The 72,089-nt window shown below is 34.7% G+C and overlaps 5 protein-coding genes across 7 annotated transcripts; 2 read left to right on the top strand and 3 right to left on the bottom strand.

Moving 5' to 3' along the window:
* Positions 1-28,819: 28,819 nt before the first annotated feature.
* LOC121248980 (subtilisin-like protease SBT1.8) lies at positions 28,820-31,788 on the top strand. Its single transcript, XM_041147617.1, is given in 3 exon segments — positions 28,820-29,756; positions 29,759-30,508; positions 30,911-31,788. Coding segments are annotated over 3 exon segments (2,298 nt in total). The 5' UTR covers positions 28,820-28,879; the 3' UTR covers positions 31,582-31,788.
* A 3,040-nt stretch (positions 31,789-34,828) lies between these two features.
* LOC121250308 (guanine nucleotide-binding protein subunit gamma 3-like) lies at positions 34,829-38,929 on the bottom strand. The gene is made up of 6 exons (XM_041149405.1): positions 38,036-38,929; positions 36,950-37,002; positions 36,756-36,800; positions 36,638-36,682; positions 35,388-35,635; positions 34,829-35,305 (listed from the first exon to the last, which is right to left on the bottom strand). The coding sequence occupies exons 1-6, from the start codon at positions 38,180-38,182 to the stop codon at positions 34,896-34,898; spliced, it is 948 nt and encodes a 315-aa protein (XP_041005339.1). The 5' UTR covers positions 38,183-38,929; the 3' UTR covers positions 34,829-34,895.
* An 8,521-nt stretch (positions 38,930-47,450) lies between these two features.
* On the top strand, positions 47,451-48,955 carry LOC121248111 (protein LURP-one-related 6). Of its 3 annotated transcripts, none has more exons than XM_041146469.1 (3): positions 47,451-48,065; positions 48,233-48,475; positions 48,599-48,955. In XM_041146469.1, the coding sequence occupies exons 1-3, from the start codon at positions 47,805-47,807 to the stop codon at positions 48,743-48,745; spliced, it is 651 nt and encodes a 216-aa protein (XP_041002403.1). In that variant the 5' UTR covers positions 47,451-47,804; the 3' UTR covers positions 48,746-48,955. The 3 variants fall into 3 exon arrangements, with proteins under 3 accessions (XP_041002403.1, XP_041002401.1, XP_041002402.1); XM_041146467.1 differs by having other exon boundaries at positions 47,452-48,065; positions 48,227-48,475; XM_041146468.1 differs by having other exon boundaries at positions 47,457-48,065; positions 48,230-48,475.
* Positions 48,956-61,179: 12,224 nt separating this feature from the next.
* On the bottom strand, positions 61,180-62,580 carry LOC121249893 (copper transporter 5-like). The gene has a single exon (XM_041148737.1). The coding sequence runs from the start codon at positions 61,707-61,709 to the stop codon at positions 61,317-61,319; it is 393 nt and encodes a 130-aa protein (XP_041004671.1). The 5' UTR covers positions 61,710-62,580; the 3' UTR covers positions 61,180-61,316.
* A 131-nt stretch (positions 62,581-62,711) lies between these two features.
* Positions 62,712-65,652, bottom strand: LOC121249892 (cation/calcium exchanger 4). Its single transcript, XM_041148736.1, is given in 3 exon segments — positions 62,712-63,566; positions 63,569-63,652; positions 63,655-65,652. Coding segments are annotated over 3 exon segments (1,980 nt in total). The 5' UTR covers positions 64,982-65,652; the 3' UTR covers positions 62,712-62,997.
* Between the last annotated feature and the right edge of the window lie 6,437 nt (positions 65,653-72,089).

Genomic DNA, 72,089 nt, shown 5'->3' with positions numbered 1-72,089 from the left:
ACAAAGATAGTAGCCGTTGTGAGCAATAAATTGACTGATTTAACGAGATATATTCTTTTATAAAATAGATCTCACGTATATATATTAATTTGTACTTTATAGAGTTTAGTTTTATAATTAATTTTTTAATAGAACTTGACAATGGCACGTTGTTATTATATCAAACATTTTCAAAGCTTTTGAATTGAAGAAAGCTGAGGTGCAGATGCTGATTGCGGCACAAAAACTAAACCAAAAATATCCCGATCGACTATGATTGGTGATCATAGTTTGCCATCGCATGCTATTACAGTTGATTAAATCTTTTTTTTTTTCCTATAATTTTGTTTTAAAATGAAAGATAATATATACAACACTGTTGAAGACATTAACTATATTTTGAGAGATTGAAGTTTATTTTATAATTCCATGCAATGCCTATGAACAAGTTCTGACACTGCCACCTAGAAATTAGAATGATAGTTGATGCAGTAATTGGTTTGTCTTCTCCCTAACCAAATCATTTAAACCAGTTTCTACTCAACATCTTGTGGTCCCGTTTGGTTGTTAAATTTATCTGAGTTTTATTCAATTCAGTCTAATTTTAAGTTAAGTCTAACGTTCAAATATTCAATTCAAAAATTATTAAACTCATCTCAACTCAAAATTTCTTTACACGTAGAATCCACAATCTTTTTTAATTTTTATAAATACATTTAAACTCATCTTAAATATACTCTATAAAAGTTACTACTTTATCATCTCAATTCATTATTATTAATAAAAAATTCAATTCAAAAGTAAACATAGAAAAATACAGAAAACAACAAAGAAGTAAGTGTTAGCCGAATGGCAGAAAACGCGTGGGCATAATGAAAAGACTCGAGAGGAAAATAAAGCACCGTGAGCGTGCGGGAATTCTTGCACTATTTATAGTTTCAATTTTATATACGCTATAATTTTTTAAAAAAAGTTAGGTGTATTATTAAAAATTAATTATTTTTTTAATAAATTATATAATATTTAAATATTTTAAGATTATAAATATCATCTCTATTTGTATATCGAGTAATGATATTTACACAAAAAATTTTATAATATATATTTTAAAATGAGAATATTTTTATAAACTGATATTATTGTTATAAATTATTTTATTAAATTATCATTCATTTAAATATGATTATATAATATGTTGTGAAAGGTGACATGTATTTATATTTTTCTTGTATATTTTACGAAGGGTGAGAGAATAAAAGATCACTATTATAGATATTATTTCTCTAAAGGGTGAGAGGACAGAGGGTGTGTGTGTGAGAGAGAGGATCAGTTGGCTTCATTAGCGCCACCATCTGCGGTTTTGTTTGATGGGCCACACTAGTGGTCAGGACAGAGACCCTCATCCCTCATCATGTGCACGCCTTTCCACAATCTTTTACTTTTCTTTTTCTTTGCTTAATGCTTAGTTACTATGTAAACTGCACGCCCGGACTCTTTCGGCACACAGGAGACAACTCCTGCAATTGGGATGAAGGGGCCCAACTTCTCTACTCTATGACACATATATGTAAAAATAATATTAGATTAAAATTTTAGAATATGTAAGATTTATGCGTTCTTTTTTTTAAAAAAAATAGAATTTATCATTAAAAAATAATTTTTTTTATATGAATCTTAAATTTATTTATTTATTTCAAAGAAAGTGAGCGGGACTTGTATATTTTAAGACTATAAATATCATTTATCTTATGTAAATTAAAAAGAGATTGAAAAATCATAAAAATATAACTACAAATTATTTTATAGATCATCGAGGTTAAATAATCTTTCTTGTATTTTCACTATAGATTCCATATTAAGAAACTCAATATTGTATAACAAAAAATTTTAGGATTTATATTAATAAGTTTATTATTTTTTCTAAACTTAATTTTAATTTTGGAGAAGTCACATCCTTGAAAATAGATAATATATAGAAATTAATAAAAATTTTGAGACTATAAAAAAAAAATTGAGAAAGACATTTCTAAGTATATTAAAATTTTTAAAAAATTTAGAGAGTATATGAAAATTATAAAATTTGGGGGGTTCAGTTTCTATATTTGTAGAATTATGTATAAAATGTAAGAGAGTACTAGTTTCGTTTGGATCATCAACCATCTCAATTTATCTCAACTCATCATTACAACTTTTTTAAATCTCAATATAAAATATAATAAATCAATCAATTTTTTCAAATTCTAAAATAATAATAATATTAAAAAATAATATTCTAACAATATTTTATCATCTTAACTCAACTCAACTTAACTCACTTCAACATCTAAACGCAACCTAATTTTTGTTTTTACAAAATTTTGGAGGGGCCATGGCCCTCCTTTGGACAATGTGGGTCCGCCAGTGACTCCTCATATCATTTCTATCAGACTTTATCAAAGTTTATCCTTTACAATTTAATGAAAAGTATATATTTTTAATAATTCTAAAATCTTCTTATCTATAATCTCACGTTAGATTAGTTATTAAATTTATCAAAATAATAATATAATATTATTTTTTTAATAATAATATTTTTTGTTCATATTTTACAATTATACTATCCAAAAAAAAATGTTTAATAGTCAAAGATTATACGGAAGACATTCCACATAATATCGGCAATTTTTTTGCTAGTCTAGAATTAGATGAGAGCATCGGATTTTTTAACTAATAATATTATATTATATTATTATAACAAATAAAAATTACTGTAGCTATAACCCTATAGTATTAATCCTATACGAATTTAATTGCGTTATTATTTAAAGAACAAATTATTATATTACTATACACCGTTTATGTAGAAAAGAAGTTGATTTTTGTTTTATAATAAAATATTACTTTTGATGATGAACATTACATTTTCAAATTTGAAGATGTACTTAAAATCACTATAGCTCAAAGTTCAAACTCTTACATTTTGATGAAGCCAATATAAATGATTTTATCTACATTTCTTCAAATTTTGAAGATGCATTGACTTTTGATGAAGCTAATGCCAATGCTCTAATGCCTTCTTCATCTTATTCTTTAAGGCCCCTTTTCAATATGCAAATGGTTTCATCTCATCTCATCTCATCAATACAATTTTTTTAAAATTTGAAAATAATAATAATATTAAAAAAATAATATTCTAACAATATTTTATTCAACTTCCAACTTTCATCTAAAATCATCTCATCTCATCTCACTATCCGAATGCAACGTCATCTTTTCTTGCATATTCAAGCTGCAATCGAAGCATACGAACTATACTTCGTCCAAAGAAGAAATGCACTTAGAAGATTTGGGCATTCCTCTATTCAAAAAACAATTGCTGCAATAAGAATATTCGCTTATGAAGTATCTAGTGATTTTGTAAATGAATACTTAAGGATTGTAGAAAATACAGCAACCGAATGTTTGAAAAAATTTGTTAAGATTGTCATTAGCATCTTCTCCAACTAGTACTTGAGATCACCAAACAATAGCGATATTGCTCGATTGCTCGCAAGTGGAGAAAGTCGTGGGTTTCCTAAGATGTTAGAGTGTATTGATTGCATGCATTGGAAATGGAGAAATTGTCCAAATTCATGGAAATGAATGTATTGTGGTCACATTCATGAAGCAATGATAATTTTAGAAGCCGTAGCGTCATATGATCTTTGGATATAACATGCATTCTTTGGATTACCAAGCTCTCATAATGATATTAATGTCTTAAAACATTCTTCTGTTTTTAGAAAGCTTGGAAATGGAATATTATCTTGTTGATGATATATATCCTTCGTAGTCGACGTTTGTCAAAACAATTCATGCTCCACATGGAATAAATAAAAAAATATTTTATTGTAAGTCATGAATTGGCAAGAAAAGATGTAGAACGAGCATTTGGAGTGCTTCAAGCTCGATTTGCACCCCTATTCTTTATAAATTTCCCTAACTTTTTATTAAAAAACACCATTTTAAAACTTTATCTTAAATTTTACGCATATTTCAAAAACTTCATACATCTCATTCTCTACATCACATTTTAACTAATATTTTAAACAAAAAGTCGATTATTTTTACGGGTACAATAATAGTTTTAAAATTATTACGGTTTTAAAAATCATATTTTCTTTTATAAAAATTTGCATTTTCCAACGATATTTTATTTGTAATCAATAAATAAAAATCGAGATTATAGTTTTCTCTGAGATCTAACGATAATATTTTTTGTGCTTTGTCTGACGGCAACATTTATTGTCATTAATCTAAAGGTAATATTTATGTCATTTGTCTAGTGGTAACATATCTTTTCCGACTTGTAACGATAATTTTTTTGTCATTTTCCTAACGAACATATTTTCAAACGGTAACATTTTTATGTGTAAATAAGAGCACTTATGAATCCATTCACATCTAGAGTAGCTTAAGTTTCGTTTCATTTCGTTTTAAGAGAAAATTCTCATTTTGACCTCATTTTTCACTCTCTTCTTAAATGATTCGTTCTTTTTTTCGCAAACTACTACTTCACTTAGACTCTGAAGATAAGTTGGAGCTTGTTCTTAATAACGATGGAGGATCAAGAATGATGACATATAAGAATTAGGAAGTGGCAATTTCCTCAACAGCTGCTACATTGGCTGCCAGTATTCATTGACCATTCGGGTTACCCTACATTTAGTATGTGCCCATTTTCCTTAATCTCCACTCAAATTTGCGATCATCACAACCGAAGGCTATATAGTTTAACTGCCAAAAAACAAATCCAACTAACAATCGGGATGCATGAGATAGCAAATCAAGCTTGAAAAACAGCATAGCAAATGAAACAAAGAGCCCCCTAAATGGAATAGAATGGCATGCTAAATGGAACATAACAACATGATAAATGGAACAAGTAGCGATGAATGGGTTGTACAAGAACATCATGGAACACATGAATCTTAATGGATGAGGTTTCCGGTCAAACAATGAAAGGGGTGCAACACATTGCAAACTAGTGGATAGGTTTTCTCAAAAAGTAAAAGAGGTAACAAAAAAAAACTTAGGCAAATAATTAATGATTTAACTCACAATTCAACTAGCGGGTTTATGGAAAAGAATAAGAGTAGCCTCATCCACTTTCCTAAAAAACATCATGTTTTATAGAAAAACACATGCCTATATACTCAATCTGTCCACTACTTGAGTATGCAATGGACCAGACCACAACTAATAACAAATTGGGGATAAGTAAATTGACTCCTTAAGTAATAGCCAAATATTTAAATTTTTTTACCATGAGGCTCAGAATAGTTTTTTTTTTTTTTTATTTATAGCATGTGTAGGAAAGGAGCTCAAGCTCGAACGAATGGCTACAACATCTTCAACCCCAGTTGCCTATGTGAAACTATCACAATATAAAGATGGTCATTCGGGTTAAGATTACCCTGTCATATCGATCGAATCCCATTGATAACCCTTGTAATTTTACACATCGAATAATAATTAGAACTATCATCATAGCCTTACACTAGACATACAGTTCCAACGAGAGCCCTAAATCAATTCCAAAAGCTGCAAAGGATAAAGATAGGACTAAACACCAAAGTAAATAACCAATGAATAACAATAACCAGGTAAGCAAACAACACAACACAAAACAAGAGTAGAAGAGATCACAAATAACATTTGTAAACAACAATATACCAACTCAAAATATTGTCTAAAAATCACATGAACAGATTTTTCAAAATTCAAATATCACAGCAACAGATTCCTCAAATTACAGAAGCATAGCAACAACTACCTTTCCATCACATAATCAACACATAAGTGGCACAAATGATAGCATAGTTTTCAATAATAATAGCTCAAATCCAACTTAGACAACATAGAATGATAATGGCTAAAATCACAGATAACTTAGAAAAACATAATCACCAAAATTGAATAAAATTATAGAGGCACAACAATAGCTTTCCATCGCTCACAAAATCAACACAGCTAGGGGCTCAATTCACGGCATAGGTTTGAATCACAGTGGCTTAAATCCAATCCAATCAACATAGAATGACAGTGGCTCAAATCATAGAATCAAAAAGAACAATAGAAATAGGAAAATTACAGTAGCAACCGAGGCACAATAATAGCTTCTAAAAAATCTCAATGTCACATCTCAGAATCACAGAAAATACACAAAGGATAAATCAAAGAAGCTCAACAAATAGATTTGCCCTGCATTTATTTCCAAATATGTAACAAAATTTTAGTTGTTGAAACCCTAGAGAATCTCACAGACAAAGAGATGTGAGATACCAAATACAACCATCAGTCTGAGGTTAGGGTTTTCGATTTTCATCTCACAAAGATCCAATGAATACATAATGCAAACTAGGGATTCGAAACTGGAATTTATCTCATATGAAAGTCATGGCAAAAACTAAGAGAGATTGAGAGTGTGTGTGGCTTTTGTGCGAGATAGAAGGGTAGGAACTTACGTATCGAAGCTGATCGGAAGGGCTACTGTTGAAGGTGGCAAACAATACGAGAGATGGCTGATACAAACGACATTGTCGAGAGAGAGTTTCACATGAGATCAACAACAAAGGACATAATAAACAAACAAATTAAGGATGCATAGTGACTTCCCATATTTAGGGAACCACTATAGCAACCCAAAATAGGATCCCGGATGGGAGGAAAATTTTTTATTTGTCCCATATTTTTTCTCCAGATTTTAGACAATACGAGTATTTAGAGAAATGGATGAGGCTACTCTAAGTTCTTAAACGTAAGTTCACGTGTCGTTACGACTAACTATGGTACCTGTTAAATTATTACAACTAGATTTTTATTTTATTTTATTATTATAACAAGTTGCGGAATAAAAAAAATATAAATATCTTTATGCATTTTATGAGTCTCACAAAATAAGTAGTATCTTGTAGGTAATAAAACTTCATTACTTTAACCCACAAATTAATTTTGAGAAGTTGCTATTTATTATGATTTTAACTATCATTCTAATAGCACACTTCACGATAAGGCATCAAATGATTGGTAGACAGATAAAATACAATAACTTATTTTCAGTTATTTAATATCACATAATAAGATGATGAATATTATTACTTATAAGGAAACCCGCCAACTTTACTATTGAAGTATTGATGATTTAATTCAAGAAAATAATAAGATTTGGTTTGGATAGTGAGTTGAGATTGGGTGAAAGTTGAAAATAAAATAAAATATTATTTCTTAATATTATTTTTATTTTAGGATTTAAAAAAGTTGAATTGTTTGTTATATTTTGTTTAAAAGTTTAGAAAAATTGTAATGATTAGATGAGATAAACTGTAGGGGTGATACTCGTAGGGTGCGAGGCAGGGTGGGCCCTTCTCCTCACCCTGCTCTGCACCATACGGGATAGGGGGTCCCCTACCCCAGTGCCGGGGGATGGGATCAAAACTGCCCACACCCAAGCAACAATCCGTTGGGTCTAAAAATTAAATTTGGTCTAAAATAATTTTTTGACCCAAATTATAATATCATTTAAATTATATTAAAATTTATAAATACAAAAAGAATTTAAACTCATTAGAATTGAATTTTGTATTGTCTTGCCCTCCTAAGTCAACATTTATATAAGAGATTAATGTAATACAATAATCATACTTAAGTAATGTGCAACTTAATATTTAATTTATTAGGCCCTCACTACCCACACCTAATAAATTGAGATAGTTTTACTATTTAAATCAGACCTAAACTCTCAAGCCAAAATTGAAATTAGAGCCTAAAATGAAGAAAGGAAATATATAAAACTAGTTTTATAGTATTTATTGCCCAGAAAAAGCCACATTAATTATCTTGCACCAACCCGAAATTTAAAATATTTCCCATAGGACTTATAAAATTGTAAACTATTTGTAATATTTACTATAAGAATATACACACATATATATATATTACTACTATTTTTAGGTAAATATATTTTACATTAATCTTCTGTGACAACACAATTTTTTCTAATGAACTCTTTTTTGTTTAAAAACTGCTCCCTCCTCCATTATCTGTTACCGGATTCAATGAAGAAAAGATAAAAATAAATAAATAAAAGAGAGATACTACGCGCGTATCAACAGAGATAGAACCTTTTTCCCAAAAAAAAAAAAAAAAAAAAAAAAAAAAGACAGATAGAACCGGTCCTGTAAATTTATATAAAATAAAAATAAAAAAAGAAAATGATTTACATATAACATTTTTTATAATATTTTACACAATTAATTTTAAATGAGAAATATTTTTATAAAATATGTACTAAAAAAATATTTCTTTTTAACTTATCTATTTTTAATGAGACTATCTTTTGAGGTAGATTATTTATGAGTGTGATTAGAGTTGTAAATAAACAAGAAAATCTGAGATGCCATTCGCTTGATTCGTTTATTAAATAAATGATTTGTAAATGAAAAACTATCATTAATTTTTATCCAATACAATTTATATAAAACTCGAGTCGACTTGTATGAGATCGTATAGATTTGAATAACTTTATATGTATTACCTTATAATATTATATTTATATTTATAAAGAGAATATCTTAAATATATAAAAAAACATAAGAAGAATCGTATTTATTATATTATACACGTTACTTAAAACCTTATAGTTATTGGTATATGTATATATAAATTAATTTAATAAAAATTAAATATATAAAATATGTTGTATGGGATGACAAGTAACATCTTATTAAAAAAAAAAAAAAAACTCGCCGTATAACTCACGTTTTTATTTTTGGACAGAATAGAAATCAGTCCTTTTTTCGAAGTTTCCGTCGGGAATTGCAGAACTATAATGAACCGTTACTCATGTAATAATATAATATTGAGCGTTTATTTTTCAGGGTGGGGAATGGGATAGAAAAGAGGTTACCTTCTATTGAAGTAATATGCAAGCCGCCTGAGCGACAGGTGTCAATTATTATTCAGACGCAGTCGGAGAATTGTGGGGTTTACTTTCAGTCAAAAAAGAGGATGAGAAAGAGTGGGAACCGGGCCCGGGGCTGCTTGAAAAAATAAAATAACACATAAAAAAACTAGCCGTTACCCACCAGTTACAACGACAAAACAAAAAAGACAACCGGAAATTTCGGTAAAAGCACCCCATCTCGTGTCTCGACTATCGTGCTATTTGTTATTTTATTTCAAAAGAATAGAATCAGTATATCTTCTCATTTTATCTTCTTATTTTAACAATATATATATTTAGACTTCGTTTGAAAATTAAACTCATCTTAACTTATTATTATAATTTTTTTAAATTTTAACACAAAATATAATAAACATTCAACTTTTTTAAATTTTAAAATAATAATAATATTAAAAAATATTATTTTAACAATATTTTATTATTCTAACTCAATTCAATTTAACATCCAAACGCAGCCTTAATTTTTTCAAAATTTTTTTACTTAGTAGCTATTAGTGTATTACTATATTTTTTATTTTTTAAAGATGTTAAATATATATATATATATATAAAAGATTTTATCTATGGGCGCGGTAGCACCCTAACGATACTCTTCCCAAAAAGTAAACTTTATTTTTAAGCTGAAGTGTAGTCCGTTCGATTTTGTCTAGTTTTAGATATTTTTTTAAATATATGTATTAGTTTTGGAAATTTAAAAATTGATATAGGACTGATTAATTATTGAAACTGAAATTTTCAATTTTCTAATTAATCATTTAAAAGTTGATTAATATACATAATCAACACACTCAACATTACAATTTGCATTGCCTTATCTTGATTTGTAATGATTACATTTGGTAGTTGGTCATTCATATACTTCAACCACTTAAAAGTATGTGCATCCTCATTTGATATCAATCCGCACCCGAATAATATTAATTGTCTATGATGGTTCACACCAATAAATGGTCTAAGCATTAGTCAAGTATGTTGTGTCAAATGTAATCACATCTCCTAATAATTGATACGCAATTTTACATCGGTTGTCTACCCAAAACACATTCTTTAACCTCAAGTCATAGTCCACATCTATCTCATAGTAAAAATCTGATTTTTGTTTTTTTGTTTGCATTTCATGGAAGTAGTTCCTTAGCATTTCAGCATCTTCAACCTTGAGACGAAGTTGTTGTGCTTTGTCAATGCAGTTTGGACTAGGGGTGTCAAATTATGTTAACGGATCGTATTCGTATCGTGTCAGATCCATTTTGACCCGTTAGTAGATACTACAAAATAGGTTAACACGACACGACCTAACCTGACCCGTTTTAACCCGTTTACGTAAATGGATTGAACAGATTCAAATTAACTCGTTTGACCAGATTAAGTTTAGCATAATGCCACCCCTAGTTTGGACACTCCTTCCCAAATGACACATTCTCGTAACCTCCCACTTCAACAACTAGAGACTTGAAGTGTTTTGTTTGTATTCCTGCCTCGTTATTTATTTCATGCCTCTTAATCACAAAAGCATCAACCTTAAAACATCTTAAATATCTTGCCTTTTTCAGACTACAAACGTATGTGTACTCTAAGTTTACTCTAGATAGGGTATATCACCATCATAATTCATCGTTGCATTAACCTTAGACATACACCCTATCTTCTCTGTTTGTCTTAGCTTAAGAATATTGGCAGCCTTACTTTTGGACCTGCTTGTCATGCACATACCAAGGTAAACCATCTTACATTCTCATCTTCTCCTTTACAATTCATTCTACACACCCCAAACCCCTTCTACTTGGCATACTTCATATAGTAAGACCAAACTTCTTTTGTATATGAAAATGTCATTCCGACCTTGGGTTCTTCACAAGTTTCATCACATTCTTTCTAATTAGCAACTCCTATCTCATCATCCTCATTATTCGAGAGATCCATTGCAAATCCAGTATTTAAATTATCTAAGCAAATTTAACTAGATTTAAAAAATAAAAAAAAAAAGTTCAAAGCCAGAGATTTTTCCACCAAAAATGCATGTTCATATTTATGTGATTGCTACTTTGTTACAGGAAGCACAAGCAAAAAGGGTGGCAACTGCATCTTGGTGCTTTTAAAAAAAATCAACGGTGCTTCTGCTAAATGCCCAAACTGTACATACATGTTTGTTAAGATGTTTTATTTTCTCGCAATAAATGATTATGGATATGAACTACAATGTAATGAAATCATTTTTTGCTTCACCTTCAGTTGCATATTAACAATGTTTAGCTACCAGTAAATACTCATTATTAAATTGAGAGACAAACATAATTGTAAGCAGATTACATGATTGTTATTATTTTGTGGGGTTTTTCCCCATCCAGGTTTAGAAAAATGAGATCTACAAATAGTTCGATTCAATTCTAGTCTGTATAAAAGATCGATAATGAGAAAAATAAACATAAAAAACCCTAATATTTGTAGATCAAACACAACAAATTAAAAAAACCTAACATTTGTAGATCGAAAACCCTAACATTCAAGTAAAATATGGAGGGAAAAAAATCTACCGCTCGGATTTGTCAGGGGAGCAAGGCTAGCGGGAGAGCAGTCAGAGGACGACGTCAGAAATGGATCTCTACCATGCAGACTGGAGGAGGGCGCCGCATGGAAGGAGAGGGAGGATGGAGGGGCAATTCTCAGTAGGTTTAGGTCCTTAGGGTTATGAGGGGGAGGGACGAATGGGTTCCTGTTTGTTTGTTTTTAAAAAAAAAATTAATAGCCAAGTGGCATGCCACCTTAGTCGGTACTGATTGTCGATCCATTTTCTCAGTGACTATAACATTACCCTAGTTTTTATATGGATAGTTAGCATTTTTCTTTGTGAAATATATTCATGTTATAATTTTCTTTTTCTTTTTTAAATAATGAGACTTTTGATTAAAAAGAAGTAAAATTCATAATGAATTTACTTTTTTAAGAAACTTATTTATTTTTAATAGAGTGGGAGAGTCAACTGTCGACAATTTGCTTAATAACACTTGCTTGCCATACAACATGAAGATAATAGAGGTTTCTCTACCTTCAAAGTTTAAAAGTCCGTAAATGGATCTTTATGATAGATCCAAGGATCTAGTAAAGCGTCTGGATATCTTCAAAGTTCACATGACCTACATGGATTTCCAAGAAAAATTGTGTGCAATACTTTCCTTTTGACCCTCAAAGATGTAGCAAGAGGGTGGCTTGGGAATCTACAAACAAGTTCAATCACCAGTTTCGAGAAACTTTGTAAGTTTGTAGATAGTTTTTCACGTAGTTCATGGCTAATTGGAGGAGGACATAGCAGGCCGCCTACCTCCTCAAAGTGAAGTAGTGACTGTCCCGAAACTGGTGATTGAACTTGTATATGCTTGCCATTCTCGTCAACATTGTTGTTATTATTATTTTCAACATTGCTTGTAGTTCGAACCTTCATCACCATTGTTGTTGCTATTATTATTATTGTTGTTGTTGTTGTTGTTGTTATTATTATTTTCATGGTTATTTGCCCTCTTCTTTTCTATTATGTTCTTCATCATCATTCGTATTTGAATTGATTTTTCATTATGATACCGAACATTGCCTATAAGTGAAGATATGTGTTACAACTACCCCAAATCCAACAAAAGAGTAAGATTGTTCCCACAGGTCGAGAGAAAACCAGGCCTAGTTTGAAACCTAGAACGTATGTGCATTCGGGCGGTTATCGGCCTGTTTAAGATAACTGGGTTCCCTACCCACCCATACCTGGGGCTAGGTATGGGTATAGAACGTGGGTACCAGATTTTAACTTGATACCCACGACTTAGGTATACTTTTTTTTTAAAAAAAAATCTACTAGTATAAAACAATGTTGTTTTGGCTACGACGTAATTTCATTTATTAAATTTTAGATGTCCTCCCCCTCTAAACTACTCGATCCACTCACAGACTCTCAGTTTCTCTCTCTCTCTCTCTCCACATTGAGGTTCAAGACCATAGCATCCACCACCGTTCTCGTCACAAGGACTATCAAATAGTTGCCAGATTTGTGATCATCCCGAATTTATATTGAAAAATATGGAATGCAAGTATTGACACAGGTTGCTTATTAGTTTTGGATAATTGGATGAGATGACCTGAAATTAAAGGTTTCTTATATTAAAAATATATATACCCAAGTACAACCTTGGTATCCTGATTTTTGAGTTTCAAAGGCTTGATTTCACCCAAGCAGATAACCCGCATTAACCACCTGGGTTTGGGTCCAGGTATATCCAGGTACCTAGATCCACAACCAGATGAGCAGTCTTACAAAAGAAGACGACTTCAGTGAAAATAGGTTCAAAATTCAACAATTGTAAAATGCATATTTTAATACTCTTATCTTGGCAATGTTAAGATTGACAAACTTATCCATATACATGTTTTATTCTAAGAGAGTTATATGAATAATAGTATTAATCTAGACCATAAATTATAACTTATGTGATTTATCCATGTCAATGAGATTAATCCAGATGATACAAGTAATAATTTCTTAGAGTATTTTGATTATAAGATTGGACATTTTATCTGATAACATTATAATATGTGAATTTTGATATTTTTTTTTATCATGAAATCTACTAATTGGCATGTTGACATGAATAAATGCTACCATGCCATCCTATTTTGCCCCATTATTTTGACTGCTCACGTATTTAATTTTTTTTACATTTTTTTTACTTATTAATTAAGAAAGTGAATATTAGTGAATTAATACTTTTTTATATATTTTTTAAAAATATTAAAAAAATATATGAATAAAAAAAATTAAAAAAATTAGAAAAAGAAATTTTATCTACGAGGTACGCGACTACTGGGTGGCACACTAGCAGCACTCTATTAACATACAGAATATATTGAATTGTACCATGTGATTTGTTATTTTGAAAAATACCATAAATTAAATTATAAACACATGATTGCTTTTGTGTTGGGTTCACAATGAATCCAGTAGATCCTTACTTGATCTTGAGATGGTTGTGAACTCCAATACGACATGTAGTTTAATTTAACTGATGTATATAGCGGTGGAATTCTAACGGTTCAATTTCTCAATACATTGGGTAATCATATTAGCATCGTGAAAACACTAATTCCCAAGACGGGATCCATAGTTTCTTTTGAAAAATAAAAAAATCACTCATTGACATAGATTTGATTGGAATTAATTAGTCTAAATCTCGAGCTTAAGTATTTTAATAAATATCTTTTCTCTACTGAATCTGATACTAAAAGTCTAAAAATAACTTAGAGATTATATTGTTTACTTAAGAAAATTAAGATGTAGAAAAATAAAATGGCAATAGATTAAAGCTTTATTTCTCTATGGAGTTTTTTTATATGAAAAAGGTCATTTATAATGTTTGATAAATGAGAGCTTTATGTAGTTAAATAAAAAATAGAGGGTAATTAGGATTTTATAATAAAATAAATTACAATTAAAAGTAATATTGAATTAGTTATGACTCATAACTTACTAAATAACAAAAAATCTAACATCTTTTATTTTTCACATAGAAACCTTTTTATCTTGGTGAAAATCATGGCTAGAGTTCGAATAAAGAAACAAAATTTATTTATTTATTTTAAGGTGAAACGTATCATTTAATTCAAAATATTTTCATTTTAAAAAAGAATTAATCTATTCATCCGTCGTTATTTACTATCTTATATTTTATACTCTATAAAAAAATTTTATTAAATATAAAATATAAAAATAAATAATTGTTGATGTATAACAGACAACCGACACATTTGCACTCCACTTGCACTCCGAAGTCCGACATAAATTATGCGTGTTGACTTAACTATGCAGGCAGGAATATGGCGTGCAGTGGCTTTATAAAGTGGTGGTTGCTTTTATTATTATTTTTGTCAGGGCCAATGGTAAGTTTGTACATGAATTTTTACATTTTTGTAATTTTAAAGTGGTGGTTGCTTTTATTATTATTTTTGTCTTCATTTGATTTTACAAAATTTCTTAATTTATCTCTTATCTAATTATTATAATTTTTTTTAAATTTTTATATAAAATAAAATAAACAATTTATTTTTTTTCAAATCTCAAAACAAAAATAATATTAAAAAATATATATTCTAACAATATTTTATTTAATTTTTAATTTTTATCTCAACTCGTTCCAACTTATCTACAAAAATAAACGAGGTCTTCTCAGTTTATAATATTTGTAAATTGATTAATATATTTTAAAAAATATATAATTAAGTACCTATGTCAATATTATGTTAGAAGACTAACGAATGTCACAGGTCGACCTATCAAACTACAGACACGAGGCATTAATATACGCATAAGCCAATCAAAGTCTAACACGTGTCACACTGATGACACATGCCAGTTCTATCATTAGTCTTCTAACGATAAATTAACGAGGATACTTAATTGTGAGTTTCTTAAAGTTCAGGTAGGGGTGAAAATCGACACGGTCGGTTCAGTTTTGGGTTGAAATCAAAACTGACCGACAGGTGTTTGTAGGTAAGAAAAACCGATCGAAACTGACTGTCTAAAGGGTGTGGAACCAGGCCAGTTCACTATTGGTTTCTCAGTCCTAGCCAGTCTTTTTGGGCCTTTGTTTTTACCCAATTCAATATCTTTTTGGATTTTTTTTTCTCAATTCAATATTCAAGATCATTAACATTTTGGGATTTTTTTGCTAAATTTTTAAAATTCATTTTAAGTATCCAATTTCATTTTAATTTTTATGTCATTTATACTATTACTAACTAGTAACTACTAAGTATATACTACTTATATACTAATTAATAGATAAGTAAAAATAAAAATAAAAAACACCACTAGATGTTTAATATACATTACAAACCAAAACAAACTGTCTTAAGCAAGTAACTAACAATTGTTCTTGAATAAAATTGTGCAAAGTCTTCAACATCCAAACAGATTCTCAAGCGTCTTCAGTCTTCAATAGTTGTGACGCCTGATTGTGCTCTTAAACTCTATATAGAAACATTAATAAGATTAAAAAATCAAATAATAATAAATTTGGATAATGAAAACTAAATTAAATTAATTTATAAAAGTAAATGAATATTGAATGAAAAAAACATTACTAGATTGTACCACAAAGCTCTCCACATTATCCATGAACTCTCTAATATTAATTGGCGTTGACGGATATCGCAACCAATTCTGTGCATAAATAAGTGTCTCGACGATTCTTGGAGCTAACGCACTCCGAAAAGGATCAAGTACACTACCTTTCGTACTAAATGTTGATTCTGATGCAATCGTGGAAACATGCTTGGCTCACAAGTCTCATGCAATTGTCACAAGTATAGGATAGTTAGCTCATTAATTCTCCACTAGATCAACAAGTCAAAAGATAGCTTGAGTGCCTCACAATCATCTTATACATACCGTCCACCTCTATTTTGGCAACTGTAGATATAGTGGCAGAAGATGCTAGCAACCACACATAAAATAATTGTGATTCATGATTGTTTTAACCATCTTTTGTGGGTGTAGATGTTGGAGGGGGCACATGTTCTCGGCACCAACTCTTTAGCCCAAGTCTCATCATGCATTTTTTTTAGGTAGAAAGTAAGAAGTCCTAACTTACTACGTGGATCAAGCATAGTTGTAATCAACAACAATAAGTTCATCCTATTAACGAACCCCAATACTTATCATATTTCATTCTCATGTTTATGGTCATATTCATTAAACAATTACTGTCACTCTCACTCAACCTAACCAAATTTTTTTGGAGCATATAAATCTCCAAAAAAATTGGTATTTGCTGTGACATATAAAGACCCAGAAAATTGACAAGTGGCATCAAAAAATTGTAAAACATCAATTTCACAAAAACTCGCACTGTCTCTTGCTCCTTAGCTCTAAGAGACCCCATGTGTCCATTATTAAAGTAAGAGATAAAATTGTAGTCCTCACTATTTATCTGTCTGAAAGCCTTCTCAAATTTTTCAGCCGCCTCCAACATCATATATGTTGAATTCCATCGGATTTGCACATCAAAAGACAACATTTTTTTTACAATCAATTTTCTCTTTCTCTGCACATTTCTTAAACTTGTCTAATCTTGTAGAGGAGGAGCTCACATATCTAACAACATTTCTAACCATTGTAACGGCGTTATTACACTCATTTAGATCCTCATTCACGACAAGGTTCAAAATATGATCACAACATCTCATGTGCATATACTTTTCCCCCAACACATTTATCGTAAAAAATGTCTTAAATATGAAATTGTAGTATCATTTGAGTTAGGATTATCAACAATAATAATAAATATATTATCAATGCCCCAATCAAGGAGCACGATTCAATATATCTCTCAATAGTATCCCCTCGATGATTAGGGATTAAATAAAAATTAATGATTTTTTTTTTTTTTTTTTTTGCAATTTCTAATCACTATCAATTACGCACATGTAATTAGCATTTTGTATTGATATCCATGTATCGGTAGTCAATGAAATCCCCATTTTTCCATCTTTAAACAACTTTTTAAGTTTGGCCTTTTCTGATGCAAACAATTTAAACAATCTCTTGCAATTGTAATACGACATGATAATTTAAATAAAGGTTCAAGTAACCAAACTATCTTCCTAAATCCTTACCCTTCAACAATTCTAAATGACAATTTATCGATGAATACTATCTTTGCAATCGCCAACCTCACACTCTATTCACTATATTTGTGGGTTACAAGATTCCTTACCACACTACCATCACTCTCTCCATCCCCCTTCTTAGGTGTTGCCTCACTCGCAATATTTTTTGGTATCTATCTAAAGTTCCACGTTTATGAGGATTTTTGGGACATAAAGGGAGATGGTTTTGCATGATTAAAGTTTCGTTCCTCTTTGAGTGGCAAGCGTACATCTTGCCACAATAATTACATTTGGCCTTAAGATTATCTAGGGGACAACCCTCAACCTTTGTAAAATGGTCACAAACAACTGATGGATCATTCCCATCCATTTATTAGGAAGTTGACAACTATTACTATTAGGGGCACTTGGGGGTCTTGGTGTTTGGATCTCTTCCAAATTAATTGCTTGTTCATTCGAATCAAGATTAATTGGACTTGACGAAGAATCCATATAACATGTGAAAAATTAAATACATAATTAATTACAAAACACAAAAAATTAAAACAAACAAAAAAAAAATCAACACAATTACATAACAGCTAATTTGTAACATGACAAATATCACAAGTCTAAAGGCTCTAATCTAGATTTTAGTTCGCTCACAAAATCACAATTTATTTCAATAATCAAAACAATTTTACAACACAATATTAAATCAACACACAGGTTAATAGTTTGATCTAACAAGAACACTTATAGTGGGAATTAGGTCTCGGATTATTGTTTACAGTCTAATAATTTGATCCAAAAATTTTCAATCCCTGTACATACACAAAAAAATAATTTAAAAAGTAAATAATATGTAACATAAAATGATAATTGATATGATGATAAATTAAACACATCAAAACCGAACACATTAAAAATTAAAAAAAATGACATTGCCTTAACTCTCAAGACCGACGTAAAAATACTGAAGTGAGTCAAGTGAGAACAAACTCCCACCTCAAGACCGGCATGCGGTAGTGATTGTGGTCGTGGGAGGGTTTTTTAACACACGATGGAGGTCTTTTTTAACAGGCGAGGGACAAAGGTAGGGGAACGACTGATGGGCTTAAGAGGACGAACTCTGGCCTCTACATCGCTGCCGCTGCATGCGTTGCGCAGTTGCAAGAAGTTCGAAAGGGGAGAAGGATCGTCGATGGAGTTTGAGGGATAGGGAAGGAATTGGGAAGTCAAAGTTGAGAAGAAGAGGGAGGGGAAGGGGCGTTTAAACCCTAGGTTGAATTCCAAACAACACTGTTTCATTTAGATTTTTTTTACAAACTACAGACCTAAAAAGACTATATTTCACTCATTTAAGTGAAACAACGTCGTTTTATATAGGTATAATTTAAAAATATATATACATATTTATATATATATATAATCGGTTGGCTCAGTGGTTTGAACCAGGTTTGAACCGAAACCGAACCAGCCAACGTCAAATTTGATATATTTTTGCCGCCAGATGATCGGTTCCCTGCCGGTTTGACTTGATTACGGCCAGTTTGGACGGTTTTTGTACAACCCTAAGTTCAGGTATTGATTTTGTAAAGGTTAAAATTAAAAATATAGGTATTAATTTTGTAATTAACCATTTTTCTATGCGCAACAAGCACAAAAGAGTTTTCTTTTAATGGACTGAAAGACTATTTGCAAACTTCTTTATTAATACACAAAATGTACCATTGATTTGGAGGCTTATCAAATCAAAAGAAATTTTCTAATGACTAAACCTCGAGATACTTTTCACTTGACTTCTCAAAGCAAGTGAATCTTGCTAGAATGAAATTATTTGTGTTTTGATTTTTTTAAAATATTGTTGATTTCACAATAAGTAGTGTGTTTAAATACAAAACCTGATAAGTAGTATAACTAATTGAAAATTATTTTTCTTTCTTTATTATAAATTTTGATCATATAAAATTTGTTTTTGTAATCATTAGAACCTATATTAATAATAAAAGGAAAGCAACAAGGACTTTAAGGAATATCTTTTACATTTTTAACCGTAGGGATGAGGAAGGATATTTGTTTTAGCTATTTGAGAAACTGGCCTAAGATTATGTGCATCATGTTTGAGGCTACAATTAATCTTGGCTCACATCCCTAATCTTTATAATAGATTTAAAGAGGTCCCAAGCAAGCACAATATTGTTACAAATTCTCCGCTCTTTAATGAAAGCATTTTTCTTGCTTCAAGTTACCAACCGAAGTACTTGTAATAAATGTGAAATAGAAAATGATAAATTCAAAATCTTTTCACAACCTGTTAAAGTGTGTTTTGTAGCCACCAACTTCAAACCCCGTCAAGCATATGCAAAAGAGTAAAAACAGGGTGGTCGAGTGTGTCTGTGACACCTCTGATGCCAAAGTTAGAAAAAAAATCTTTAAGGAAGAAAAGAGAAAAAGAGCTAGCAGTTTTGTGATAGTGATTAACCTTTTTCCCTTAGCAGATTTATGCTACTTATACCCTTCACGTTGGGGTCTTGTCTGCTCAGATTGTCAAACTGATGCATGTAATGCAATCAATTCTTAGCAGTAAAAGGATCTTCCATCGGGATTTCATATTCGAACTCCATGCTGACACATTTAGTGCGGTGTGGCCTTTTATGTGTTATTCGGGTGGGAAAGTGCCGGTGCTTATTTCGGCTTGGGTCATCCCTGCGATTGTGGACCAAACTTGGTATGCTTGGCCCCCAGGCCATGAGCACTGCAAACATAGGCCCAACCTGATAAATTTGGGGGGGGGGGGGGGGGGGGGGGGGGGGGGAGGGGGGGATATTCCCTTCCATTCACCCCGCCAATTCCTACCATTTGAATGGTGGGAATTTTCCTTTCTATCCCCGAGACATTCTGATACCTTGTGACCATTATCTAGGACGGCACGTGTTCCCATGCCTAGGGTAGAGTTCAACAATTTGCTTCCCATGTCCAATCACGCAGTGGGAGTTATGAGTCTCATTCCTGATGTCTCATTTTTGTTGACACTTGTCACCTTCCCATCAGAAACTGTCGAATTGGTTCAAGCTGCTTACTTATATCCCAGCGCTTGGCCGTCGATCTTTCCTTTTCCTTTTTGTTTGTTCTTCCCTTCTCTTTGGTCTCGTTCTTCACTTGCTCTCTTCTTACTCTCACGTTCCTCAATGTTGTGGAACCCTAGGAAATGACCCCCAAAAGTTATTTCCATTTTTCTTGATGGAGTTCGCATCCATCATGCCCTCTCATGACTTGGGATGTAGGTCCCACGAGGACTTACAGTACTTTGAGGGATACCATTGGTCCGCATCTACCTCCCGCTTAGACTTGAACGCCATACACGACTCATTTGGGGTATTTGACTATATTACCTTAGAGGTTCTGAGACCCCAATGAAGGGCCCTGGACTTGGAGGGTTTTCACTAGAAAGTGGAACTGTTCCCTGTGATCTTCTTGAATCGGCTACGACTCCCATTCTGTAGCCCCATTTGGGATGTTCTAGATTTTATCGGGTTAGCCTCGGCAAAACTTCACCCTAATGCTTGGAGGATATTGTTGCCTTGCTACGTTGTTTAGCGCATGGTGCTAGGTGTTAGGGGAGACGAATATTTTAACCTAATGGCTAGGGAGTTTTTCTACACCTACCAAATACAGGGCCACGAAGGCAATCTGTGCAGTTTTAGGTCTCAACCTAAATTTCATATGATATGCCTTGAATAAATATTCTCTCTCGTTAAGGATTGGTTCAAGAAATTCTTTGTATCGGGCCGAAGTTGGGAGTTTTCTTCCAAGGAGATAGTTCGCCAGGAATTCCTTGTTTCGATCTTGTGGAATCATCCCAAAAGACAAGGAGATTGCGATAGACTTGCCTAACTGCGAGCGGTATCGCATTTGGAGGCTTTATGCCTAGGTTGGAGAGCACCAGGAGGAGGTCTGGAGTGAGGCTCTCCTGACTAGAGCAAACATTGATCAATTTGTGGTGATATCGGATTATCAAGAGTTTTTAGCAGCAACTTCTTGAGGGAGGGCTTCGATTTCCATGTTGAGAAAAGGCCCTACAGTCTAAAGATAAAGGGAAAAGGGAAAAGGGTCCATGTTGAGGCTGCTTGGGGACCGTTCGATTCCATTAGCAATTCAAAGGGGTGAATGGCTCCTTTACGACCTGGGAGCTCGAACTAGCCCTCATGTCCCCTTGGTGTGTTGGTTGGGATGTTGCCCTAACATACGCAACAGATGGGATATGCGAGGAGGGCGATAACGGGGTGCGGCTCATCCGCCCCAGACAACATTCAAGTCCTTAAGGAGTAAGCAGAGGCCGACTTCGCAATGGCGATGGGACTCGACCACCCAACGTCTAGCTTGTGGATCGCTTCGACATAGTAGCGAGTTCCATTTCCTACCCCATCGGATAGTCAAGGATGGCCCTCATTGTCTAGCCAGGCGGAGCGGGAACTCGATATGGCCTCTTTGTTACCTTCCTAGACACCATGGTGTCCCTTTCGAAGATGTTGAAGGGACACCTTTGGTTGTGACTACAATCGATGCAGCGAAGGGATCGATCGGGAGCGATTGTGCTTCCCATACACTTCCATCTACAACATCTATGCTGAGGCGCCCATTTTTTGCTTGGCCCTCATACACTCGTCTCGGTCCAACCCACTGGTTGTAGGCCCGAGTGGGGAAGCAACTTGCTCGCCTTCTTGCACTTTCAGTGGCCCGTCTGTGATAGGGATAGAGACAGTGTGGAAGAGATGCAAGTTGAGGCTCTGACCTAGCATTTTGCTGACAAAGGTACGTTGAAGCATCCAATCAGCTATGTAAACGTCAAGGATAGAACAAAGACTTTAGGTGAAGAGGTAATTGGCGTGGGCGTGGAGTAATCCTCGGTTGTTGAGGTGGCTGACATTGGTAGCCATGCAGGTTCACCCCCAGAGTCCCTTCTTCAACCCTGCGAGGCATGCTGGCAGGGCTAATGCGTGTTCCTAAGAAAAGAGGATAGGGTGATGCGGGCAGTGGTGTGGCTCGATCGGAATCCATTTGAGACAAGGTCGGCCAGCTCAGGGGATTCATGTTTTCGGTGAGTCTCTTTCACTGTTTGTCTTTGTTGCTGTTTTTCTTGTTTTTGTTTTTATTTTTTCTTATCATCTTACTATTATGTTGTCTTCGTGCCATAGGGAATTGAACATCTACTGTCTTAGATTACTGATATGAGGTCCGATTTGGAGTGGGAGGCCTGCGTAGGGGTGTAACAAGTTTGATTCGATTTGATTTTAGACATATTTTAGAACCAAACTGGTATACATTAGTTTTGAGATTTAAAGAGCAGATACCGCACTAGTTAAAACCTTAAACTGATACTTCCGGTTAACTGTTTTGGTCTGAGTTTTCCAATTTTAATATAGTATTAGTGGGTTATATAGTTAGTATAACTATATTATAGTGATATATACTTGATTATATAGTGATATAGTATTAGTATAACTACTAATACTATATTGATTTATATATAGTGGATTATTAATATTATTAGTGTTAGTATTAGTGTGTGTGTGTATATATAATAGTATCATATAGTAATATAGTATTTGATTATGTTTGTTAGTGATAATATGCTAGTGATAGTATGTTAGTGTCTAACTTATTTATATATTTTATTATATATTCTAGTGATAATATGCTTGGTCACATATCTGTTAGTGATAATATGATGTTCGTATATACTCATATAAACATCTTTATATGTAACCAAGCATATAAGTACATATATGCTTTCGTCAATCATTTGGAATATTGAACACATTATGATTCACACAATCCGAATATTTAGTGACAAGAAATGTGAGTGCTAAACCAGCGGTCAAAACAGCGCCTAGTGTATGCATAGCATAATAAATACATATTAAGGATAAATACATTTTATTCTTTTGTCAGTCGGCAAAAGTAGTCAACAAAAAAATGGTAAAACTGTAAAAATAAGAACAAAAGATAACAGAAATCAAGGACATAAAGGGAAAATAAATATAAAAGCAGGGGCGAAATCGGAAAAGAAAATATTAGACAAAAATACATTTTATAGCATAATAAATTGTAATATCTATTCTTTTTGACAAATAATTTTCTACATATATATATTAATAACATATGATCAAATGTTCATGTTTAAAATTAAAATTTATGTTATATTAATTTTATGTTCAAATTTTCATGTTTAAAATTAAAATTTTATGTTATATTAATTTTATATTAATTAGAAATTTAGCATATAATATAAAATTATTTTACATATAATTATATAAGTTATAAATAACATTAAAAATCATATAAAAAATATTTTATGTAAAATAAAAGATTAAAATACATATATATATATATATATATACGTATGAATCAGTCTGGTTTGATTCAACCTGGTGTTAGAAAAAAAGAAAAGAAAACTGGAACCAAACCGGTTTTGACCGGCTTTGAGAAAAATGAAACTATTACTTAAGGGTAAAAAAAAAAATAATGAACCAGCCCAAGCCGGTGGGTCCGATTTTGGTTAGGTCTGGTCTCGGTTCCATCTTTTTAAAAGTTGGTTGAAATGGTTTGATTTTGGATTTCCTATTTCTAGTATAGTTATACTAATTATATAATCCACTAATACTATGCTAAAATCTGAAAATCGGACCAATAAAATTGAAAGTACCGGTTTAGGGGTGTAATCGGTGCGATAAACCCATAAATCGATACGATATCGGTTTTACAAATCTCAAAACCGATGTATATCGGTTTTGTTTTAAAATATGTCTAAAATTGGACTGAACCCGACCGGTTACACCCCTACTAGTACCGGACCGAACCGAACCGATTTTGAATCGGACTGAATCCACCGGTTTGGTCCTGTCCACCAGGTCACCGATTATTTTTTCACCCCTAGGCCTCCAGGCTGTGAGCCTTTGCAATCTAGGCCAATGAAGAGGTGCAAAAAGCTCAGGCGGATAAGGATGGAGCGGTGGAGAATTTCATTGATGTACACTAGCAGTGGCACAAGAAACATAAGAGATACTCCTATCTTCACGAGAAGCTAGGTCGCCTCCAAGTTGAGCTAGCTGAGAGAGACGAGGAGATCTGCCATTGTCGTCTCGAGGCCATACTGGTTGGAGAGGAGTGAGATGCTAATCGAGACAGGATAACTGCCAGAACGTCGAGTTGACGAAGTTAAAAGAATGTTGTCGAGGGCACGACAAAGTTATATGGGAGATCAAGAAGTCATTCCAAGACCTCTGATAAATCCGATCGGATTCTGGGTGAGATGGAGACCATGGAAGAGCAACGTGCACTGGAGCTTAGGGAGCAAAGGGGCACGAAGAGGAAGTCAGATCTCAGGACCAACTAATCGCGAGACTTAGTGACTCCCTCCGGCTGGGACCCCTGTTACCCAGGTGACTGTAGCCCACAATAATTTTGTGTCGTCTATGCCTGATGCGGCCCACGCTAGCCGATCCAACTTCTAGTTGTCCTTTCAGAGAATTCGTTCAATAGTAAAGTTGCGAAAGCGGTCGCTCTTCCCATATCCATTGTAGATAGACTTGGAGCCTTTCGCTCCAAGTCTTGTATTTTGCTTAGTTATTGGTAGCCTTAAACACGAGTCTTATCAAGTAGTAAGTCTCCTCACCTTCATCGGCAACCACATATACCCCCACTGCCCAGCCTTTTTAGCATGAAAAACTGTCGTCATAGACATGGTAGGGTGACTACATCTTCAGAAGGTCCAGTCATCTAGAAAATGAAGTTTGCCAAGGCTTGCACTTTTATGGTTGTTTGGAAAACGTAGTGATGTCAAACTCGCTCAACTTGATCGACCAATTCACCAAGTATCCAAATGTGTCCGAGTATTGAAGTACCTTCTTCAGTGGTGCTTTCGTCAGGGCCTTCATCAGATTTGCTAAAAAGTAAGGCCTTAGTCTACGAGCAACTATTACTAGTGCGAATGCCAACAACTCCATTGACAGGTATCTTGGCTCTGCTCCTCTTCATGCCGTCCTGGTGTAGTAAACAAGCCTCTGGGCTTTGTCTTCCTCCCAAACCAACACTACTGAGACGGAAAGGGCCGTGACAGACAGGTGAAGGTACGAGGTTTCCCTTATATCGTTTGGCTTAGGAGGGGCTGGTTAGTGCGATATTCCTTGAGTTGGGTAAATGCCAATTTGCAGTGGTCATTCCACTCATAAAATTCCTATAACACTCAGAAGAACGAGAAGCGACTTTGAAACAAATTGATTGAGTGCCGTAATTCACCCCATAAGTCCTTGTACTTTGTTGATAGTTTGAGGGGATTTCATGTTAATTACAACTTGAATCTTCTCCGGATTGGCTTCGATGCCTTTTTTTAAGACCATGAACTCTAGAAACTTTCCCTACCCTACTCCAAAATTGCACTTTGCAGGGTCGAGCTTCATCCTGCACTTTTAGAGAACTGTAAAAACCTCCTTGCTTTTGACGAGAAGGTCGTCGATGAATACTTCTACATTGTGGCCGATTTTCCCTTTGAACATCCGGTTAACTAGTCTCTAGTAGGTGACCTCAACATTTTTGAGTTTGAAGGATATCACTCGATAACAGTATAGGCCTCAACTCGTAATGAAAGCAGTCTTTTCTTCGTCTTCAGAACTCATATGGATTTGATTGTATCCAGAGTAGGCATCCACAAAGCTCAACATTTTGTACCCGACTGTCGAGCAGACGATCAGAGCGATGGGGGGCAAAGGAAAGCTGTCTTTCAAATGCGCCTTATTCAAGTTAGTGAAGTCAATGCACATCCTCCACTTGCTATTTGACTTTCATAGCAGGACCATGTTTGAGAGCCATTCCAGGTAATGGGCTTCGTGAATGAACTCCATGGAGGGTAGCTAGCCTACCTCCTCTGCTATTGCAGTGAATTTCTTTGCACTAAAACTTTGCCTTTTTTGTTGGACCTTCTTGGCATAAGGATGCATGCTCAGGCAGTGTTCGATTACGTTCTTGTTGATCCTATGCATGTCTGCATGGGTCTAGGCTAATACATCTTGATGCTCGACGAGGAGCCATTTTAACTATGATCTCATCTCACGGTTCATCTTCATTCCTATCCTCACCCTCCTCTCCGAAAGCATGGTGTCAAGGGATACCAGTTCGAGAGGTTCATTGACCTCTCCCTGTTTTAAGTTCCACTTGTCCTGAGTCTCCACCTTGGGTCGGTGAGCTCAAGGGGTGGAGGTAGCACTTGCGAGGTGGCCTGGGATGGTTCTGCCACATGTGTTTCTGCTTTGAAATTCTCGAGCTTCTCTACTTCTGAAGTTGACCTTGCCATTCATTTCGTTGTCCCTACGAGTACTCCTCCTCGATCGGTTAGAGCGGCTTTCTGCTTGTGGGCCATTCGAGAGTAGGTCATAGCTGACAAACGAAAGGCACACTGATGCTGTTAAATCGAAATAATTCTTAGATCGCACAGACGACACCAACTGTTAATGTGTGTTTTGTAGCCACCAACTCCGAACCTCATCAAGCGTCTGCAAAAGAGTAAAAAAATGGTAGTCGGGTGTGTCCGTGATATCTTCGATGTCAAAGTCAGAAAATTTCAAGGAAGAAAAGAGAAAAAGAGCTAGAAGCTTTGTGATAGTGATTAACCTTTTTCCCTTAGCAGCTTTTATGCTACTTTACCCCTCACGTTGGGGTCTTGTTCGCTAGATTGTCATATGACAACATTTAATGTGACAGTTTTGTGTCAGTAATAAGATCTTCTGTTAGTATTTCATATTTGCACTCCATGCCAACACATTTAATGCGGTGTGGCCTTTTTCATGTTACTCAGGTGGGAAAGCGTATACACTTATTTCAGTTTGGGCCTTCCCCACGATTGGGGGTCGGACTTGGTACACTCACCCCCAAGGTCGTGAGCACTGAGAACATAGGCTCGGCCGAATAAGGGGGGGAGAATATTCTCTTCCACACCCATTTCCATAATCGTGTGTTTTAAATTTATGATATAGTTGTTATTAACTTATAAAAGTATAACTATTTTACAAAAATATCATTATTTTAAAACATGATAATTTTTTAATGTGTGAGATGATTTAGGTCGTTCTAGTTGGTTCCTTTTGTCTCAAAACAACCAAGACATTATCGTCCTATGAGGAATGTAAAAAACATATGTGATCTATTGGGTGCTTGAATTAGATATGGGCTTGTTGATGCGGCAACTTTCGGTTTCTAAGATCATGAAACACATCTAATTTAGGTTTAAGTTGATAATTGATCACAATCTTGTTTTATTATATGTGCATCTTCAGCTATGCATAGAAGATGTACACATTTTTCAGAAAAGATATACAATGCATGATTATTTATATATAAACTTTAAAATACAAAGTTTAAACTCCTAATATCTATAACCTTAATTATTTTTAAGATTATCTTCAGCCATGACTTTGGCCATCACTCTGTGTGGTGGTTGTCACCTTGAGAGTCGGATGGAGCAATAAGAAAAACCTACAATCCTACAACCACCTAGAGTGGTGGTTGGAAACCCATCGACGCCGTGTGGTCCAATCTAGCCAAATTCGGCACCTCACCTTTGCGCCGAGATGGCTGGCTGGCCATCCCTCTAAAATTATTTATTCTTAAATTTCCTTTTTATGAGATTCATTCAATGTAAATGTGCTTATTTTAGTGTCAATTGAAAAGATGTGTTATATTTTCATTGAAAATGTATAAAAGATTATTTACACCAAAGACCTTAAACTTCGAAGAAAAAAAAGAAGAATAATCTTAATTCATTAACTCGAGGATATATTAAAAATAAGAAGAATGATATTTATAGTCATATAATATATAAATATTGTGTACTTTTTTAAAAATTATGAAAAAATATAAAATATAAATAAAAAAATAATTTTTTTAATAATAAATCTCATTCTTTTAAAATAAATGAGGGCTTCTCCCAACTTATAATTATATTTCACATTACTTAAAATAAAAAAAATAAAGCACCAAAAATGAGATTCTGTTGGGACAAACAAAACGACAGCACCCGCAAGGATTGCTCAGAAGACAACAGTCGTCGAGTGACGGATAGAAGAACGGCCTACGGTGGCAATATGTAATAAAATAAAAAATAAAAAAAGCGCACAGAACTGTCACATACTCACATGAAATACACACTCCTAAATATATATAAAGAACGGCACCCTTCAATACTCTTTCTAATCTTCTTCTATCTTGTCTCCCTCCCTCTCTGTCGCATATTTCAGAGCCATGGGCTCCATTTCCATGGCCGTCCTCTGCTTCATTCCTCTTGTTTTTCTTTCTTCATGTCTCTCTGTCATGGCCAAGCAAACTTATATAGTTCACATGAAGCACCAGGACAAACCCTTCTCCTTTTCCACCCACCATGACTGGTACTCCGCTCACCTCCAAGCCCTCCCCTCCGCCACTTCTGACTCTCTTCTCTACACCTACACTACTGCCTATCATGGTTTCGCCGCCTCCCTCGATCCTGACCAAGCCGATTTGCTCCGCAGATCCGACGCGGTCCTCGGTGTCTATGAAGAGACCGTTTACACTCTGCACACCACTCGCACACCTGGGTTCCTCGGTCTAGACACCGATTCCGGCCTCTGGGCTGGCCATAACGCACAGGACCTTGACCAGGCTTCTTATGACGTTGTCATTGGGGTCCTCGACACTGGGGTCTGGCCCGAGTCCAAGAGCTTCGACGACACGGGTATGCCCGCCATCCCGGCCCGGTGGCATGGCAAGTGCGAATCTGGACCGGATTTTAGGCCCTCGCTCTGTAACAGGAAGCTCATCGGGGCTCGGAGCTTCGCAAAGGGCTATCAAATGGCCGCCGGTGGTGGCTACTTGAAGAAACCCAAAGAGGCCAAGTCTCCTCGGGACCGAGACGGACACGGCACTCACACAGCAAGTACGGCCGCTGGATCTCATGTCGGTAACGCCAGCCTCCTCGGTTATGCCAGCGGAACGGCTCGTGGGATGGCCACGCATGCGCGCGTCGCCACTTACAAGGTCTGCTGGAGCATCGGTTGCTTCGCGTCCGACATTCTCGCGGCCATTGAAAGTGCCATATCCGACGGCGTCGACGTGCTATCACTCTCTCTAGGTGGTGGGTCCGCCCCTATCACCACGACAGCATCGCCATCGGAGCATTCTCCGCCATGGAAAGGGGCATTTTCGTGTCTTGCTCAGCCGGGAACAGTGGGCCCAGGAGATTCTCATTGGCGAATGAGGCCCCGTGGATCATGACGGTTGGGGCCGGAACTTTGGACCGGGACTTCCCGGCTTTCGCTCAACTCGGAAACAAAAACCAGTACACGGGAGTATCTCTTTACAGTGGGCAGGGAATGGGAAATAAACCGGTGGGTTTGGTCTACAATAAAGGGAGTAATAGTTCAAGCAACATGTGCTTGACCGGTTCACTCGAACCGTCCTTGGTACGTGGGAAAGTAGTGGTCTGCGACAGAGGGATAAATGCACGCGTGGAGAAGGGAGCGGTTGTACGCGACGCGGGTGGGATTGGGATGATACTCGCGAACACAGCGGAGAGCGGTGAGGAACTGGTGGCAGACAGTCACCTGTTACCGGCCGTGGCTGTTGGGAGGAAGACTGGGGATTTGATAAGGGAGTACGTGATCTCGGATCCGAATCCAACGGCTGTGCTGAGCTTTGAAGGGACAGTGCTGGACGTGCGGCCATCGCCGGTGGTGGCAGCGTTTAGTTCTAGGGGGCCAAATCTGGTGGCGCCTCAGATTCTGAAGCCGGATGTTATTGGGCCAGGTGTTAACATCTTGGCGGCTTGGTCAGAGGCCATTGGACCCACCGGGCTGGAGAAGGACACCAGGAAGACCCAATTCAACATCATGTCAGGTAATTTTTCTCCAACGGCATGATTGGATTCTTAAATCTCTCTACATTTTATTATTATTTGTCTCGCATTAAATTTTACCATATATAGGCTAAGGAAATTAACTGCAATAGTACTCCAATAGAAAGTATGTTCTATTTCTAAGAAAAGAAAAGTAACTATATTTAAGAATATTATTTTTGATTTAGAATATAAAAAAATTAAATTATTTATTTTATTTTATATAAAAATTTTAAAAAATTATAATGATTAAATGAGATGAGAATGATTGAAAAAACAAACGATATCGCAGAGTTAATTGTAAAATGAATATCTAGATTTTCATGTTTCTACAAATCGACTTTCAGATTTTTATATTTTGGAAAATGAATATATATGAGATGTGTTTCAAAACTTGTGTGTAGGTACATCAATGTCTTGCCCCCATATCAGCGGGTTGGCTGCATTGCTCAAAGCAGCCCATCCAGAATGGAGCCCAAGTGCAATCAAATCTGCTCTAATGACTACTGCCTACAACCAAGACAACACCAAATCCCCTCTCCGGGATGCTGCCGCTGGTGGATTCTCCGATCCATGGGCTCACGGCGCCGGGCATGTAGACCCTCATAAGGCCCTCTCTCCGGGCCTCGTCTATGATATCTCACCCAACGACTACGTTGCCTTCTTGTGCTCCTTGGGCTACACCATTGATAAGGTCCAAATCATTGTCAAGCGCCCCAATGTTACATGCACAAGGAAGTTTTCCGACCCTGGACAGCTCAATTACCCGTCGTTCTCCGTTGTGTTTGCGAAAAAGAGGGTTGTTCGATATACTCGCGAATTAACGAACGTGGGGGCAGCCGGGTCGGTCTATGACTTAGCCATCAGCGCACCATCAGTTGTGGCGGTGACGGTGAAGCCCACAAAGCTTGTTTTCAAGAATGCAGGGGAGAAACAGAGGTACACGGTTACCTTTGTTGCCAAGAAAAGTGTACCTCAAACGACTAGGTACGAATTTGGTTCAATTTCTTGGAGCAACAACGAACATCAAGTAAAGAGCCCTGTTGCTTTTTCATGGAATTTGTTGACATCCTAAGCTGTCTTTGGGTGTTTGATCTCTTCTCTTGCCTTCTATGTAATTGGGCCCGTGAGTGTGTGTCAATGGAGTTTGTCACTGAGGTTGGGAAGTTAGTGTGACTCAACTTTAAATGTTTATTGGCACGCTGATGTTAGTCTAAGACTGTTTCCTTCTGTGGACAACCATCATTTGCATAGTGGGAGTTGGCCCAAACCTTCAAACCAATTGAATGTTATGTTTGCTTGAGAAATTACTAGCTAATATATATATATACTCAACCTACTTGAAGTGGAAGTTGGAAGTTGAGCACTTGAGAAATTGCTACTTGTTCATTATGCTCCTTGGTCCCAGTTTGATTTGACTTCTGCAATCCAATTTGTGCAAGTGGGATCTTTTTCCTGGTATTTAATTTTAGTATTTAAAGCAATGTTTTAAATTTGGCCGGTTGGTATTTACCATATAGGAATAGTGATTGGTATAAAAAACATGTGTTTCGTACCGGATAAAATATCGGTCGTATCAGTGCATTTCGGTCAATACTGGCTAGTTTTCAATGTACCGGCCGAAATTATTATTTGTTTTTGTAATTAATATAAAATTTCTGATTTTTTCATAATTTTCACTCAAATTCTTACATCTGAATACTATTTTCTTAATTTTTTTTAATCTCATTTTTTTAAAGACTGAAAATCAAATTCTTACTTCTATTTTCGTGATGAAGATGAGTAATTTATCTTTCTAAATAGTTGGATTGATAACTTAGAAGTACTATTATTTAGTTTTATAAATGTGTTTTTAATTTTTTAAGATTTGTATTGATATTATTTTGAAATATAATTTATACATATATAATTAATTTATTATATATAAACTATTCTGAAATGATATTTGGGTATCGAAATATTTTATTCTAATATCTTAATTGAAACGATTACCATATTTAAAACTTTGATTTAAAGCGTTTAGAGCAGAAATTAACAAACTTAATGACCATAGCAGAAATCAGAATTTGGGTTCATACATTGGCCTGATCTTTTGTTGATGTGATATCAAATGATTAACAAAGTAAAAAATAATAAATATCTTTTCAGTCATTTAATATTATTTAAGAGATAATGAAAGGATAATAAATAGCTTTTTTTTGTGTATAGATAGTCTTACTCAAAATTAAAGAACCCCTGTTATCTAATGTTAGTATTTAGAGGGTTTGGAGCATACATTAACAAACTCCAAAGACTATTAACACGAATAAAAAATTGGGTTACAAAATGATAAATAGTTTTTTGATCATTTAGTATCACGTTTATCCGAAATAATCATTGTTAAAATGATGATGAATAGATTTTGAAAAATGATAGAGTTACTACCCTCCTATTACTCATTTACTACTTATTTTATATTTGATTTTTTTTTTAATTTTTTAATTTTACTTAATGGTTAAGAAAGTAATTATTAGTAAAATTATATATTATAGATTTTTTGTGTAGATTTTACACTTAGGCTTCGTTTGGAACTATAACTCATCTTAACTCATCTCATTATTACAATTTTTTCAAATTTCAATACAAAATATAATAAACAATTTAACTTTTTCAAATCTCAAAATAATAATAATATTAAAAAATAATATTCTAACAATATTTTTTCATCTCAACTCAACTCAACTCACTTTAACATCCAAACGTAATCTTAATTAAAGTAATTAAAGAATTCCATGTTATCTAGTGTTAGTATTTTAAGCTTTTAGAGCCGCAATTAACAAACTTCTAGTCTATTAACACGAATTAGAGATTTGGTTCATACATTAATTGGCCAAAGCTATTTTTCAATATGATATTAAATAAGTAGTACAGTAAAAAATAAAAATAATATTTAATATCACATCAAAAAATAATTAAAGGATGATGATGGCTAAAGAAAAATTGTAGGGTCAGATATTTTTTAATCGAAAGTAAAGAATATAAGATAGTTGGAGAGTGAGATGAGATGAGATGATAATTTTGTGAATAATAATAAAATAATTTGTGAATAATAGTGAGATAGTTTGAGTTAATATTTTATGGAAAAAGAAGAGAAAAAAAATTGAATAAAAAAATATTATAAAATTAAAATATTATTAGAATATAATTTTTACTTTGTAATTTGAAAAGGTTGAATTGTTTGAAAATTTAAAAAAATTGTAATGATTAGTTTGAAAGCGTTTGTATTGAAGTGTTTGTGAAGGAAATGAGATTGGATGAGATTAAGGCCCCTTTTAGATATAGAAATAATTTCATCTCATCATTACAACTTTTCTAATTTCTCACATAAAATATAATAAACAATTTAATTTTTTCAAAGTTCAAAACAATAATAATATTAAAAAATTATATTCTAATAGTATTTTTTTTAACTTTTATCTAAAATTAACTCATCCTATCTCCATTTCCAAACAGAGACTAAAACTAATTCCAAACATCCCTTTAAACTTTGGTTTGTGGAATGAGCCTGCACTCTCTCTTATGGGTTTGTGCCAGAGAACTGAGGTTTACAGTTTTGCAGGAAAATGAATCTGACAAACCCAAGTAAGGTCCAAAATATGGACTGCCCATATAATAATAGGCACGAATTATTGGGTTCGTTGTAGGACCAGTGATTTGAATTATGGACGTATGAAACCTGACTATAAAGGAAAGCTATAATTATTATATAGGTCCTAAGGTTTGATGAAATTACAAACTGATCTAGGAAGTAGAAAAATCTAGAAATTGTTGCCTAAGGTAAACATTGTATAAGAAATTGATATCGTTGTACACTTATTGTTAGATTTATGACCAAAAAATGTTGAACTGACACTTATTCAGTTATTTTTCCCGTTACAACCTATAAAGTTTGGACCAAAAAACAAAATTGCACAACCACATAATCACAGATTCACAAAGATATTCGAAATTTAGGAAAAAAAATTAAGACTAAAAGAAAACACTTAAACACTAAAATAAATAAAATCCAAAAATATTTGAAAAAATTAATAAATTAATGCTAACATTTTGGTCATGCAGTCGCCCCCGGCGCCGATACTCCCTCACGAGGTTGTTGTAGGGTGGCTTGCGGCCTGACCATGAGGTGGAGGGCTCCGTGGGGTCGGCCAGAAGTCACCTCCCTCAACTTTTCTTAATACATTGTCAATTTGCTCATACATAAATTTTTAATTGTAAGCTTTAAAATTTAGTTGTTTAATCTGATTGAGAAACTTATCCAAAATGTAGCTCATGCAATTACAGAATGGATTGAAACATATAATGTATTTATGGCACTGCATACAACAGCCATTTAATACATTGTTCTGGCTTTTAAGTTCCTGGTTTTGGTTTTTGAGAACACAACCAGAGATAAAACTGCCGATAATGTGATCTGAGATATGTGCTATTTGTCAAAACTAATCCAACAATCTCAGAAGAAGCTGATGTCTCCACAACAAATCTACCTATTACCCCATTTACAATAAATTTGAAGAACAATACTCCTGAATGGAAATGCTTGAATATGCTAGTAACATAGATAACAAGGGTTACAACAAGTTTTTGTACAACAGCAGCAACGGCGTACCTTTGGACATTTAGGACGTGAACATCTCCAAATGCAGCAAGAGCAATCTGGGCATGAAGGAGATGGACAATTGCAACAATTTCTGATGCACGAATCTGTTTTACAGCAATTTGATGGGGGAAAAGCACAACACCGCCACTTCGGTAAATGACAGCTGAAACAGGAAGCGCATTTACATGTATTGCAGTCACAGGAAGCCCATTTGCATGTATTGCAGTCACAGCAAGCGCATTTACATGTGTTGCAGTCACAGGAAGCAGAGGGGACACAGGAACCACAGTTACATGTATTGCAGCCGCAGGAACCACATTGGAGACAAGAACCACAGTTACATCTATTGCATTTACAGCAGCAGCAGCTGGCACAGGAACAAGATTTACATGGATTGCAGTCACGACAGCAGCGCGGCATTTCTAGATGAAGTGAGCACCCATTATAGCAGCAGCAGCAGCAGATCCAAGAGAGGTTAAAACAAGGCATTCGACTGCAAAAAAACACTCTTGTTACCTATGGAAGTTTTTACACAACAACTGAGTTGACAAATTCTTCTTCTAATAGGAAGATTAAGAAAAACATTGCTGATTTGTCCTACATGTGCTTCTAAGAGACATTTAAAACAAGTGGTTCTGCTTGAGTTATTGTTTGCTGAATGAAAACAAGAGCTGGGGATAAGTTTGCAAACAGTGTAAATAACCAGAATAAAGTGTCAAGGTGATGATAAGAATAGGTTCATCATGCTCCCCCTTTGTTCAGCACAAGGACATTATTATTCATCACAACTAACTGAATTTTCATAGCAGGATTCATTTATTCTTCTTGATACTATTAAGAGCATTGCATGCAGAAAAAGGTTATTATTTCTTGGATTGTCTATACAAGAAATGAAAAAAGTTTTTCCATCTGGTAAATTTCCATATAATAATATTGCACAAAGCAGAATTCAATACAAGAGTCTGGCATTGGTGCCTCCCAAGCTCTAACTACTTTCAAGATGAAAGGGAACCTGAGGAAAATCCCATGGTTGTCTGTCAACCTTCGATTTTAAAATCTAGAAAGTAAGGAATCACCACGCAGAATGATGAGTGGTTAGATTCTATGGATCCAAAATGCAGAAGAAAATTTCCCTTATAACAGGTACAGACAATAATACAGCATATTTTTTCCTAACTACTCAACCGGCCAGAGAGTAAATGCACAAAAAAAAAAATAATAATAATAATAATAATGGGTTATAATTTCAAGATCATATGAAATTCAAGCAATTGAGCCTGGTAGCAATATTCCCACCACTGTGAAGAACATAATTGAAGATCAAAACCACATCTACAAATGCAACAAACTAGAATGTCCATCATCATGTGGTAGTAATGGTGAATCCTATTGCTTCTTGTGCTCATCATTCTCCAATATGTGATAACTTTAAAGAGTGTGTATGGTGAAACTTAGTGCACAGATGTTAGGGCATAAGACAAAATGATCATAGTACCACAGCCATTTCCAGAAGCGACAGCGCCGACGATTCTTCCGATTTCTGCTTAGAAGAAAAAACATAAGGATCATTAACCCCTGAAAGTTTATAGAAGACTTGATCACAGAATTCTTACGTAGCTATAAAAGGATCTGAGTTTGCCACCACATAATCAGCAACCCTACAATATGATCATGTTCCCCAAAAACTTAGAATATAGAAAAACAAAAAAAAAGGAAGTATTTTTTTCATAACAATTGCAAGAAAGAACTCCATATAAACAATTTTATAAACTAGACGCTGAACAAGAAATTGCAAAATTGAACATACTCTTTGCAGCATCTAGAAGCAGGTTGAAGGCTTTGAACGGATTTTAATTCCTCCTGCTCACAGAAAAGTTGACATAACATCTTCACCCACTCATATGTATTAGAAGTATATGAAAAGCTACTCATTGGATTCATTATGCATAAAATTGTCTTTGTGAAACTTTATTATAGGACTAGCAAATTAGAGGCAATTCCTATTATCAACGACTACCTTCCATCAGTCACGGTGTTCTGTCAGGATCAATCTAAACCTTAAACACATCTCGTTGAGCTGGAACTGAGTTATGCTAATAGATCAAGCTTTTCAGATACGAAACCATAGGTAAAGCCAGAGAAAATCGTGTACAATCACTTGCATATCTCTATTTGCCATTTCTATTATAACATAGTTAAATCACTTGCAGAACGGATATATAGACTTCGGGCTCGAGGATGCTGAGGCAATGACCAACAACAGACACTAAACAATGACCAACTTCAGCTTTCACCACTTCAATTTGTGAAAAGGTATGTATGTGTATGCCATGACAAGATCATATTTGTACGAATAAATAAGGGCAAAAGCGAACAAATATGTTATTTTCCATCTTTGAGAAGGCACTCCCAATATGTCCTTTAGGTTCAACACATTCCCCCTTGGTTGTCTGTATTTTCCAACCTACACATTCAAGGTCCACAACTATATATGAATGTTTTCAATCTCTTCGAATTGATCCCATAAAACTCACGTCCCTGATCAGATTCACTAATCAAAACTCTTTCCCCTGTACTCGTCTCATCATGCATTTCCATTCCTTGTTTTTACTTACCAAAAACACTACCTGTGAGTGTTAAAAATCACGGATTTTATCCCCACCCTTCCTTTTTTTTTTTCTTAATTTCTTCCCTAGCAGATTGAGACTTTTAAACTGCCTCTTCAAATCCCACCATACCATAACATTTGCAAGTTCTCCCTTAGCGCCTTTAAATTAAGCCCATTTAAAACGAATTAGCACACAATTAACAAATAAACCACTAATTTTAGGGGGAAAATCACTCTGTTTACTGCTAAATAATCAAAACCAAAGAAAACACAATAGAACTATACCTCAAGAAAACTAATCTCTCTTTCAAGCATCTGAACCTTCGCCATTTCACGGCGCTTCCCGTATAAATCAGGATACTGCGGAGGCGACTTTGGACGTGGTGGCGGCAGCGGCGGCGCAGAGGAAGAATAGCCCGACGAAGCAGCCATTTGCTCTCGAACTTTTACGATTTTCTCGATCCTCTAAATCACTCAAATTTAAACGAAAGAGTGAAGAAATAGGCCCGGCAGCAAGAACTGCCAGTGATTCTGAAGTAGTAATAAGCAGTAAATGCTCGAGTGCTTGCAGTAGAAACAAGAAGAAGTAGCAGTAATAGGAAATAACAAACAAGACATGACATCAAATTATGCTAGGTGTGAACGCTATGCCAAAAGTGAGTGGCGAAGACAGTAAATAGGCTGCCTGACAATGATTATTACAACCCAGAAACACAAAAAATCGAAAGAAATAAGAAATGGGTTCTGCAACAACAGCAGGGTACATAAATGTTTTGGGTTGCAGGGAGAAAATGAGGCTGAAAGGGTAAGAGAAACAGCGATAATAAGGCTAAAAAGGGAGCCATTATTGCCACAGGCTATGAGTGAAAACAAGGGCGTGGTCTGAGAGACTCTGAGGCTCTCTCGAGGCACATCTTTTGTGCATGGCAGCAGTAGTAATAATAATAGTAAAGACGGCTGTGAAAAAAAGCCTGCAACGGCAGTGTCTGTACGAACCCCATTTAGGAAAGTTGAGGGATTTTGATGGAAATCTTAGGGAGATCTTGAAATTCAGAGGGTGCGTTTTTCTCTTCATTTTCAATTTTCTCACTGTCTTTTTTTTTTTTTTTTTCTCTGACAAGGGTTGCAGAGAGGAAGGAGCGGAAAGCACGATGGGAAACAGAAAAAGGATGATGGTTGAATCAGCCCTGAATTTGAGATAAAAGGAAAAAAAGAGTGACTGTCACTGTAATTTCAAGGCGAGATAAAAGATAATTTTACATAAAAATTAAATGTTAAATAAAATGTTATTATTATTTGAAATTTAAAAAAAAAATTAGTTTGACGAGATAAAAGATAATTTTAGATCAAAATTAAAAATTAAATAATATATTATTATTATTTTAAAATTTAAAAAAATTAAATTATTTATTATATTTTATATAAAAATTAAAAAAAATTATAATAACAAGATGAAACGAGAAAAAATAAAATCGTTTCTAAATATAAACGAGATTAAGGTCTCGTTTGTTTTTACAGATGAGATGAGATGAAATGAATTGAGATTAAAGTTAAAAAGTTGAATAAAATATTGTTAGAATGTATTTTTTAATATGAAATTATAGTCTTAAGACAATTTCAAAGTTTGGTGATTGTTAAAATCCGGCCGACTGTCGATGTACATGTGGGTTACGAATAAGGTTTTCGAAAATGAATTAAGATAAAAATTAAAAGTTAAATAAAATATTATTATTATTATTATTTCAAAATTTTAAAAAATTGAAATTTTTATTATATTTTTTATAAAAATTTGATAAAATTATAATAATATGATAAAATAAAATAATTTTACTATCAAACGGGACTGAGTGAAAAGTTGTCTTCGTAAATCCCATTAATTAAGTAACTTCTCAAAAATTATTTAACTATTTCGATTAATTGACTTTCTATGAGTTAATTTTCTCCCCAACCTTTCATTTACTTTTAGAAAAGTAAAAGTAATTTAACTAAAGTAATTTTTCAGGCTTGTTTACCTTTCATTTACTTTTAAAAAAGTAAAAGTAATTTAACTAAAGTAATTTTTCAGGCTTGTTTGTGTAATAAGGTATTCTCATATATTTTTACATATGTTCTTTCTAAATATCATTTAAACTTAATAATTTTTAATTTCAAATTTTTAAATTTTTCATCTAATAATTATCCAAACATAAAATTCAATATAATTTTTTCAAACTTGCAAATAAAATAAGAAAAAAATACAACATTTTTAAATTTGTAAACAAAAATTACATTCAAATTTTTTTAAGTTTATAATATTTTAATTCAATTTTTTTTCTCTTATTTTTAAAATTATTTCATTACTATTCATAAATTATTTTATTATAATTCACAAATATTCTCAGTGTCGAATTGAACCCTAAATAAACTGCCCATCATGTCTTTTAAGACGAGAAGTTTTACTTACATTAATTTTTTTAAAGATGATTGCTTTAAAAAATTGTAGAGAGAGGAAATGAGAGATTTTTATTTCTACGAATTTCAGGTATTCTATAAATAATAGTAAAAAAATAATAATAAAATATTAAATAATAATAAATAATAAATAATAAATAATAATAAAATAATAAATAATAAAAAGATATTTTCAGAATACTATTCTTAATATCCAAACAGAGCTAAATTCCAAGATCTGGGTAGGTCAACGTACAACATCTATGGATCAAGCATTTTTTAAACAAAAAAAGGCAAATGAACTAGTACTGCTTTGGACCTTTGTTCCTCGAGAAAGTGAAGACCAGAGCAATTAAACAACAACTGCGTTTGGATGTTGATGAGCTCAACTCACATAAGTTAAGTTCTTTATAAATTATAATGAATTAAGTAATAGAGAGAACTATATAAAATTATTTAAATTGAGTTTAAAATATGTTTGGATGTTAAGATAAGTTTGATACTTTTTATAAGAAATTAAAAATGATTATAGATCTCACGTATAAAGATGTTTTAAGTTGAAAAATATTATAGGTCTCATGTGTAAAAAGGTTTTGAGTTAGGATGAATTATTAATTTAAGAGTTGAGTATTTGGATGTTAGGTTTAGCTTAAAATTAGACTAAAGTCAATTGAGTTTAGTTGAATTTGAAAACCAAATGCAGCCTAAAATAACTTGACAACTTTGAAATCATGACGATTCCTAACATAATAATATAAATTCATGAAGCAAAGTTTAGAGCCGGTTTGGATTGAGAGATGATTTCACTACTATTTATAAATTTCAATTCACAAATCTCACTGCTATTTACAAGTTATCTCAACTCATCTCTAAATCAACTAAGTCCAACTCTCCATGACACTTATAAGGAAAATGATATTATACTGCCTGAGTTTGTCCTCTCAATTGGACCGACGTTCATGTTATTTTTTTAAATTTTTTTTGCTTAATGGTTAAAATAATGATTATTAGTGTATTAGTGTTTTTTAAAAAAAAAAATATTTAAAAATGTTTAAAAAATATTAGAAAGAAAAAGTAAAAAAAAAAAAAAGAAAGTACAAATTGCACTAGGCAGCCATGACACACCAGTGCTCAAACTTGGACGGCATAGTAGCGCTACCTGACTTGTAAACTGTCTCCAACCCTAAGAGCTTGCTTCCATGCCACCTCTCCATCCAAAACTCTCTACGCAACTCACAACTGTGTTATGTTTCAATCCGCATCATTCTATATATTTGGATTCCAGAGAATTCAGTCCTCACATTTTAAATTTACATTTTTTGATCTCTTTGATTGGTGTTGCTTATAAATAATATAACATTTATAATCTATAGATTCTTATACCAAGTACTGGCCGTGTAGCCTGCAGAACGGGATCCGACGCTGCAGCCATATCAAAACATATATGAGTAAACTCTTATGTTAAGATAACATGAGATAGGAAAGAAAATCATAATAGTCAGCAACTCTATATGACCATTATAAATTGCTTTTATATAGACTTGCATTATTAATGGAAGAATTTAAGTTAAAATAAAACTTTTAAAATTAATCCTAATCAACTAGATCTAAAGACCAACTTGTAATAAAACTCTCCATAAAGTCTAATCTCTTTAAAATCAAACTTCTAACAACATTAATGATCTAGAACTTTTGTTTTGACTGATGAAGGTCTAGCGACCGTCTTCCGAGCTTGGTCACAACTGTGGCCTAGTGTTTTCCTTAATTCTCAGTCAATCAAATGTCCAGCATGAATCCAGTGAAGTCTTGTTTATTTACTCGCTCAGTCGCTCTGTTGAATGTCAAGTGAGATTCAAGCGAACTGTCCAGCTGAGTTTAGTCTTGTGCAATTTTCTTCCCTTTTTAAAGCCAAAGCCATTTCTTTTCCTCTAAACTCTTTTGAGCTCTCCCATGGCCTCAGTCACTCACCTCAAATCGAATGTCCTCATTTTTAACATATTTAACATCTCTTCTATTGCAATTAAAGCTAGAAAGACCTTATTCTTTAAAGGAAAACACTAGTATGCCGTCCCAACTTGACCGCTTGGTAAATTTTTTTTTTTTTTTTTTTTTTTACTTAGTGATTAAGGAAGTGTTTTTAAATGTATTGGTGTATTTTTTTTATTTTTTAAAAATATTTAAATGTATTAAAAAAATGTAAAATGAAAAAAGCAAAAAAAAAAAAAAAAAAGACTGGGCAGCATGGCCAGCGATAAATACTGAGCAGCAGAGTAGCATTGCCTTTCTTTAAATGGTTTTGCCCTCTTATTGTTATTATCTAGCTTAATATATATATATATATGTATATGTATATATATACACATGATTAACGTTTCAAAAGGGAACCTGAGGCTAGGTGGATGAAACGTGTAGATACATAAACAGTTTTATTTTATCTCATCATTATAATTTTTTTAAATTTTTACATAAAATATAATAAATAATATAATTTTTTTCAAATTTTAAAACCAAGTCATCTAACAATATTGTTTTCAAATCTCGAAACCACACATAAAATAAATAATATTAAGAAATATCTTATTTAATTTTTAACTTTACTCTTGAATATCTCTCCTGTACAAACGGACCATTGCATGCCGTGCTCATGCAGAAACAGATGCAGTGCATTAAGAACATGGAGAAAGAAGAGTTGCAGAGGCCTGCCGACCACCACATGCTCACGCGCACTCTGATTTCCGTCAGCACACATCCCTAGGTTTTTCTTTCTTTTCTTTGAGTCCCACATACTGAGATCGACACGTCATTGTCATGTCAGTCTGTGCTCTTTTCCAACGTACCATGGCGGAAGAGTGGTGAGGGGGAGAGCGGGTTATCATTTCAAGGAGATAGATCGATCATCGATCGTTAATGTTAGGTGGTGCCCCATCGCCCAGCAAAGCAATAATCCATTCTTGCTTCCTTCTGCCAAAACCATTCTATTTTTTCTTCGTCTTTTTCCTCCCTATTTCCTTTTCCTTCTCTTTTCCTTCCTTCAGTTAATCAAAGTCTTAGCTGCTCAAAGAACAAAACAAATAAACCTCTTAACTTTTATTAATGCAGACAAATACTTGTCCATACCATAATTTTATAAAAGCAATTTATAAAATATCATTGTAAGTGATATTGTAAAATATTTTGTATTATAAAATGGATCTAACTTATACATCAAGTCTCGTTTGGATAGTAAAAATATTTCATTTCATTTCATCTTTACAACATTTTCAAAATTTTAAATAAAATATAATACATAGTTCAATTTTTTAAAATCTCAAAACAATAATAATATTAAAAAATAATATTCTAACAATATTTTATTCAATTTTCAACTTCTATCTCAATTCATCTCAACTCACTATCCAAACAACACTTAAATCACATCATTGTATAAATTTGTTTTTATCAAATTTTTTTATAGATTTAATGTTATATACAGTTATGAAGTACACAAACACCATATAATTGTTTTGAAAAAAGTGTAGTCTATTATTAAAAAATTAATTTTTTTTATATGGATCTCGTATTTACTTACTTTTTTCAAAGGGATTATTGCTCAGTACTTGCACATTCTGCGACTACAAATATCATTTCAATTTAATAGTTGTCTTTTATTTATTATTGCCGGATATCTAAAAAAAAAAAAATCTAACTAATTTTAGACGTGCATCTGCCCGCAATAGAGAATTATTCGTAAATGCATCTTGGATGAAACAAAAGTGATGCACAGCACAAAATGATACATTCATTCATGACGACCTGCCTACGCAATATTGGTCACGTGAACGCACCATTAGTAAAATGCTGAAGGAAAATAATTTGCATAAGTGCATGTGTGAGCCCTTTAAAAAAAGCAAGATCTATTTGAAAAAAAAAAAAAATCATTTTCTTTTATAATAAGTTGTAATTTTTTTCTAAATCATGACTTATACTAGAGTTGCACATTCTAAATGACTTATTTTATATAATTTAAATAATAAATAATATTCATTTAGCATAATATATAATGGAAGAAAATCACAGTCCAAAGTATTCGTGTAATTGCAGGCTGCAGGCTGCAGGCTGCTTGTACGTACAGGTAAAATTGCTGTAAAATGTATACATGAGCTTGTACATTAAGGATGAATTTAACTAAAAGGGTGAAAAATGCTCCCTTATTGCATGTAAAAATTGGTATTTATGGCTCTGTACATACGTAGGTTTTGGGTTCAGTGCCTCTTGACAAAGTCATGATAAGAACATGCTTGCTTGCTTGCTTCACTTGCCTCGTCTCCTTCGTGGTGGCCTTCCCTCACAGCTCTATTGACAAAGTCATGTGTGAATGCATGTATTGTAAAGGGATATGTAGGAGAATTCGGGGGAAATCGATCTTTTTGGTGTTCATAAAAATGCTCCTGAATTATGCTTGAGTTGAAACATGTATGCTTGAGTTGAAAGTTGCAAGAAGAAGATATTTTTTTTTAAGATATATCATTACTTTCAATGGAATTAGATGCTGAGTGTCGCCAAAGTTGAAGCCGAATATATAATATTGCTGTATAAATCTCTGTATATATTTCGAAATATTGGCCTGGAATCGTAATGGTTAGGTGTATTAATCATATAATATGATCAGTGTGAAAGAACACGTCTTCTGAGAATACTTGAGAATACATTAACTTGCGTGCTAAACTCTTTCAAATATATTATATATTTATTTTAATAGTTTTATATTTATATTAAAAATTCTGGGTAATTAAAGAGAGTAATGATCATATACGCAATATATTTTTACAATACATTTTACAACAATGTTATAAGATGAAAGTATTTTTGTAAAATGATGTTACTTTTGTATATATCCCTCATTTAAAACATAATTGTATAAAGTATTGTAAAAAATGTTGTGTGTAAATCATTTTCCAATTAAAAATAAAGATCATACTACTCATTTAAAAAAAATCAACAGTTACATTCTTTGATGGAAGGAATCAATACTTAGAAAATAGTGGATAAGGGTCTTGACCTATCTATATATAAAAGTAATTTTACATACAACCGTGAAGTACGTAAACGCTGCATAATCGCTTTGAAAAATAGTGGAGTCCACTTTTAATTTTTTTTTTCATATGGATCTCATGTTTTATTCACTTTTTTCAAAGCGATTATACGGTGATTGCATAATTCACAGTTGTAAATATCTTTTCTCTTATATATAAAGGCATGTGATTCTCCATCAGTTACATTTATTAACATAATAAAGATAGGCTGAAAACTCATACTCAATACTTTCTATATAGAAATCTGTGAGTATTCACAATTCAAAAATAATCAATTCCTGCCAATACTTAATCAACGAAGGCTAGAGGTTAGTTTTCTGATGATTCTTTATTATTAGATTTTTTTCCCAAATCTTACACAGTCGCCACGCAAAAAAGAGGAAAAAAAAAAAAATACAAGCACAAGAAAAGAACTAATATTGCTTTGTTGGGCTTGGGATATTCGGAGCTTTATTACCAAACAACTAATTTAAATACAATTAGTGGAAAATTAAACTAGAATTTTCCACTTTTATTTGAATTAGATTTTATATATCTTTTTAAAAAAATATTTGAGACACTGTTTTTATATTATTTTTGTAACATTTATAACTTATTGGTCAAAACATACTTGAATTTAGGTATTTTTACATGATGCATGGGCTTGCTTAATTAATTAACTTGGACATATGATTATTTTTTGGACCAAAGGAACATTATATAAATAATAAATAATAAATAATAAAAAATTAATTATATTTCTGACTTCGTCTAGCTAGATCGATCATGTGCCTGCAGTAACCCCAATTCGCAGAAGTTCCCAACTGAACCTATGATATTGTATTATATATCAGGAGCATGCATGGAATTAAGTGCATTTTTTAAAAAAGTAACCTCTAATTCAAATTAATTAGGCATTTGATTCTTCTGATTTTATATATATATATATATAACTTTGCTAGTGCATGAATTACCAATTAAATTGTCAAATATTAAAACTTCAAACCCGAGAATCCCCACGGGTCCCCCAAGCTTAATTAGAAGAACCTAAGTGATCATCCCCTGATCCAGTAGTACTAATCGTCACGTGTCAAGATATATACATTGATCGTATGATGTCCATGATAAATTCCCAAATAGATTAGCATGTGGGTGCGTGTATCATGTATTAATTTCATGTGGGTGAACCGAACGTTACTCCAAAGTCCAAAACCAATCTACATATGTACCAATTATATGATATATATCCAAAATAAAGCAAATCGTGTTCAAACTTCAAACGTCGCTCTTCGTCAAAGCAAGACCATTATAATATTATCGATCAAATATTCTCTTTCCTGCAGCCACTTTATAGCTGCAATTTTCAAAAGCTAAAAGACCCTTTTTTGAATTTTCAATCCTCCATGACCCGCCCCTTTCCTATCAAAATAATTAAATTTTTGTCGCATATATAGTTATTTTCGTTATAAATAATTTATCATAAAGAATTATTTTTTTTTGTAGTATTATTTGAATCACACTTTAATTTATTTTTTGAGAATGCAATATATAAGATCGAAGTTTAATCTGCAGGAATAAGTTCGAAAGACCCTACCTTAAAGAGATTTCCCGATATATAAAAAAAAAAAAAAATCACTTTAGATTGCTAAATTGTGAGTAATTACTTTTCTATGGACCAAAATCTCATGGGGTATAAGTTTTAATAATTCTCAGAGGTTCCTAATTAAAAAATGACTGTGATTTTGATTATATCAATATTTATTGTTTTTACTTAAATCATGATAAATATTAGAAAGAGTGAAGTAGTACATCATGATAATATTATTCTTCTTAATTTTGATTTTGTTGTACGGTATTTATAATTTCATATAACATATAATATTGTTGCAAAGTTGCGTTTGGATAGTAAAGTACTTTCAGGTATTCTGTGAATAGTAATGAAAAAATATTGAATAGTAATAAAAATAGGTGAAAAGTAATAATAAAATAATAAATAGTAATACGGTATTACGAGAATACCGACATTCTCAGTACCCAAAACTAAACCTTATTCCTCAATTTATATTAACAATAAAACGTATAATATATCATAATATCAATAAAAAGAATAATTATTGATTTATTAGGATATTAGCTATTTTATTTAAAGACAATATATAACTTGATTTTTAAAGGATCATGACTGATTAGCCACCAACACTAATAGATTTCTCTTAATTTCTATTTCCTCTTTTGATCATAGAGAATTCTCAGCTAAAAAAAAATAAAAAAAATTAATAGTGAAGTACGTACTCCTTGAGATGCACGCACCGAGTCTTCCAGGATCCATCTAGTTGGCTGAGGAGGAGGGGCGCGTGAATAAGCAGATCTCCTCTTCAACAAGCAACATAGACAAGATATGCCACATATTCTCCACTCCAAGGCTATAGCCAGGCTTCTACGTATATCGGCATATTGTCAAAAGCTGCCAACCTTTGAATATGTAGAAGAACCAAATTCAGCAAACCTTTGGTATTCTTTTGATCTGCTCCCAATATTATTGTATATATATAAGTGTGTTGTGAGAAACCAAAATGAAACAAGTACTACCGGGAGATATAATGGCTGCAAAGGCAAACATGATTCCAATCATAAGCAAGATGTACTGCTCCTCTTCCAAGGTTGTCCTTGTTGTTAGGAAGAGGCCGCATGTAATAAGTGGTGGAGGTTTTGTGGTGACAGATTATAGTCAGAAGGTGGTTTTCAGGGTTGATGGCTGTGGAATTCTTGGCAGAAAAGAGGAGCTGGTTCTCAGAGATAGTGGTGGAGATGCTTTGCTGCTCATCCGCCGAAAGGTATCTGTAGACATATGTATATATGTTCTTATATTGTTCTTATATTTCAAACTCCATAATTAATGTTAGTTCAGGGAAAGCATGCATGAAAAAGAATAGATAAATGGGGAGTTAACCTATTATTTTGTGTTAAGGCTGTTTTTTTCCTTCTTCTGACAAAAAAGCAGGCGGCAATGGTTGAGGTTTTGAGCCTTTATAAGAATTGGAAGGGTTACACTTCTGACTACGAAGGATCTCAAAAGTTGGTTTTCAGCTTAAAAGAACCCAACTCATTTTTGGTAAAGAACAATGTAATGAGGATCTCCACAGAACCCAGGGTAAGCAAGAAAGACTGGGACTTTGAGATCAAAGGCTATTTCCCTGATAGAGATTGTAGCATCGTCGACACCAAAGGCAACATAGTAGCGCAGGTAATTGATCAAGTCGCATTGAAATATGTTCTTTTTTAACAGACGAGACAATTCATTTCAGAGATATTATATATATATATACCAATATATCTGTCTTTTTTTTTTTTGTATGTTAATTTACAGATGGCCGGAGGCAAGAAGGAGGTGCCGGGGTTGATGACAAGCAATGATCTGTACCATGTGGTGGTGCAACCCGGCATTGACCAAGCTTTTGTGTTTGGCGTGATTGCTATTCTCGACTATATATACGGTGAATCTACGAGGTGCTGATTTGATTTAGAAATTTTGCAGAGAAGATGGATGCATATGGTTCCTTTCGTCCTGCATGTTAGAAATAAAGAAAAGTGGTTTACGTGTAATATGAGTTGTATATAGTCTCAAAGTATGTTGTACAGCTGGAATATTGTTTGTATTTCATTAAATAATTGTAGTAGTATAAATGCTCGGTATATAGTAACTGTCGAGTGATTTGGAAGACAATGGAAACATTTTTCCTTCAACTTTTCCAGAATACTCTTTTCTTCTCTGTTTGATTTCATGTCGAACATGAAAGAAAGTACAGCTACAAGTTCTGATTTTCATGTTATTATATTATATGTTAATTATGCATGCATTTCTTCTTGTATGTGGGTTTGTTTTCTGATCTCTGTTTCTCAAAAAGTTATTGAAGAATTATTATTGTAGGTGGTTAGGGGTGAAAATGGTCGATCCGGTCCGGTGATGGACCTTCGGTCCATCATTTTTCCGGACCGGACCGGACCGAACATCCAAATGGACCGGACTGGACCGATAAGACCAGTCGGTCCGGCCTAATTTTTTTTTTATTTTTTAAATAATTAATAAAAAAAATTTATTTAAAATACTAAATTAAATTAAATTACTTATTAATGTGGATTATGTAACAAACTCAATAAAAAAATATTTTATATGGTCAATGATAATAAATTAGATGAAAATTATATTACTAATTTATATAATTACTATATAATTAACTAATTGATATTATATATTAGTTAATTCATAGAATATTAACAAGTGTTAATAACATATTTAAAATTTTATATTGTTAATAGTGATAGGTTAGATGAAGATATATATAAAATATTGTTAATTTATAGAATATTAACAAGTATTAATAATATATTTAAAATTTTATATTGTTAATTGTACAATTATTATATATAAAATATTTTTTTATTTTTTTTTTCATTCGGTTTGGTCCGGTCTGGAAAAATTCTGGACCGTAGACCGGAACGAAACTTTTCAGTCCTCTAAAATGTAGACCGGACAGGACCGAAACGGTCGGTCTGACTGGAATGTTTATCACCCCTATAGGTACTATCTTTGACAAATATAATTACAAAGCATATTCGCACGCATGCAGTGAAGACATATACGCAAAGTACAAACATCCTGATTAATTTAGGATGCATTACAGTTTCTTTAAAGGATGCTGTATTGATAAATGCATTTCGCCGGACCATCTATACATTAATATATAAGAAAATTCTATACATTACACAATCATCTCACTTCCGGTGAGACATATGCACAAGATGAGATATATTAATTCTATTTGCAATGAGCAAATATTATGGCAAGTAGAATATTTTCGTCGCATTCAATTAAAGCCAAATGTTTCGCACCGATCGGCAGTTGTTTGATGATTCGATGGAAAATGCTTCACCCAATAAAGATTTGTTGCTAATATTCCCCGTCCACTGAAAATAGTAGCCACAAAGAAGCTAGGTCTATATATATAAGCATTGTCTACAGGGTTTAATTGCTCGAGAGTAAGGAAAATTGTAATCAAATAGCTAGATGGAAAACTTCACCTATTCATTTATATAGTGAATGCATTTACATTCACAATATCCTAGTTTTCATTTACAGGAAAAAAGCAAAACCGAAGCAATGCGATCTCATTCTCAGAGGTTTTTTTTTTTTAAATGCATGAACAGTTATTACATATATTGTAAAAGTTGAAGTAATGTCTTTTCACAAAAAAACAAATGAGCCACGTCATCAATCATTTTCATTAATATTATTTGTGGGGGATTTTTCCTTATCCGAGGCCTGTCAAGCACGGCCTAGGACGAAAGGACATAGATCTGGCCTACTAAGAGGATCCCTTATACATAACCTGTGAGAGGGACGGTGCAGTAGAAGATAAGACTCGTCGAGACTCAATGGTCTGAGGTTCCACGGATAATATCCAGTCATCGAGTGCCCGCCCACATAGCAGGCACAACGTGCGGAAGATCATCAATTTGCTGACAGAGAAAGTATGAACGGACTAGGGGAAAAGCAGACTAAGGGGAGAAGGATGAAGAACCACGCCACATTTAAAGATTCTGACAAAATGAACAGTAGGAGGACTCCAGATCTCATAGCGACAAGCTTGATCTGCTCACCGAACTTCCAGTATAAATAGTTGATCTCAGGTACGAGGATACTCTCTCTGGCTTCTAAGCTTTCTTACTTATTTACTACACTCCAAAAACATTTACTGACTTTGGCATCTTAGGCTCCTCCGGCCACTAGACTGCCCTCTCAAAGTCACATAGATTCCTTTCTTTGCAAGGCCCGTTGTGAAGACCTGAGTTGTTGGAGCCTGGCCTAAGGGTGTGCGAAACATGACATCAACAGTGACGCCGTCTGTGGGATCTTAATAGATATTGCGTGTCCTTCTCATGCCTATGACAACCCATTCCGAACAACTCAGAAGAAATGTTGGAGATGCCATGAAAGAGTGGGTGATAAAACTGACTGGCGAGGTGGAAACACTTCTCAAGGAGAATGTGAAACTCAAGAATCCCCGAAATGACCAAGAAGGCAGGGAGAACAGTGACACTGAGCAATTGGGGTCCCGAAATATGCAAGCGGGACCCAAGAAGGAAGAGGAGCAAAAACACATGCAGGACGAGCTCCGCAGCCTCAAGGGGAAGTATGAGGAGATAGCACGAAAGGTAGGTATGTCATCAACAGTGGACCAACTGCTCACAAGCACAGGTCTACCCTATATTGAAGAAGTAATGGCATTCCCTTTGCCACCGAAATTAAGAATCCTAGTCATGGAGGCATATAATGGGAACATGGACCCTCTCAAGCACTTGGAAACCTTCAGAGCTTACATGACGCAGCATGGCTTCCCTGGAGAAATCGCTTATAGGGCGTTCCCGCTGACCCTGAAGGGCCCATGCGTGCATGGTTTGGGTCACTAGCACCCAAGTTGGTCTGCGAGCTAACCAGACTGTTCCTAACCCAATTAATGTTCAGTCGGAAGAGGCGGCGCCCGGCCGCATACCTCCTCACTATCAATCAAACGGAGGATGAGAGCCTGAAATCCTATCTATCCCGGTTCAATAAGGAGAGCATGATCACCGAAGATTAAGATGAGAAGATCACCTTGGCGACACTCCTAGGAGGTTTCTGGCCACCCTCCCAGTTTATGGCGAAATTGGCAAGGCGAACCCCCGTGATGCTACTGGAATTCATGGACCAGACCGACAACTTCATTAATGTGGAAGACACTCTCCGAGCGTTAACCAAACCACGAATGAAGGAAATAGAGCTCACGAAAAGAAAGGGGACAGCCCTGGGAAAAGGGGAAAGGGACTCCCAAAAGAAGCAACGAGATGAAGTACCGATGAAGAGACCCGGGCCACGATACAACTGGCCCACATTCATCATTCAAGAGGAGGACAACCGGGGAGCAATGCGTCGATACTGCACATACCATCAGTCCACCTTACCTAACACCGAGGACTGCCGCTCCCCAGGAGGAAGGAAGGAATATTTAGAGCAACAAAGGAGCCATCGCTCCCCGAACAAGAGACGAGCGCATGAGCCGAGGAAGCCGAGGAGAAGATCGAGGGAAAGGAGTTGGGTTCGGGATGACCGGCGCCGGCAAGAGAACAACCCTTGAAGGCTGGCGATAGGGGGAGCACCGCCGGATCCCCCCCGATTGCCACCAAGGCAGTAACACCCTATGGGGGAGATTCGAACCATAATAGGAGGGTTCGCAAGTGGGGGCGTCACCTCGTAAGGACGGAAGGCGCATGTTAGGCGGGCCCGATACCATAAAGTGTACTCGACCAAGTATCACCCTGCCATGCAACAAAGGGGTAACCCCACTCCTGTGATCTCATTCACGCAGGCTGATGAATAAGGGATCCTGTACCCCCAAGACGACGCCTTGGGGGTCACCAAGCTTATCACCAACTTCACAACCTGCAGAATTCTCATCGATAACGGAAGTTCCGAGGATATATTATTCTGGGAAGCTTTCGTCAAAATGGGTATCGAAACCTCCCAGTTGCTAGCCTCTCCCGTACCCTTGAAAGGCTTTTTCAGGGGCATCGTCCGGTTGGTGGGGACCATCACCTTGTCCATCCTAGTGGGAAGTAGCCCATGCATGGCTCTTATCATGGTCGACTTCCTGGTGGTAAAAACTTTGTCGACCTACAATGCCATCATAGGAAGACCCATCCTCAACTGCTTAAGTGCCGTCAAATCGACTTACCACCTCAAAATGAAATTTTCAACTCACTAGGAGTGGGAGAAGTCTTGGGGGAGCAAGTGTCGGCAAGTGAGTGCTACGTGCAGGAGCTGAAATAGAAAAATGAAAAGCCCGCCTTAGACTACACCAAGGGGACAAAATAGGTTGGGCACCACTGGAAAAACAATGATAGGCTCCTATCTATGATCCGCCTGGCCTAGTTTTTAGAGGGGAAGGGATGGCACGAGGCTGTGAAGAAAAAGGTGGACAACTACTTCTCCGGAGCGAGAACCCGGACCCTTTAAATTTTGTAATGACTCTGCACTGAACTTGTATATTTATTTTTAATTAATAATACAACTTTTCAAGGTTATTCGGAGCATTGGCTATATGCTCTCGCCTTACAAGTACGGCACCAACAAATAAAAAAAAAAAATGAGGCTAACAAGACACACGACAACTTACCTCACTACGGGTCACCATAAGGAAAGGTAGGCCTGAGTGTTGTCTTATCCCTTTCGCAAGGGAGAGCGGGTCAGCCAGTGGTGGTTCAAAAATAAAAAATTACCTTCTTTGTGGACGTCAACAGGCGGGTGTGGATTCAATAACAAATTGCCCAAAAAATTACCTCCTCGCGGGATACTATAGGGAAAGGTAAACCCAATAGTGACCTTATCCCTCCCAAAAAGGAGAGCGGGACTAACACACTACCCTCCCCTCCCGAATACATTACCCCAACCTCTATCGCAAATGAAAGTGGGATTAGCACCAACCTAACCCAACACTTACATTCCCTATGATATCAACGAGCGGGAGCGAGTTCAGTAACAGACTGCTCGAAAACTTACCTCCCTGCGGGACATTATAGGGAAGGTCAGCCAAGGGTGGCTTTATCCCTCCCGCGGAGGAGATCAGGACCAGCACGTGGCCCTCTCGAATACATTACCCCGACTCCTATCACAGCAAAAGGCGGTCGGCCAACTGTTGCCCGAACTTACCTCCCCGTGGGGGCGTATAGGAAAATGTAGGCCTTAAGGTTGCCTTATCCCTCCCGCGACGGAGTGTGGGTTAGTCCTCAACTACTTGACATAAAAAATTTTACCTTACCCGTAAGTGTCAACAGGCGAGAGCGGGTACAGTAACAAACTACACAAAAACTTACCTCCTTGTGGGACATTATAAGGAAAGATCAGCCTAAGAGTGGCTTTATCCCTCCCGCGGAGGTGATCGGGACCAGCACGTGGCCCTCTCGAATACATTACCCCGACTCCTATCACAGCAAAGGGCGGTCGGCCAACTGTCGCCCGAACTTACCTCCCCGTGGGGGCGTATAGGAAAATGTAGGCCTTAAGGTTGCCTTATCCCTCCTGCGACGGAGTGTGGGTTAGTCCTTAACTACTTGACATCAAAAATTTTACCTTACCCGTAAGTGTCAACAGGCGAGAGCGGGTACAGTAACAAACTATCTAAAAACTTACCTCCCTGTGGGACATTATAAGGAAAGATCGGCCCAAGAGTGGCCTTATCCCTCCCACGGAGGAGAGCGGGACCGGCACATGGCCCTCCCGAATACTTATCCCGACCTCCACTACGAGTGAAGAGTGAGTCTAGCCCCAGCCTGGCTCAAAGTATTACCCTTCCCAATGATATCAAAGAGCATGAGCGGGTCTAGTAACAAATTGCTCGAACAACTTATCTCCCTACGAGGCCAAGAATGGGAAAGCTAGCCCAATGGTGGCCTTATCCCTCCCATAGAGGAGAGCAGGCTCCACCTACGAGGCGACCCGAAAAACTTACCCCACTCCTATCACAGTGAAGGAGCGGACTACTCCACTGGCAGCCCGAAGAAGTTACCTACTTGGAGAATAAAAAAAGGGGCAGGCTAGCTTGAGATAGCCCGACCCCTCCCCGATGGAGTGCGGGTTTGAGTCTTACCTCTACCCGAAGAAAGAAAGCTTTACGGAAAAGAAGCAAAGTGCCGAGAAAAGAAGTTGTGCAAAGTGTCAGCAAGCAAGGAAAATACGGAGAAGGCATAGCCGGATACACATACTTACTTTATTACTTAATGCAGGGTTGCAAAAAAGAGAGTGGCGGGAAATGTGAGAAGAAATACATCAAGGAAAACGTGGAAACAATGCAAAAAGGAAAATACGAAAACGGTACAGTAAGCAAGATGCAGAAGCAACATTACGGGAAAAGCTGGAAACAATATGCAGGAAGTACACAGTCGGGTACACAAAATCATTTTAGTAACTTTACCACAATACAAAAGGTAAATTATGTATCTGTTGATATGACAGGTGGAGTTAATGCCAATAAAGAACAGAGCGATACCATAGAAATCAAATGGACGCCATTTAAAGAGGAAATGTAACTAATGTTGTGTAGCCATGTACATAAAAAAAAAAAAAAAAAAAAAAAAAACTAGTGGGGTAACCGTACTATGGAAGACTTACTCCTATCTAAGTGCCACCCGGCATGGGAACGATGAATAACCAACAAGGCAGACCGTCCGGAATCGCCCATCATGAGGAGATGTCGTCAGAAGCTTCCTGGACAACAAAAAACCTAAAAACAATGCCTGACCTTGGGAGAAGGGTGGGGCGATTCATGATAAAATTCCAGCCGTACTCGTCCCGTGAGAATTAGCGGGATAACTGTGTGGGGGAATTTCTCTCTACCCGAGACCCAGTCAAGCCCAGCCCAGGATGAAAGGACACAGATTTGGCCCACTAAGAGGATCCCCTGAACACGACCTGTGGGAGGGACGGTGCAATAGAAGATGGGACTCGTCGGGACTCATTGGTCTGAGGTTCCTCGGATAATGTCCAGTCATTGAGTGCTTGCCAACACAGCAGGCGCAACGTGCGGATGATTGTCGATCTACTAATAGATAAAGCATGAACGAACAGGGGAAAAGCAGACAAAGGGGAGAAGGCTGGAGAATCACGCTGCATTTAATGGCTTTGCCGCCCGGGCGACACGCCACATTAATGGAACTGTCACAGGACCACGCCACATTTAAAGATTCTGACAAAATGAACAGTACTAGAACTCCAGATCTCATAGTGACAAGCTTGATCTGCTCACTGAATTTCTAATATAAATAGTTGATCTCAGGTACGAGAATACTCTCTTTGGCTTCTAAGCTTTCTTACTTATTTACTACACTCCAATGACATTTACTGACTTTGGCATTGGAACATCCCCGGCCCCTAGACCGCGCTCTCAAAGCCGCATATATTCCTCTCTTTGTAGAACCCATTGTGAAGACCTGAGTTGTTAGAGTTTGCCTCAAGGGTATGCGAAACATGACATCAACATTATTATTTATTCATTTTTCAGTTTCTCAACTTTTCCCTTTTTCTTATTGGAGAAAACCTTTCCCCTCCTATGATATAACTCTTTGATTTTTCAACTTTTACCCTACTCTTATTAGAAAAAAAAAAAAAAAAAAATTCCATTCATTTTTAGGTAATTAAAAATAAAAAACCATTCAGTTTCTATCTTAAGTGCTTGAGTAAATATAAGTACTAACAATCTAGTTTTATATTCTGACCTACGCATTGCATTGCGAGGATTTATGACCAGTTTGAAAGCATTAATTTCTTAGCCATATTGACAGTCTAAGTATTAATTACCATTCATGTGCATCCTCTTTACCATTAAGTAAGGAGCATGTGTTATAAGACTAGCCCTGAAAAACCTAGGTTATCTAGATTTAGCATTGAAGGTTCTTACATAACATGAATGAGAGTGGCTCTAGCTTTGCTAATATTAATTTAGGGAAAATTTTTAAAAAAATTCTGTCCTGAATGCTGATCTTTATATAGTCATTCCAGTTGTGACACGATCATGCTATAGTAAATTTTAAGTTTTTGTAAATACAACATGATGATCAAAGTTGACATTCCACAATCCTTGGAATGGGAGCCCAGGCAACTTGCATGCATTACAAGAAAAGTAGCTTTTTACATTACCTAAAATTGTTGCAAAAAGCATGATCAGTGTTTCAATTACTTTTTTGCATCGCTTTTGAATCAACTCAAGATGGTCACTACTATTGCATCTCAAAAAGCTTTTCGCGTCGAAATGAAATATCATCGCAAAAATATGCACATTTGTGACAAAATTGATTGCCGCTAATGGAGGACATGAGCGATGCAAAAGGCATTCCAAACGAAAAGCCCTATTTGCTGTGATAAAGTAGTCTAAAATTTCGTCACAAAAAAACTAACCATGATTAATTATTGTCTATAGAAAATTTCCTAACAAATTTTTATCGCCGAGAAAAGGTCATTTATAATAAGATTTTTGGTCTCAAATAATCTTATGCGATGATTATATCGCCATAAAAAATATATTATGTCGTGAAAGTTGCACAAATTTGTTTTGATCACAAATACATATTTGCATCGATTAATATTAACATAAATACGTATTTGTGACAAAAAAATTTCTCTAACCAATATATCTCGCCAAAAATAGTATGTTACCAAAAAAAAAAAAAAGTATTGAAAAGAAATATATAAAAACCGTACACATCTTACATTATATTACAATCTATAAAACAATCACATAAAGTACTTACTTTATATTCTAAACAATTACATTATATTACAATCCATAAAAACAATTATATACATTAGATTTCAATTCATAAAGCAATTGCATTATATTCTAAGCGTGCAACTTTAGACTCCTCAAGGTACTTCAAAGTACAAAACTTGTAAGCATTTATTATCTATTACAATATACTAGCAATAATCTTTGTATTGAGATTCCAACAAAAATATTTGATGTTATCCTCAAATTATTATAAAATAAAAATTTTAAAGATATAAGAAGAAATGAAAGCAGGAAGGCAAGAAGCATGCACAGGCAATTATTTCCAAGCCTTCCTATGAATTTCAAATAACACTTATATGACTGTTCACATCAATGGGCAGGGCCGGCTCAAGGGGTAGGTAACCAAGGCCCCCTCCTATGCCTAGAAATTATAGAAAAGAAAAATAGGTTAGTTTAAAAGATGGAAAAATCTTGCCTAAAATAAAATCAACTTAAAATATGGTAAAATGCGGTAAAAACAAAAACCCAGTAAGTGTAGAAGTTTTACTAAAAACAATCTCACCCATGCAGGTTTGTAACAGTTTTGGAAGGTTACATGGAGCTCTATATTTATTTTGAAAACATTAAATGCTGTCTACATTAAAACTGGTCATTTTCTAGTTATTAAGCTGCATCAGAATATTTTAAAATTCAAATTTAAAATCAAAATTATGATGCAAATTATAATCAGCAATAAATGGCTTTTTTTTTTTTTATGAATCATTAAAGATTTTAGATCAATACATTATAATTTTTGGTCACTATTAACTTGGGGTTGCATATATATATATATATATATATATATATATATATATATATTATATTGATTGGGGGAGGACGGTTTCGAATTCCATATTCTCATTTTGAAAGTTGAGGGTTATGTCAATCAGGCTATAGGCTTTTGAGTTGTATATAATTGATCTGTTTAACATTTCAAAATAAGAACATTAAATAGCTTTTTATTTCATGCATCTCCCTATCTCAGGATTCTAAAAAAATGGTATGTTTAGTTGTTTTAAAAAAGTATTATTTTAATACAACGAATTTGAAGGTTACTTGTAACCTAGAAACAATTTTGTTCTAATTTTATAATACGTTGAAAGGGGATAAAGTATATTCTTAAAAAACCTTTGAAACCATCTCATATCTTATTATCTTATCTCAACATCTAAATATTATTTAAATATAAACATTTTTTAATTTTTGATTTTCAACTTTTTAATTTTTTTTATCTAATCAATATCTAATCATTATAAATTTTCTAAACTTCAAAAAAAAAAAATTAACTTTTTTAAATCTCGAAATAAAATTATATTAAAAATTATATTATAACCCTTTTTTAATTTTATAATTTTTTATTAAACTTTTTAACTCTTATTTTTCAAACTGGATTATTGCTATTTGCAAATCTTATAAAGTATTTGGACATTCAACCACAACATGTTCAAAGGTGAATAACAAAGTTTTTACCTCTAAAGTAGGAGTCAGTGAGCCTTCTCAGGAGTAGAATTGGGTTAGAGTGTAATTGAAGGGAAAAGTAACATTTAGGGATGTAAAAATTAATCGGGAAACCGGCTTGAACTGGTGGAACCGGTTCTCTTAGTTCCAAAATCGGTCAATACCAGTCCGGTTCCAGTTTCGGTTCTATACTTTTTAGGACCGGACCGATTCACTATATTATATATTTTGAATTAATTCTTTTAATATTATATATAATATATATAATAACATAAATTATAATTATATATATAATGTTATTATAATTTATAATATACAGTTTTAATCTTAAACATGAAAATTTATTTGACCATATGCTTTAAACATAAAATATATATATTAATAACATTTTACGGCCTAATAAATTCTCAACATATTCCTTTTGATAAATACATAATACATTAGCAACACCAATATACATTAGTATATTAATTACATTTCACTTTAATTAATTAGTATACATTAGTATACTAATATATATTTGTATATTAATTACATTTTATGCCTTAATACTAATACTATTAAAACTGAAAAAAGGGGATCAAACTGGACCGAAACCAGTAAAATCGAACATACCAGTTTTGAAGGGTAACCTGTGCGCAATAGGTTTTCAAAAATGCAAAACTGAAGCATACTGGTTTGATCCTAAATTTTATCCAAAACCGGACTAGACAGGACTGATTACCCCCCTAGTAACATCTCTCTCCCTTCGTTGAACCTTTCCTTTAATGGTTGGGAGAAGCATTCCCTTATCTAAACTTGGCGGGAACTTTATAAAAATTTTAACCGTAAGTATTTCACTACTATTTACAAATTATCTCATTATTATTTACAGATTTCTCATCCCATCTTATCTTATGTGTATGACCAAACGAGCATTTAGAGTTCAAAATTCTTATTTTGTCTTAGTAAGTTTTTACTTTTTGTTTTAATTTTTCAACAGTACTCCTCTTTGTATTTTTCTTTGCTCACAAAGTCGATTCCCTTGCTACTCGTATCATCTTTTGTCCTTGCAATATACTCCTCCCATCTACTTGTAATCTTACTAGAGCTGTTCTAGCGTGCAAAATAAATTTCAAGCACAACATTTATTAGAAACAGAAGCAAAAAAGGATACAAGTAATTAAATAAATTTTGTTCTTTTCCTTCTTGTTATTGGAGTATTTTTGCTTTCAAACAGTTGTAATCAGACTGATTGGTTACCATATTTGGTAAAGAGAAATAATTTGTACAAACTCCCAATAAACAAATCTCGCGAAGGCCATTGGTGTAGAATCTAAATGGGGAGCAGACCTTGACTAAGACATAGTAAACCGCTTTTTATCTATGGACACTTGTTTCTGCATGTTACCACTCATAAGAGTGTTATTTATTTGAAACTTGTCATTTTCTTTCGCTGTTTATCTACGGCTTGCTTGTGAATACATAAACACATATTATAGTTTTCAAGGTTTGAATTTAGGGCATTTGTTCTAATACAAAGCAAAATTATCACTTATCTTAAAAGTTTAAGCAGACAAAAAAATGTAGATTTAATTATTTATATTCTTTACCTTTCATATGATCATTTGTATGGTCATTGTCTTCAAAATGGAAGCAGCATGAGGATTTTGAAATGAAAAATTCTATTTGCAATCTTGAGTGAGGATTGTGTGTGCAGTTCCATTAATAAATGGGAATAAAAGAAGAAAAATATTATTTTAAAAAGGATATTATTGTAATTTTAATTTTTTTTAAACATAACTGTATGGATTTGCATGAACAGTTTCCATTTGAAGACTGTATGTAGACCAACTCTTTTGAAATTAAGCATCTTGGGAGATGTTAATATTTGCTTCAATCTTTCTTCGAGTTGACCATCCAAAGTTCATATAAGGTCATAATGGTCTATTTTTTTAGCTCATATTAATATCTTGCATTTACAGTTGTCCTGGTTGGCGCTTCCCTCATGGATGGTTACAAGGCGACTTTGGAGTTTTGAGAAATAAATTACTAGGTTTATAGGCAAGTCATTTCTTCAATGTTACACTGATCAGTCTAATTTGAGAAGTTATCCCCAGCATGGACTTTTTAAAGAAAAGCTGACGAGTAAAAGACCATTTCATAAAGACTCACACATTAATAACATAACTAAACAAATCATATAACATTTGAGATCAAAATCCAAAAACATTTATTTGTATATTACATGAAGCGCTTATTTAGGAACTCTCAACACTTGGGACTGTGGCGGTCTCACTGATCTCCATGACTTCTAAACACAAAATACCCAAAAGACAGTCCCAACACAATGGCCAAGATAACCCCTCCATTACATGACATGATGGCAAGCATCAGGAGATACCCCATTGCGGAATGGGCCCCGAACAACAGCGAGGTGGCTAACTGGGCAGGGTGGAAAAATCGGCGGCAGTGGCCAAATTTGGAGAGCAGTGGGGCTGCGATTGTGGAGGAGTTACTGGAGGTGGAGTACTTGAAGCGGATGCGGCGGACCTCCATGTACTGATGGAAGGCGGAGAAGAGGAAGCAGGCAAGTAAGGTGATGAGGTAACTCATCCATGTCCTGGTCTTCCACCAGTGGAACAGGAGGGTCACCTTCTTTCCCCAGTATATGGTCACGTGCATCATCTTGAATCTTCTCTATTATTGTCAAGCACAACACTCACACACAGCTATACGAGCAAATACACAAAAACACAGAGCATTATATAGCTGTGGGTTTTTGGGTTTGTTTGGCTGCCCGTTTGGGTTAGTAGGAAAAGATAAAAGTAGAAGCTTCGTGTCTGTATGACACTGCTGCGGTGGGAAACCTGATGTTCACTGTTGAGAAGGATACTTCGCTAGCTAGGCCATGCATTTGGAAATTCTCTCAATGTTACCGATTATCTTTTCAAGCAAAGTACCATACAGTAAATTGTAATTATAGTAAGGATCCAAAAACTATACATCTGTCTAAATCAACCTATCAAAATAGCATTCAATGCATATTTTAGGCGCCAGCGGAATATGCACATGCAAGCATCGAGCAAGAAGATGGCACTGGTGTGAAAAATCACATAAAAGACACTTGTTAAGAATGCAGACAGCGAGTTTCCAATTAAATTCTAACGTTGCCTTCGACAATTTACATGCATCATCATTCCAAATGTCTGATCTATGTATCAGTCTGATCAACAAATTAGATGAACTCGTATTCAAATTCTAAACATTACCTTGCTTAAAGATGGAAGAGCAAGGAGAGATGCACAACGGGAACATCCTCGAGCAATTTTATAGCTGACGAATGTATAATGCATATATTATCCGTGAAAAAAAATAAAAACTGTAACTTCCAACCACAACAAAATAGAGCCCAGGCTGCATGAAGTCATTTATCTGATAAGCTGCAGCTGGTGTTAAATTTGAGCCTGAACGACTGAACCGATAATGGACAGCATACTAGGTCATGCAGAAAATTGAAACTAATATCATGAGTAATCCACAAATCTTAGAATACCATCCATTTTGCAGCCCACGTCACATTTAACAAACCCATAGCACATGAATCACAATGTTCAGCATCGCATAAAGATGCAAAACATGACAAAAAATATATATAACCAAAAACCAAAACAATGAAACACGATCAAACAATGAAAATATAGATGTGGGAACTGTATTGAATAAATGATTGTAGATTACATGAAATCTATCATATATGTACTTCATTTAGAATAAGTACAACTCTGAGACACAACTTACAGCATTGACACAGCCATTCCATCTCAATTCTGCATAAAATATGCATGAATTTCATCTAACAGCCCCTTGTTAAGATAAAGAAGAGGGTGAACCGACCACCACCAAAATCAATTATGTTCTCAGGTTCATATATCATCGAATATCACTATGCTCATGGCAAATATGGAAGCTGTCACTAGGAACCTACTACTGACATGACACCCATTGATGTGCTCAACCTAAAGGAAAGAAATATCAAATAGATTGCTATGAGGCCAATTCCTAACATCTTGTTAGGGCGCATATCATTCCTTGGTAACACAACAAGTGACCAAATAAGTCCTGTTATTAGAAATCCCATGGTAAAAAATAAGCTACTATCTCTGGGAACTATGTATGATGCAGGCCTCTTAGACCAGGATCCAATCAGCATTGAGATCCCCAAACCAGCAACCATGTTGAACATAGGTCCAGCAAAGCATCCTGACATGGCAATCTGCACACCATCTCCACCTTTCGTTGCGAGTGCAAGATTTGACATTAAATCGCCCATTGAGTTTCCCCATGCCAACACTGTTACTCCAAGGATTGATGGGTTAATTCCAAATATTATGCCTAGTGCCACCAGCAAGGCAACAAGCTCATTTGCAACAATGTAGAACCAGATAATACTCATAAAAAATCCGCCCATAACCCATGGAAGTAAAAATTTACGGGGTGGCTGATCAGGTCTTGTGTATAAATATGCAAGAACACCAAGTGTACCCCAAAGACAACACCTATAAAATATGCAATTTGCCCGCTTAAAGAGCTTACATCATCCTGGGTGTTCCACAAAAATGCCAGAAGAAGGGTGCAAATGAAGAACTTGCAACAGCATACCCTTTCGACCATCTCTCCTCCTCAACTACCGGTATTGTAAATCGTCTTGGGAGTGTCAATGGCATCTCCAGCAGTGATAATAATTTAAAGAAAGGGAAGGAAAACTGTTTGTTCTCTGCCTCCTCATCATTCCATCCCCACAAAGACCTTGGACTCTCTGAATCAGCCTTCACACCCTGGTTCGAATAGATTGCTACATTTGACGCCCACATCCACTGAGGCAACTTACTTTGGAGATGTGGCACATCAGTATCAGAGTCCGATTGAAGTAGTGAGGCATAAATAGAATCATCCTCTTCACTTCCCTGAGAAAAGATACTTCCTTTGATAGGCAGCAATGGTGTCACAGCATCCAACCTTAACTTTCGAGCATGTTTTCTCAGAATCTCATTTGCAGTAACCGCAAATGCATAAATCCCATAAATGAAAACAAATGCTATAGCACCCCCAATGGTCACCTTACCAACAGTCAATATGATGGCAAGCGACATGACACTGAAGAGGAAGAAACATATATCTCTGATGAAGCATTTCCTATCAATCTGAACCCTCTTCTCTGAAATACAAATAGATATAGTCCCCACAACAATACAAGTAACAAATACAGCACCCCCCAGCACACTGTTAAGACCCACGTCACCCGCATCCTTACCCACGAAGGCAGCAATGCTGGCAAACACATCAGGAGCTCCATTCCCCAAAGGAAGCAACGAAACGCCAGCAACAGTCGCTGGCAAGTTCAATAGACTTGAAAGCTTCTCCAAAGAGCAGCAAAAGTAATCTGCTGCAGTATTACCCAATAGATAGAACAAGGAAGACATCCATATCGCCAAGACCAAATACCCCAAAACACGGACATTCTCACAATCACAATAAAAGAACTTGACATAATTGAAAAACCCACCGGCCGTACATTCCGGGTGGGCAACCAAATACTCGCATTCGCTCTGGTAGCCCCTGTGTTCAGACAATCCGCTGCATAATTTCAAGTCCTTGACCGTCAAATCATTCGTATCAGACCCATTAACAACGCTGTTCCCACTATAGTTCGCAGAACTAACAAAAACCTGAGCCGTTTTCCGACGAATAACCTCAATCCGATCACCACGGTTGTCAAAACCACCACCTCTCAAGCTCCACTGTGGAAGAACGGAAGGCGAGTTTGTGAAAAATGGATTTCCCGGAAATCTAACGTGATTGTAGAATAAGAAGAACAATACCAGAGCCGAAATTCCATTGAAAATCCCACGGAGCAAGGGATTTCTTGTACACAGAACCCCTCTCGGCTGTTTTATCATATTGTTTCGCTTCTAACCCTAATTTTCTGTTGGAAATTAATCCACCAAAAACGAGCACTTTGCAATCAAGCAAAAGAGGGGTCTAGGGTTTCAAACGGAAAAAACCCAAGTTGGAATTGACCGAACAGATGAACCATAAAAGGGTACAGAGCCGGAATCATACATACATGCATACATAAACATTTATATGCATATATGTCGATCTAAATCCACGGAACGATTTGAAGTACGACGAGGTTGACGGGTGAGAACGGCATTATATGTACAAAGGGAGCTAGATTTATATGTACAAAGATTTTTCTTTTCAGTCTTTTCGTTTCAAGAGAACAAAGCGAGGATCGAGTTACCTGAGGGAGCCGGGGCGAGATTGAGGTAAAGGGATGAGAAAAAAAACAAATGACAAAAGAGGAGCAGCTTCTGCGTAGTTTCCTCTCCTGAAAACGAATTGTTTGTTGTGAGACGATGATTCGGCTCAAGTTCGTGATCGTTGGGACTTGGGGGTATGTTTTTGCGCGTGTGGAGCGCGGGACAGCGCAGGCAGGGACAGAGGGGTTGCCGACAATGCCGAGGGCGTGTTTTGGAATGCGCGTGGCTGAGGAGGAGGAAGAGGCTGCTGGGACGTATTGCACTATGATTTGGACTCATCTCTTGCTTTCTCGGTCCGCTTCTTGGATACTGTTTACCATTTATTTTCGTTCAACAAAAACTATCTTACATACCCTTATATATTTTCTTTATCTTATTAAAAGTAGAAAATTGATATTTACAATCATATAGTGTATGACTCTATTTGAAATTTGAACTGAGCTCAATTTAGTTTAATTTTAAATTGAGTAGAACATTCAAACATTCAATTCTTAAATCATTAAATTCTTTTCAGTTCAAAACATTTTTATATGTAGGATCCACATTCTTTTTCAACTCAACACGTCTTTACATGCGATATTCATAATTTTTTTCAACTTTCTTTTAAATACATCTAAACTCATCTTAGGTAAGTTTTACAAAACTCACTCCATCAACTCAACTCACTACTATTCATAAAGAACTCAACTCAGCTTAACATCTAAACAGGACCTAAGTCTCCACTTATTTTTTTTTTAAAAAAAAAGTGCATAAATTTGGAATTTATAGAAAAAAAAAATTAAATTTTAAATAATAATTCTTATTTTTTATAAAAAAAAATGTGAAAATTGCACATTCCAAAACTATATATAGCATTACCCTAAAAATATATATCCATTTCGGACTGTTATTCTTTAATCTAAATCATATGTATAGATGATGATATGATACATTTCAAATAGTTATTCCGTCGATCACTTAAATGGAAGTTATTTAAAATATGTCAAATAATAAATGTGACTATGGAGTATAAAATCTAAGATTAAGAAGAGTAATAACTCATATCCATAACGAACAATGCTCTTTTTTATTTAAATTATTGTCATTCAGCTATATGATATGGCACATTTCAGTTGGATATCATTAAAGTAATCGATGTTAGAAATTACTTGAATTGTGACGCATCACCATGTGTGATAAGATGAAGGGTACCATTGCCCATTCATTATTATTTTACAATATCTTATACAACAATCTAATATAGTATTTATTATTATTTTTTTTAGTTATTTTTTTTTATTTTGATGAATTTGAATTTAAAAAACTGATAATATTTGAAAAAATTTAAGTAAAAATTGTGAAATAATTATATATGTATCATTCTTCTTTCGCATTTTGTTTTGAGGCCCTCTCATGTGTGAGGTTGAGAAATATTCCCTCTATGCTGCATGTCGTTTTAGAGGAAATCCGCTCGTGTGATTGTTAGATGGGCTACATTGGAATTAGCTTAAGGCCCACAGATTTAGCACTTTTGTTGTGATTTTTGTAGGCCCATTTAAGATATAAATGGTTTAAGAATCCGTTTGGCTTCAGAAAATATTTTATCTCATCTCATCATTATACTTTTTTTAAAATTTTTACATAAAATATAATAAACAATTCAACTTTTTCAAATTACAAAATAATAATAATATTAAAAAATAATATTCTAACAATATTTTTTTCAACTTTTATCTTTAGGAATTATTTGGATTCGAAGATAAGTTGAAATGAGTTGAGATGAGTTGTGAATAGTAGTAAGATTGTTTGAGATGAGTTAAGATAAGATAGTTTTTGAAAATTTGTGTGTTTGAATTGTGAGTGAGTTGAGATGGTTTTAACTTTTTTTAGATGAGATAGATGTGGGTCCCACAAATTATTGCATAGTATTTTTAATAAATTTGTTTTATTTATAAATACATTTATTCCTTAAGTAATAATAATTTATAAATTACCCACCAATTTTTTTTTTTAATATAGTGAATAATAATATTTTCCGGATTACAATATTTTTTTCTAATGGAATTTGTTTGTAAAATATCAAATAAAAATTGATTAATAAAAATTGTTTCAAAAATATTTTTTAATTGTTTTCACAATCGTTAAATAATACTAATATATATAAAATAATTTTTTATAAATAATCTCTGTAAAAGGAAGGGGGATGTGATGTGGTACGGTTACCAGGCAGTAGATGAAACCCAGCTGGATTAGAAGGGACCTCTCTCTTACGCGATCAACGGACCTGGGTTGCATTCGTCGTGGGTGTGGAGATGCTTCCAATACCTCGGGTCGCCTTCAAATTCGTGCGTTTCCTAGATTGCAAATGAGATGCCCCCTCGCCCATGACGTGAAGTGGGTTGAATTGGTGAGGTCTGGCGTCGATGATGGCAGGAGATTGGTCTGTCCACAGTGACGAGCTCTGCGTCAAGATGAGGGGTGCGTGAAGGGGGCTGGGTGAAGGAGTGGATGAGGGCCTTTAGAGCCTTCATTACACCTGTGTAATGTAAATAGTCCCTTAGAAAAGTAAAAAGCAACGGAAGTAAAAAGCAACGGTCAATAAGCCACTTTGTTGTATATGAGAACACATCAAAACAACCCTGATAACATCAATACTCCGTTTGAATTGGAGAAGAGTTTTTCGTACTAAATGAGTTGAGATATTCTGAAGTCATCTTTGAATCCAAACCACGCTTAATCTAAAACCATCTCATCTCATTTCTTAATTCAAACCAGTCTTGAATCTGAATTTTCATTTCTTGTATCTCTTTTATTGGAGGTGCAATCATCCTCGATCTTTTTGTTTTCTTTTACTTTCTTTCCATCCAAACGCTAAACAATTCCCTTATTATTATTTTTTTTACATATATGTCGGGTGTGAGATTTCTTGTAGCAAGTTTAGAAAGTAGAATTAAAATTGTTGATGTTGTTGTTTGTGTGAGGTAAGTTGGTTCTCATTGTAAAATTAAAGTAGTGAAATGGGAATTGAGATAACAGAACTGCTACATACAGGCATAATTTTTGCCTGTATGTGCACACCGCTGACGTGACCGTTAGCGTTTATTAAAAAAAATTCCAAAAAGCCAAAAAGCGAAATCCACTTCCGTCTGCTTGCACTTTTTCATTTCAGAACAAAAATCTCTCTTGCCCTTTCTTCTACCCACTCCTCAACATCGAACTAGGTAAGATTCTTTGACAAAGCTTCCCCCCCTGTTTGACTTGGAAAATTTGTCAAACGAAGAGTGGGGATTGCATAAATTTGTGATGAGAAGAAGGTGGAGAAATATGTGAAATCTGCGTGAGTTGTGAAATCTGTGACTGTGTGAGTTGTGGAATCTGTAAAAGAAATTATTGTTTTCTTTTTCTTTTTTTCTATTTTTCTGGTTCAATAAACCAGAAGCCATAAACTAAGTTTAGAGCCATAAAGATAGAACAATGTCTGTGTCTTTCGTTGTCCCTTCAGTGGGAGGGATCTTTTGGGAAATTGATTTTTTCACTTCAGGAAATTGATAAGAGAGAAGGGTAATATACGCACAATTTTGAAATTGGAGAAGAAGAGTCTCAAATGAAAATGCTGCATTTTGTGTTTTCAAATGGAGGTTCTTTAGTTGAACAAAAGTCATATGCACACTGTTTTCATCACTTATACTACTTGGAGTTAACAAACTAAGCAAATTAACCAATGACACGTGTAACAAAACGTTGCGTTCCACCCAAGTCAGTCCCTCCAGCACTTCACGCATCACCTTCTAGTCCTCCAAACACTGCGTTTCACTCCCCTTGCCAGAGTAATGGGCTGAATCGTAAATGAAGGGCCTGGACTCTCAGCTATCAAGTGTTCTATCGTAGGCCTTGTAACAATCTGAAAATCAATTTAAACAGAAATCGTTCTCAAGAATGATTTTCAAACAGACTGGTTTTAAATTAAGCAATTCAAATTTTATTGAATTTCGATTTTTAATTTTTAAAATACCATAATTATCATTTTAGTATTTATTATGTAGTATAACTCAAAATTTATAAATATCGATGTAAAAAATCTTATTTATTTAACTAAGAAATATCATGAAAATTTGAGGTAATAGAATATCCTAATAATTCTAAGAAAATTTGAATTCGTATGGCTTATATACATAATTAGTAGTTTAGAAACAGTTAATAAATAACAAAGTACTTTGGAGTTAAAAATTTCAACGATTAGGAATGTCAAGTTCCTGGCAGTTTTGGACTTTGATAATTTCGATAGGTTAGGTTTACACATAAATTTTTATACATGGATATTTACACGCTAATGTAGCTTAATATGGTACATTAAATTTACGTTATAATTAATAGAGTTTTATAATATAGCGGATTATACTAAATCATGTCAATTTATAATTTTGTTTTTTTTTTTTGTCCTTATCTTCTATAGGTTAACTCCCATTTTTCGATTTTCTATATTTTCCCTTTGATCTTTAACTTTATTACTTCGATTTAGCATCAATTTTCTCTAGTTTCTAGGAATTTTGACATTGCATCTTGAATAATCTATCCTTGAATAAGTTCACTTCTATTGGAGCTAAATAGAATATAAGTCACTCAACACTATCTAATAGGGGGCTACTAAGGTTGTGATCATCTCGAGAAGGACCCGAGGGAGTACTGGCTGAGGCTGAGGGCTGTCCAGAGGCAAAAGTCGTGGGTACAAGGCAGGGTCATAAGTCTCCCCAATGAAACTTGAAGGGAGAGCAATTCCCCAAAGTATAGGGTAGGGTCGTACGTCTCCTCGATCTGTATCCTCCAATACCCGAAGTCTATGCCGTAAAACTTCTCAATTTCAAACACGTTCACTTCTTCTCCAACCATCTTTCTCACTTAAACCCGAACCTAACTCGGATACCAATTGTTGGGGAAGCTAGTTGTTTGGAACGAAAAGAAAAAGTAAATGGAAAAGTGAAATCAAACACACACAAACACAAGATTTATATGGTTCAACAACATACCTACGTTCACGGTGTAGCAAAATATTTTATTTAGAGGAAAGTCGAAATACACTATTAGTAGATTTTTTTCCCCTTTTCCTAAATTTGTTTATGATCATTGATTTTCACTACTCCAATTGAGGTCCAATACTGAGAAGTCCTTCTCTTGTTTCCTCTAGCTAAATTCTCAAAAGGCTGACTGTTAGTGGACATTATTCATAACCATATATTGCTAAAGTAGAGTTTATCTCACCCACCTATCGCTGGTATTGTAGAAATAGAAAATGAACTTGCATTGGGATAGAAAATAAACAAAGAAAAAACTGCTATGGTCTATAACAAGAATGTAACAAAGGGAGTTCAATAAGAAGTTATGTCAATATGGGGTGCAAACTGTGTCTAGTAGTATGAAAAATATATTGATTTACCTCCAGTGATTGGTCGATCAAAGTCAAAAGCTTTTGCTGAGATTAAATAAAACTTTTGGAAAAAGCTACAAAACTGGAAGGAAAAACTGTTATCTCAAAGAGGAAGGGAGGTACTTACAGAAACAATGTCACTTTTTATCCCTACTTATGCAATGAGTTGCTTTAAACTACCAAGTAGCTTATGTACTGGATTGGAGAGTATAATGGCACGTTTTTTGTGGGGATAGAAAAGAAAAAAGAGAAGAGTTCATTAGATTAGTTAGGAACACATGTGTGAGTCCAAATTCATAGGAGGATTAGGTTTTAGAGATCTGAGAGTTTTCAACATAGTTCTTTTGGCTAAATAAGGATGGAGAATCTTGAAAAACGAGGGTACTTTGTTGCATAAAATATATAAAGCTTTCCAAAAGTCGATTTTTTTGAGTCCAAGTTGAGCACAATCCCTCGTATGCTTGGAGAGGAATTTGGGAATAAAAAAAATTGTTACTCCAAGATTGCAAATGGAGAGTAGGTGATGGAAAATCAGTGAATATCTGGACAGATGCATGGATTCCCAGACATTAGGCTCTACAGAAGGAAATGAGTGGGATAGATGTAGATAAAATTGAAGATATTGTGGCTAATCTTATTGACCAAGATACTATGTGGTGGAATGTTGAAGCTCTATTCAATGTAATTGTAGCTGTTGATATTTTGAAGATAATTCTTTTTTTGAAGATAATCCTTTGTCCAAGACAAAATGAAGACCAATAGCTATGGATATAAGAAAAGAATGGCAATTTCAGTGTTAGAAGTGCTTACAGATTTTTTAGAGAACAATGTAGAGGAAACCATTGGGAATAACTCCAGAGTTCACAGCCAAACCCACTCATGGAAAGTACTATGGAGGATAAAAGTTCCTAATAAAATCAAGATTTTTACATGGTGACCTTGTAAAGAAAGTTTACCTATTCAATCTAATCTTAAGAAGAGGAATGTGGATGTTGAAGATGAGTGTTGGTTCTTCAAATCTTGTCTGGAAGATATTCAACATGCTTTAATATTTTTCCCTGCCATTCAAGATTTGTGGAACAAATATATACCTGCAATGAAGCATATTGGGTGGGATGTGAATATAATGACTATTGCACTGTATGTGCTGGAGAAATGCAATATTACTGACCTTTTCCTAATAGCTTGGGGTTTTTGGTTTAGAATGAATGAGATGCAAGATGAAAAAATTCTTATTGAACCTGTAAGTGTGATTGACTATGAATTATCTTTGTAGAAAACTCGCAAGGAACTAACATCTTTATTAACTACAAAATCTAAGACTGTTTGCTGCTAAATGCC

The sequence above is a fragment of the Juglans microcarpa x Juglans regia genome, chromosome 2D (assembly GCF_004785595.1).
Source record: "Juglans microcarpa x Juglans regia isolate MS1-56 chromosome 2D, Jm3101_v1.0, whole genome shotgun sequence".
NCBI lineage: Eukaryota > Viridiplantae > Streptophyta > Magnoliopsida > Fagales > Juglandaceae > Juglans > Juglans microcarpa x Juglans regia.
This window is presented reverse-complemented; position numbering and strand designations above follow the sequence as displayed.

What these genes read in the sequence shown, in the direction of transcription:
- LOC121248111 (XM_041146467.1), top strand. Translation starts at nt 47,805, where the DNA reads ATGAAACAAGTACTACCGGGAGATATAATGGCTGCAAAGGCAAACATG. An exon ending in TGCTGCTCATCCGCCGAAAG is followed by an intron (nt 48,066 to 48,226) that starts GTATCTGTAGAC and finishes CTTCTGACAAAA; the next exon opens with AAGCAGGCGGCAATGGTTGA. An exon ending in AAGGCAACATAGTAGCGCAG is followed by an intron (nt 48,476 to 48,598) that starts GTAATTGATCAA and finishes GTTAATTTACAG; the next exon opens with ATGGCCGGAGGCAAGAAGGA.
- LOC121250308 (XM_041149405.1), bottom strand. Translation starts at nt 38,182, where the DNA reads ATGGCTGCTTCGTCGGGCTATTCTTCCTCTGCGCCGCCGCTGCCGCCA. An exon ending in GAGAGATTAGTTTTCTTGAG is followed by an intron (nt 37,003 to 38,035) that starts GTATAGTTCTAT and finishes TTCTGTGAGCAG; the next exon opens with GAGGAATTAAAATCCGTTCA. An exon ending in TCAGATCCTTTTATAGCTAC is followed by an intron (nt 36,683 to 36,755) that starts GTAAGAATTCTG and finishes TCTTCTAAGCAG; the next exon opens with AAATCGGAAGAATCGTCGGC.
- LOC121249893 (XM_041148737.1), bottom strand. Translation starts at nt 61,709, where the DNA reads ATGATGCACGTGACCATATACTGGGGAAAGAAGGTGACCCTCCTGTTC.